The sequence below is a fragment of the Odontesthes bonariensis genome, chromosome 20, assembly GCF_027942865.1.
Source record: "Odontesthes bonariensis isolate fOdoBon6 chromosome 20, fOdoBon6.hap1, whole genome shotgun sequence".
Classification (NCBI taxonomy): Eukaryota; Metazoa; Chordata; class Actinopteri; order Atheriniformes; family Atherinopsidae; genus Odontesthes; species Odontesthes bonariensis.
Window position 1 is genome coordinate 5040900 of NC_134525.1, and position 72089 is coordinate 5112988.

Below are 72089 nucleotides of genomic sequence, written 5' to 3' on the forward strand. Positions count from 1 at the left end.
CCACGTGCACACACATACACACGCACGTGCACACACACGTGCACTAGCACTTGCAAACACATAAATGCACAAGCACGTGCACAAACACACGTGCACACACACGTACACTAGCACATGAACACACATGAACACGCACACAGACATTCACACGCACGTGCACACACGTGCACACGCACGTGCACACACACACGTACACTAGCACGTGCACACACACATGCACACACACACGTGCACACACACACGTGCACAGGCACGTGCACACACACACTTGCACACGCACGTGCACACACGTGCACACACACACGTACACTAGCACGTGCACACACACGCGCACGTGCACATACACATGCATACACACACGTGCACAGGCACGTGCACACACACACGTGCACAGGCACGTGCACACACACATGCACGAGCACAAACACACGCACACTGGCACGTGCACACACATGCACACACACATGCACACGCACGTGCACACACACACGTGCACACACACATGCACATACACACGTGCACACACACACGTGCACAGGCACTTGCACACACACACATGCACACGCACGTGCACACACACACGTACACTAGCACGTGCACACACACATGCACAAGCACGTGCACACACACACGTGCACACACACACGTACACTAGCACGTGCACACACACACGTACACTAGCACGTGCACACACACGCGCACGTGCACACACACACATGCACTAGCACACACATACGCACGTGCACAAACACACGCGCACTGGGACGTGCACACACACATGCACATGCACGTGCACACACACATGCACACGCACACACACACACGTGCACTAGCACGTGCACACACACAAATGCACTAGCACGTGCACACACACAAATGCACTAGCACACACATACGCACGTGCACAAACACACGCGCACTGGCACGTGCACATGCACACGCACGTGCACACACACGTGCACACACATGCACACGCACGTGCACACACACACGTACACTAGCACGTGCACACACACAAGCGCACGTTTACACACACACGTACACTAGCACGTGCAAACACACGCGCACGTGCACACACAAACGTGCACACGCACATGCACAGACGTGCACTAGCATGTGCACACGCACGTGCACTACCACGTGCACACACATACACACGCACGTGCACACACACGTACACTAGCACGTGAACACACATGAACACGCACACAGACATTCACACGCACGTGCACACACGTGCACACACATGCACACGCACGTGCACACACACACGTACACTAGCACGTGCACACACACATGCACACACACACACGTGCACACACACACGTGCACAGGCACGTGCACACACACACTTGCACACGCACGTGCACACACGTGCACACACACACGTACGTGCACATACACATGCATACACACACGTGCACAAACACACGTGCACAGGCACGTGCACACACACATGCACGAGCACAAACACACGCACACTGGCACGTGCACACACATGCACATGCACACACACATGCACACGCACGTGCACACACACATGCACGAGCACAAACACACGCACACTGGCACGTGCACACACATGCACATGCACACACACATGCACACGCACGTGCACACACACACGTGCACACACACATGCACATACACACGTGCACACACACACGTGCACAGGCACGTGCACACACACACATGCACACGCACGTGCACACACACACGTACACTAGCACGTGCACACACACATGCACAAGCACGTGCACACACACACGTGCACACACACACGTACACTAGCACGTGCACACACACGCGCACGTGCACACACACACATGCACTAGCACACACCCATACGCACGTGCACAAACACAAGTGCACTAGCACGTGCACACATACACACATGCACAAACAAACGTGCACTAGCACGTGAACACACACGTGCACTAGCACGTGCACACACACACAAATGCACTACCACACACATACGCACGTGCACAAACACACGCGCACTGGCACGTGCACACACACAAATGCACAGGCACGTGCACACATACGTGCACACACATGCACACGCACGTGCACACACACAAATGCACAAGCACGTGCACACACACGTACACTAGAACGTGCACATAGATGCACACGCATACACATACGCACGTGCACACACACACGTGCACACACACACGTACACTAGCACGTGCACAAACACGCGCACGTGCACAAACACGCGCACGTGCACACACACACATGCACACACACACGTGCACACGCACAGATGTGCACTAGCATGTGCATGCACACGCACGTGCACAAACACACGTGCACTACCACGTGCACACACATGCACATGCACACACACACATGCACACACACATACGCACGTGCACAAACATACATGCACTAGCACGTGCACACGCACTTGCACGCACGTGCACACACACGTGCACTAGCACGTTCACACACACACGAGGAGTCTCTGCCTAAGGAGGGAGGAGTCTCTGTATCAAGGGGAGGAGTCTCTGTCTTAGGGGAGGAGTCTCTTTGTCAGGGGGAGGAGTCTTGGGGGAGGAGTCTCTTTCTTGGGGGAGGAGTCTTAGGGGGAGGAGTCTCTGTCTTAGGGGAGGAGTCTCTGTGTCAGGGGGAGGAGTCTCTGTCTTAGGGGAGGAGTCAGTGTCAGGGGGTGGAGTCTTAGGGGAGGAGTCTCTGTCTTAGGAGGGAGGAGTCTCTGTCTTAGGGGGAGGAGTCTCTGTCTTAGGACGGAGGAGTCTCTGTCTTAGGGGAGGAGTTTCTGTCTTAGGGGGTGGAGTCTTAGGGGTGGAGTTTCTGTCTTAGGGGAGGAGTTTCTGTCTTAGGGGTGGAGCCTCTGTGTCAGGGGGAGGAGTCTCTGTCTTAGGGGTGGAGCCTCTGTCTTAGGGGAAGAGTTTCTGTCTTAGGGGGAGGAGTCTCTGTCTTAGGAGGGAGGAGTCTCTGTCTTAGGGGGAGGAGTCTCTGTGACAGGGGGAGGAGTCTTAGGGGAGGAGTCTCTGTCTTAGGGGGTGGAGTCTCTGTCATAGAGTCTCTTTCTCAGGGGGTGGGGTCTCTGTCATAGAGTCTCTTTCTCAGGGGGTGGGGTCTCTGTCTTAGGGGGAGGAGTCTCTGTCTCAGGGGGTGGAGTCTTAGGGGTGGAGTTTCTGTCTTAGGGGGTGGAGTCTGTCTTAGGAGGGAGGAGTCTCTGTCTTAGGGGGAGGAGTCTCTGTCTTAGGAGGGAGGAGTCTCTGTCTTAGGGGGAGGAGTCTGTTTTAGGGGGAGGAGTCTCTGTTTTAGGGGGAGGAGTCTATGTATCAGGGGGAGGAGTCTCTGTCTTAGGGGGAGGAGTCTCTCTATCAGGGGGAGGAGTCTGTTTTAGGGGGAGGAGTCTATGTATCAAGGGGAGGAGTCTCTGTTTTAGGGGGAGGAGTCTATGTTTCAGGGGGAGGAGTCTCTGTCTTAGGGGGAGGAGTCTCTGTTTTTAGTGGGAGGAGTCTCTGTCTTAGGGGAGGAGTCTCTGTTTCAGGGGGAGGAGTCTATGTATCAAGGGGAGGAGTCTCTGTTTCAGGGGGAGGAGTCTCTGTCTTAGGGGTGGAGTCTGTGTCTTAGGGGTGGAGTCTGTGTCTCAGGGGAGGAGTTTCTGTATCAGGAGGAGGAGTCTCTTTCTTAGGGGGAGGAAACTATGTATCAGGGGGAGGAGTCTCTGTTTTATTTGGAGGAGTCTGTTTTAGGGGGAGGAGTCTATGTATCAGGGGGAGGAGTCTCTGTTTTAGTGGGAGGAGTCTCTGTCTTAGGAGGGAGGAGTCTCTGTCTTAGGGGGAGGAGTCTGTTTTAGGGGGAGGAGTCTCTGTTTTAGGGGGAGGAGTCTATGTATCAGGGGGAGGAGTCTCTGTCTTAGGGGGAGGAGTCTCTCTATCAGGGGGAGGAGTCTGTTTTAGGGGGAGGAGTCTATGTATCAAGGGGAGGAGTCTCTGTTTTAGGGGGAGGAGTCTATGTTTCAGGGGGAGGAGTCTCTGTCTTAGGGGGAGGAGTCTCTGTTTTTAGTGGGAGGAGTCTCTGTCTTAGGGGAGGAGTCTCTGTTTCAGGGGGAGGAGTCTATGTATCAAGGGGAGGAGTCTCTGTTTCAGGGGGAGGAGTCTCTGTCTTAGGGGTGGAGTCTGTGTCTTAGGGGTGGAGTCTGTGTCTCAGGGGAGGAGTTTCTGTATCAGGAGGAGGAGTCTCTTTCTTAGGGGGAGGAAACTATGTATCAGGGGGAGGAGTCTCTGTTTTATTTGGAGGAGTCTGTTTTAGGGGGAGGAGTTTATGTATCAGGGGGAGGAGTCTCTGTCTTAGGGGGAGGAGTCTGATTTAGGGGGAGGAGTCTATGTATCAGGGGGAGGAGTCTCTGTTTTAGGGGGAGGAGTCTCTGTATCAGGGGGAGGAGTCTATGTATCAGGGGGAGGAGTCTCTGTCTTAGGGGGAGGAGTCTCTCTATCAGGGGGAGGAGTCTGTTTTAGGGGGAGGAGTCTCTGTTTCAGGGGGAGGAGTTTCTGTTTCAGGAGGAGGAGTCTCTGTATCAGGGGGAAGGAGTCTATGTTTCAGGGGGAGGAGTCTATGTTTCAGGGGGAGGAGTCTCAGTCTTAGGGGGAGGAGTCTGTTTTAGGGGGAGGAGTCTCTGTATCAGGGGGAGGAGTCTCTGTTTTAGTGGGAGGAGTCTCTGTTTCAGGGGGAGGAGTCTCTGTCTTAGGGGAGGAGTCTCTGTTTTAGGGGGAGGAGTCTCTGTCTTAGGGGGAGGAGTCTATGTATCAGGGGGAGGAGTCTATGTATCAAGGGGAGGAGTCTCTGTTTTAGGGGGAGGAGTCTCTTTCTCAGGGGGTGGAGTCTCTGTCTTAGGGGGAGGAGTCTCTGTCATAGGGGTGGAGTTTCTGTCTTAGGGGTGGAGTATCTGTCTTAGGGGTGGAGTCTCTGTCTTAGGGGTGGAGTTTCTGTCTTAGGGGTGGAGTCTCTGTCTCAGGGGGTGGAGACTCTGTGTTAGGGGGAGGAGTCTCTGTCTTAGGAGGGAGGAGTTTCTGTCTTAGGGGTGGAGTCTCTGTCTTAGGGGTGGAGTTTCTGTCTTAGGGGAGGAGTCTTAAGGGGAGGAGTCTCTGTGACAGGGGGAGGAGTCTTAGGAGAGGAGTCTCTGTCTTAGGGGGAGGAGTCTCTGTCTTAGGGGGTGGAGTCTCAGGGGGAGGAGTCTCTGTGTCAGGGGGAGGAGACTCTGTGTTAGGGGGAGGAGTCTCTGTCTTAGGAGGGAGGAGTCTCTTTCTCAGGGGGTGGAGTTTCTGTCTTAGGGGGAGGAGTCTTAGGGGTGGAGTTTCTGTCTTAGGGGGTGGAGTCTCTGTCTTAGGGGAGGAGTCTCTGTTTTAGGGGAGGAGTCTTTGTATCAGGGGGAGGAGTCTCTGTTTTAGGGGGAGGAGTCTATGTCTTAGGGGAGGAGTCTCTGTCTTAGGGGGAGGAGTCTTTCTCAGGGGGTGGAGTCTCTGTCTTAGGGGGAGGAGTCTCTGTCATAGGGGTGGAGTTTCTGTCTTAGGGGTGGAGTCTCTGTCTTAGGGGTGGAGTCTCTGTCTTAGAGGTGGAGTTTCTGTCTTAGGGGTGGAGTCTCTGTCTTAGGGGTGGAGTTTCTGTCTTAGGGGTGGAGTCTCTGTGTTAGGGGGAGGAGTCTCTGTCTTAGGAGGGAGGAGTTTCTGTCTTAGGGGAGGAGTTTCTGTCTTAGGGGTGGAGTCTCTGTCTTAGGGGTGGAGTTTCTGTCTTAGGGGAGGAGTCTTAAGGGGAGGAGTCTCTGTGACAGGGGGAGGAGTCTTAGGAGAGGAGTCTCTGTCTTAGGGGGAGGAGTCTCTGTCTTAGGGGGTGGAGTCTCAGGGGGAGGAGTCTCTGTGTCAGGGGGAGGAGACTCTGTGTTAGGGGGAGGAGTCTCTGTCTTAGGAGGGAGGAGTCTCTTTCTCAGGGGGTGGAGTTTCTGTCTTAGGGGGAGGAGTCTTAGGGGTGGAGTTTCTGTCTTAGGGGGTGGAGTCTCTGTCTTAGGGGAGGAGTCTCTGTTTTAGGGGAGGAGTCTTTGTATCAGGGGGAGGAGTCTCTGTTTTAGGGGGAGGAGTCTATGTCTTAGGGGAGGAGTCTCTGTCTTAGGGGGAGGAGTCTTTCTCAGGGGGTGGAGTCTCTGTCTTAGGGGGAGGAGTCTCTGTCATAGGGGTGGAGTTTCTGTCTTAGGGGTGGAGTCTCTGTCTTAGGGGTGGAGTCTCTGTCTTAGGGGTGGAGTCTCTGTCTTAGGGGTGGAGTTTCTGTCTTAGGGGTGGAGTCTCTGTCTCAGGGGGTGGAGACTCTGTGTTAGGGGGAGGAGTCTCTGTCTTAGGAGGGAGGAGTTTCTGTCTTAGGGGAGGAGTTTCTGTCTTAGGGGTGGAGTCTCTGTCTTAGGGGTGGAGTTTCTGTCTTAGGGGAGGAGTCTTAAGGGGAGGAGTCTCTGTGACAGGGGGAGGAGTCTTAGGAGAGGAGTCTCTGTCTTAGGGGGAGGAGTCTCTGTCTTAGGGGGTGGAGTCTCAGGGGGAGGAGTCTCTGTGTCAGGGGGAGGAGACTCTGTGTTAGGGGGAGGAGTCTCTGTCTTAGGAGGGAGGAGTCTCTTTCTCAGGGGGTGGAGTTTCTGTCTTAGGGGGAGGAGTCTTAGGGGTGGATTTTCTGTCTTAGGGGGTGGAGTCTCTGTCTTAGGGGAGGAGTCTCTGTTTTAGGGGAGAAGTCTTTGTATCAGGGGGAGGAGTCTCTGTTTTAGGGGGAGGAGTCTATGTCTTAGGGGAGGAGTCTCTGTCTTAGGGGGAGGAGTCTTTCTCAGGGGGTGGAGTCTCTGTCTTAGGGGGAGGAGTCTCTGTCATAGGGGTGGAGTTTCTGTCTTAGGGGTGGAGTCTCTGTCTTAGGGGTGGAGTCTCTGTCTTAGGGGTGGAGTTTCTGTCTTAGGGGTGGAGTCTCTGTCTTAGGGGTGGAGTTTCTGTGTTAGGGGGAGGAGTCTCTGTCTTAGGAGGGAGGAGTTTCTGTCTTAGGGGAGGAGTTTCTGTCTTAGGGGGTGGAGTCTTAGGGGAGGAGTCTCTGTCTCAGGGGATGGAGTCTCTGTCATAGGGGTGGAGTCTCTTTCTCAGGGGGTGGAGTTTCTGTCTTAGGGGGAGGAGTCTTAGGGGTGGAGTTTCTGTCTTAGGGGTGGAGTCTATGTCTTAGGAGGGAGGAGTCTCTGTATCAGGGGGAGGAGTCTCTGTCATAGGGGAGGAGTCTCTGTCTCAGGGGGTGGAGTCTCTGTCATAGGGGTGGAGTCTCTTTCTCAGGGGGTGGAGTTTCTGTCTTAGGGGGAGGAGTCTTAGGGGTGGAGTTTCTGTCTTAGGGGGTGGAGTCTCTGTCTTAGGGGAGGAGTCTCTGTTTTAGGGGAGGAGTCTTTGTATCAGGGGGAGGAGTCTCTGTTTTAGGGGGAGGAGTCTATGTCTTAGGGGAGGAGTCTCTGTATCAGGGGGAGGAGTCTCTGTATCAAGGGGAGGAGTCTGTCACATGTGTGTGCACGTGCACATGTACACATGCACATGCACGTACGTTTACGCACAAACACACACCAGCACACATGCACACGCAAACATGCACAAACACACACACACACACACACACACACACGCATACGCACGTGCACACACACAAACGCACACTTAGACACGTCTCTTCTGTAGTTCAAACTCCTTTGTCCTTCATATGTATCCATCCTAAGTAGGTTCCACGCACAAACCCCTTTAAATGACCTTTTTTGAGAAAGAAACACAGGAATAGCCTTCTTTTGTGGAGTTAAGACGAAATACGGATTTTTGCTCTAAAAGGAATTCCTTCAGTCAAAACAAGTTCAAACTCCTTTGTCCTTCATATATATACATTCTAAGTAGGTTCCATGCATAAACCTCTTTAAATGACCTTGTATGCGAAAGAAACACAGGAATAGCCTTCTTTTGCGGAGTTAAGACGAAATACGGATTTTTGCTATAAAAGGAATTCCTTCAGTCAAAACAAGTTCAAACTCCTTTGTCCTTCATATGTATCCATTCGAAGTAGGTTCCACGCATAAAGCCCTTTAAATGACCTTTTATTGAGAAAGAAACACAGGAATAGCCTTCTTTTGCGGAGTTAAGACGAAATACGGATTTTTTCTATTAAAGGAATTCCTTCAGTCAAAACAAGTTCAAACTCAATTTGAAATTTCAAATAATGTCATGTAAATCGAAATATAATGTAAATACATAAAAAGCTTGTTGCATATCTGCAACTGTGGGTGCTACAAGTTTAAACACTCACCTGGCAGGCCCCTAACCCTAACTCTAACCCTAACTCTAACTCTAACCCTAACTCTAACCCTAACCCTAACTCTAACTCTAACTCTAACCCTAACCCCAGCCTTAACCCTAACCCTGACCCTAACCGGTCCCATATATATTTACATTATCAATTAATTAATAGCTTAAACCTCATTTTATAACGTTTTGTTTCATTATTGACATTGTTAAGCCCTTATGATGAGTAAAAATGCTGCATGACAATGCTTTATAAATAAAAGTTTTATTACAACCAGTTCAATGATCACAAAATAGCACCACTTCCACAAAAACAACTTCAGATCAATTCAACAGTTAGAAATACCAACAGCCACCACAACACGAAACAGTATCAAAGCAGCTTCATCACCAAAAAAAAAGGGGGGCCACCATACAGTGATCCAATACGGCGCTATTAATGAAAGTATGAAACTCTGAAGGATAAAAAACATGTCAACCACTCGAGAGGAAGAACTGACTGTATTAAGCCACTCAAAGAGCGTTGAGAAACACCAGCTGTTTGAGCTTGGAGGCAGAGGGAGAGGGAGAGAAAGGAGAGGGAGAGGGAGAGGGAGAGAAAGGAGAGGGAGAGAAAGGAGAGGGAGAGAAAGGAGAGGGGGAGGAAGGAGAGGAGGAGGATCAAAGGAGAGGAGGAGAGGAGAAAAAAAGAGGGGGAGAGAGAAAGAGGAGAAAAAAAGAGGGGGAGAGAGAAAGAGGAGAAAAAAAGAGGGGGAGAGAGAAAGAGGAGAAAAAAAGAGGGGGAGAGAGAAAGAGATTCAGAGCGGATTGTAGCGAGTTGCCGAGACGAAGTGGAGGCACATTTCGCTACATTCCGCGAGGGGACACGCCCCCGCGCGAGCGGCAGGGTCTTCACCAGCCGCTCGCTCTATTTATGTCCCTCTGAGCTCGCGCCCCTCTGACTCACGGTTGCGCCAACAGAAAGGCTTCAAACTGCCTTGTTCATTCACACAGAGCAGCTCTTCCCCAGCTCGGCCGGCTGCTCCCTCCCTCCCTCCCTCCTCTCCCTCCTCGCTGGGACTCAGGCTCTGCTGCCGCTGCTGCTGCTGCTTCACCTCCTTCGCCTTTTCCTCTGCCACACACACACAGGCATGATGGGAAATGTGGGCCGGTCTCTTCTTCTTCTCTTCTCTTCTTTCTTCACTTCATTTATTAGTATTATTATTACAACTCATCAGTGCTGACAACAATATTATTGGCTGGGCTAAACAGGAAGCCGTTCTTAAGGAAGGCAAACGGGGAGAAAAGGCTAACACAGGCTAACTGATGCCCAGGTACAAGCAGTTCTAAAAGTTCTAAAAGTCCAGCCTTGAGTTGATTAAGGCTGTAACAACATCAGCTGTTGTCGAGTGTTGGACAGAGGAGTATGAACAACTACATCCGCTGGCTGGACCACAATCTGGGAGCAAGTTGCTCCGGATCGGTTCCTTTGTGCAGCAGAGGTCTGGGAGCTCTTTGTCGAGGCTGCAGAGAAAGATAAAGGTATTTGGTATCAAAACACAAACCGCGTGGGAGCAAAACGCCACAGCCTGAACTCAGAATGTCACAGGTTTGATCCACTGGGACAGTGCTGCTTTGGAAAGGAGCATTTACACGTCCCACAATTGAAAGAATCGATTCAAATCGAAGCAAAACCTTGCATTTAACCAAAACTTCTGCATTCAGTTGTGGATTTCTTTCATTTTATTAGCCTTTACACCCATTTATTAGAAATATGGACTTTCTAAGCGCTGTTATTTGAATTGTGAATGTGAACTCGTGCTTTAAATTGTTAAATGTTGTATAAATAAAGTGTTAATGTAAGTTGAGTTATGCAACAGGTTGTTTCAGGCGAGCAAATATGTTCAAAATGGGGCCCAGATGGACTTCTGCACTGCTAATGAATCCCATAAAGTAGCTGTTTATATTGGCAGCGGTGACAATTTCAGTTGTATGAAGGGAGCAGGATGATGATATTTCTTCTTTTCTTTCTTCTTTTTGTCCCAGTGGGTTTTATGTGTATTACAATGTGTTTGTTTTTCTTGTAAACAGGATTTTTTGGGGTGTTTAGAGTAACATTCCTGGATAATGTCCATCTGTGGTACTGAGGACAACGTGCAGCACGAGTCCTCAGCTCTTAATCTTATTTTACAGCAAAAGATGCAACTGCTTGTGTCACATTTATTCGTTTTTTTTCAACAACAAGCCTCGACTTGGACATCTGTGAAAAGCATGAATGTACATTACTGATATATGGTGAACATTTGTGAGACATTAAGTTATAGAACTAAACACTGTTGTTTCAGCATAAATACTGTAATGATATAAACAGAAAAGTATAAAATCAATGTAAAGCTTTTGTCATGAACTGAATGTTCAATTACAACATATTATACGTGCTTCATTTGTCAAACATTATTGGTTTACTCAGTTTTTGATGCATTGCAGCCCTCTGGAGGAGCCTCTCGGTAAACTTGAACCATTTCTTTCCTCTTGTCCTTACAAAAAATATTTAAAAAACACAACTTGGCAAAGCTCATTTCCACCTCTGTGATGGAAGCATGAATGCATCTTTGTTGCAGCCTGAAACGTCAAAATGGATTAATATTAGCAAACTAAACTAAGGTGGTAAAACAAAACATGAAATATAATGTGTTTAGATTGTAGGCTATGAAATAAAAGTCAAAGTAAATGTAAGAAACACTGAAAGTGTTTGGTTGGATTTTCCATCTGCAGGCCATGAATTAAACAAAAAGACCACTCAAATACTTCCCAACAGAAAAAGAACAAACTAAAATAAGATCATATACCTGAGAAATGGTCAGTATGTGTTTTTTATATTCTGCATGGAAAGCAAAGCTTTTGGCTAAAAATACAGTTTAGAGTTGAATTAAATCACAAGTTGGAATTGTAGGTTATGACAGAGTATATAAAAAAAGAAACTCCTTTTAAAACAATATTGTTAGTAGTGCTGCTAGATCAGATTATGATTATGTTTCTATCTATCCATCTATCTATGGTGAAGCCTTTACAAATAGGCTGCAGGTTACAAATGTTCTCACTTTTATTTGATTGGTCCGTATCTAATTTCACGATAAAAATCTGACACAGGAGATGGCGCCAGATCTTCCCTGAAGGCATCCTCCAATCTGCAAATCAGCTGTTAAAATACTGGATATGTTGAAGTCATGTGTCTTTTGTTCCTCTTTGTAAAGCTTGCATCCCACGGGCTCATGAACGTTGTAAAACTCGAAGGCTTTCTGCCAGAGATTTACAGCTCGGCTCTCTTTAATTCCTCTGTTCAGATTATGAGAGCGTATTTTGGATTTGTGTGTCTGATCTGCTGGAAAAAGACGTGCAGAGTGACAGGCTTGTCCAAACCTCTCTCCATCTGTCATCCTGGTGGAAAACTGCTTTTATTCTCACCTTTCACCTCTGTCAAATAACTCATTTTGCTTTCTGTTTCTTGGGCTCATCCTTCACTTCTTTAGCGTTTCAGTCACAGAAGCACTTGCTCTTCAAGTCAAAGCCTGCAGAGAAACAGAAACCCATTAAACGTGTCGGAATGTAACATCCCTGTAAGGTCATGTGATCAATGGCAGCGAGGAGATGAGTAGGAACATGTCTATCCTGACCGACAGGTCTGTGTTACGGCGTGCCATTAACAGCCAAACCAGCGTAAACAAACCTGCATCTGGAGTGCCTCGGGGCACGCTCAGTTCTGACGAAATATGATCAGTGTGCAAGTGCCCATCAGGACGTCATTACAAAAACTCTGTGTGGGATTGTGTGTGACTACTGGGAGAAGGGGGTAGATCTACAGCAAGTGCATGTATATTCACTCTGCCTTTGTTTCTTCAGCAACTCCTTAAGCCGTTTCAAGACATTACAGAGCAGAGAGCTCATCACAGCATGCACTGTGCCCACAAATCAAAGGCTGCATCCTGTGAAGTCCACATTTCAAGATGATAATAATAAGTTATAAGAATAACGTTGTAACAGGTCAACTAAAATGGTTGCAAATACTGTATTCTCAAGCTTACAAAGTCAACACTGACATCCTTTAATCTGTTTGGGACTTCTCTACGTCATGGAATTTCCATTTTTTCTTATAGTAAAAAAAGAGAATTTATGAACATTTCTGAGACGACAGACAACACATCTTTGCAACCCTCGTCCTTGATTGTGTGAAACATCAGACTCGTGAAGAGGATTCTTGCCAGTTTATATCAAACATCTACTTAGAGATGAAGGTTTAGCAAAATGATCTTGACCTCTACTAAAAGGCTAAAGAAACTACTGCTGCAAAAGGAATGTAATGCAGAAGAAGTACAGTGAAATTTACAGACTACAGTATTCCAGATAAAAAAAAGAGAAAGTATATTGCTAAGAGTTAAAGGCCTCTTGTTGGTTGGTCATTATACATGTGATGCATTCATCAGTCACCATGTAAACCATGTTGACAAAGTCTGCTGGACAGATGAAAGAGAAACTGCAGATGTACCAAACCTAAATGTATTTCTATACATCTCTTTCAGGGTCATCAGATTTGTTGTGCAAATGGGTTTTGACCCTTTTTGGGAAATTGTTTCTTAAATTCAAAGTGAGGACAGACTCTTTGGTCATCCAGTATTTGGAAGTGGTGTCACAATGCCACATGTAAAAAAAAGAAACTCCTTTTAAAACAATATTGTTAGTAGTGCTGCTAGATCAGATTATGATTATGTTTCTATCTATCTATCTATCTATCTATCAATCTATGGTGAAGCCTTTACAAATAGGCTGCAGGTTACAAATGTTCTCACTTTTATTTTATTGGTCCGGGTTAGGGTAGAAAACTGAGAAAACAAGAAAACTGTTGGTCCAACTGACAGTTGGTTTGTGTTTAAAAAAAAAAAAAAAGTGTAATCCTGAAAACTGGTGATTGTCTTTTTGTATTGTGTAACAAAAAATACATGATAAAAACTGTATTGAATTGAGTTGAATAGATAAATAACAGGTGGTTTCATCATACAAAGTAGATTTTGGATTTAAAATTCAATTCAGTTGCTTTATTTTGGGGCTTTGGTAGGGCGGGTCATTTTTGACCCGAAGGAAAAGGGGAGTAAACACAATGATAAGACCTCACAAAGGGATAATTATGCCTCACGCCAGCCAAACTACACCAGCTTTTGGGCTGGAGGGAAAATCATCGTCCATTCTAATTACCGATAAACTGAAACCAACCCGATTGTGTAGGAGACCTCCTGCAGCTGTGCAAATAATGTTAAATATCAGCTGGTTCTGGTTTGTGTTTTTTTCCTTGTAAAAGAGAGTCAGTTTTAACCCAAAATAGGACTTTTTTTCTAATAAAAAAAGAAAGAAAAAAAAAAGAAAAACTCTGAGCTGTGCAGGTTAGCTAGCTAACAACAGTGCAGGTTAGCTAGCTAACGACAGTACAGTACAGGTTAGCTAGCTAACAACAGTGCAGGTTAGCTAGCTAACGACAGTACAGTACAGGTTAGCTAGCTAACCACAGTACAGTACAGGTTAGCTAGCTAACGACAGTACAGGTTAGCTAGCTAACGACAGTACCGTACAGGTTAGCTAGCTAACCACAGTACAGTAAAGGTTAGCTAGCTAACGACAGTACAGTACAGGTTAGCTAGCTCAGTGGTTCCCAAACGGTGTGCCGTGGGATTTTGACAGCCATATATCATTATTGCAATATACAACTACACAAAAATAATATTTTTTTAATTTACTATATCAGTACTTTGTATGCACTCATTTCATAATACAGAGGCAAATTCTATACCTAAAAACAATTATTTTAAAAATATAAAGGAGCGTGACACATCAAAGGCTGAAGAACAACATTAAGACAGAGAAACACTCTAGCGAGAAAATGGAGCGCTTTCTTGTGCGGAGCAAACGACCAGCCACCAGTCCAGAGACTGCCGAAAGCCCACCACCACCACAGGAAAACAAAAGAAGGAAACTGTCAGCAGGCAGTATAATGAAAGCTACCTGTCTCATGGTTTCACTTGGACCGCCGGGGATGCTAACCGCCCTCAGCCTGAGCGCGTCCTCTGTCGGGAGAAGTTAGCTAATGCTATGCAAGGTGTGGGTGTGTGGTTGCTGCAATACAAGCACAATAATACAGAATGATTGGAAATGAAGTACAACTTAAACATAAGAATACACCTGAGCTACATATATCTAACCAAATAACAACTGAAATACAGCTCAAGATTAGTTTGGAATGTAAAGTCAGCATGAATCAATTAAACGAATGAGAATAAATCTATGCTTAGATGCAACAAAAGAGGGGCATGCACTGTGACTGATCAATTAACATACAGTATGCAATGTATAAACCAAAGAGATGAGCAATACAGCTACATACACGTTTCAGGCTATAGCTAGTTAGCGGCTAGCCCCACGTTACTCATTTGTGGCTAAATGTTCCCCATATTATACAAACCGATGGCAAAACTACTGCTAAGTCATCAAATTAGACTCACGGATAAACACAAACATCAACATAGTGTAACACATAAGGAAATCAACATAACTCACGGCTTAATGGACGCACACACCACAGAGATCGGTTCAGCTGATGTTTTGCGCTGAACCGATCTGCCTCTTTGTGGTGCATTCAAGGACCTTGGCAGGGTGGGAATTCACATACGCAAAATTATTAACAGAAAGAAACACACAGACAACATTTTGCACACCTTCCATGTTGAGAGAAACTTGGCCTACTTCAAAAGAGCGCGGGATCTGAACCAGAGGCCGTTTGTTGGATTGTGTGAAAGTGTCTGAAAAGGCAATGGAGGCTAGTTACATGCTAGCGGAGCTCATTGCAAGGCAGACGAAACCTCACACAATAGCGGAGACACGCATCCTCCCCGCTTGCAAAAAAATTGTAGGTGTCATTCTGGGTCCAGATGCCGCAAATGAGCTATCCAAAGTGCCGTCGTCTGATAACACAATGAAAAGAAGGATCGACGACATGTCAGGAGACATTGAGCAACATTTGACAGAGAAACCACAGGCGAGCGGCAGATTGTCCCTCCAACTGGACGCATCTACTGACATAAGTGGGGCCGCAGCCCAACTTCTGGCAAACGTCAGATATGTTGATGGTGACTCTATCAAAGAGACTTTTTTTTTTCTGCAAAGAAATGGAAAGCCATACAACGGGAGAAGAAATATTCAGGGTTACCGATAAGTATTTAGAAGAGAACAATCTGAGCTGGAATATGTGCGTCAGTCTTTGCGCAGATGGTGCGGCAGGCATGACGGGGAGAGTGAAAGGATTTATTGCTCAGGTGAAAGCACAAAATCCACATATTGTGACAAACCACTGCATTTTGCATCGAGAGGCATTAGTTGCAAAAGCCATGCCCCCGGAGTTGACCGAGGTGCTGAATCAGGCTGTGCAGAGGCGGGTGAATTACACTGAAATCTCGCCTCTTCTCCCAGCTGTGCGCCGAGATGGGAGCCGGCCACCAAAGCCTGATCCTCCACACAGAGGTGCGTTGGCTGTCACGGGGGAAAGTCCTATCCCGTCTTTATGAGCTTCGGGAAGAGCTTTTTGAATGTTCACCAGAACACGCTGTCCCACATAAGGACAAGCTCGCGGATGAGAGGCGGTGCGCCAGGCTGGCTCACCTTGCGGACATATTTGGGCATCTGAACGAGTTGAACGCCAAGCTTCAGGGCAGGAATGAAAATATTTGATCATCCACAGACAAGATTCTGTGGGGGGTTTATGGGCAAAATGATTCTTTGGGACAGGGCTCCATGGAGATGTTCCCGCTGGCATCAGCTGCGCCACAGGCAGCTATGGAGCGCGCTGGATGTGCCGAACACCTGAAGACCTTAAAAGACAGGTTTGAGCGCCGCACGTGTGGCTGACATCGAGGACTATGACTGGATCCGAGACCCATTCAACCAGGAATCCTCAACAGAAAAGCTCACTAAGAGAGAGGAGTGCGCAGAGCTCCGTGTGGACCCCACACTGAAACTCAAATATAGTGAGCTCCCACTGGATCAGTTTTGGTTGGCTTCTGCATCGGAGCTTGTCCAACCACGCCATTGAGCAACTGCTTCTTTTCCCCGCTACCTGCCTGTGTGAGTTGGCGTTCTCCTCTCTAGTTCACATGAAGAACAACAGGAGGTCGCGGCTCTCGGTTGAACAGGACTTGCGGGTGGCCCTGTCCTCAGTGCCACCGAGGATTAAAGAAACCTGCGCGCCCCGACAGGCACATGTATCTCACTAATTGGAAGTAGGCAAAACTATTTACAATAGCACGTTTCAATGCTGATTACTGAAATGTTACTTTTATCATTTATAGTTCATGGGCAGTGCAGCTTCATTGCATTGGCAGTTCTCTGTGCTGAATTTCTGCGTTCTGAGTTTCCTTTGCATAATATTTGATTTTGTAACCTGTCTGGTTTATATGAGTGTGTTGCTGCTTTGATGAAGCCTAATTTGATCAAGTTTCAAATTATTATTTTTTAATATTTCGTAAATAAACATTTCACGTGTAATATAGTTGTCTTTGTCACATTTTTTTGGCATTAGAATATAATTATGCACATTTACAGATATTTGCACACACACGTGCACACGAACGTGCACTAGTAGCACGTGCACACAAACACGTGCACACACACACAAATGCACACACACGTGCACTAGTAGCACGTGCACACAACCACGTGCATACACACACAAATGCACACACACGTGCACTAGTAGCACGTGCACACAACCACGTGCACACACAAATGCATGTGCACAAACACACACATTCAGACGCAAACACACACATACGCACATGCACACAAACACGTGCACACGCACATGCACAGACGTGCACTAGCATGTGCACACACACATGCACACGCACGTGCACTACCACGTGCACACACATGCACATGCACACACACACATGCACACGCACACACACACACGTGCACTAGCACGTGCACACACACAAATGCACGAGCACAAACACACGCACACTGGCACGTGCACACACATGCACATGCACACACACATGCACACACACACACGTGCACTAGCACGTGCACACACACAAATGCACTAGCACACACATACGCACGTGCACAAACACACGCGCACTGGCACGTGCACACACACATGCACACGCACGTGCACACACACGTGCACACACATGCACACGCACGTGCACACACACGTACACTAGCACGTGCACACACACGCGCACGTGCACACACACACGTGCACACACACACGCACAGACGTGCACTAGCATGTGCACACACACATGCACACGCACGTGCACTACCACATGCACACACATGCACGTGCACTACCACGTGCACACACATGCACATGCACGCACACACACACGTGCACTAGCACGTGCACACACACAAATGCACTAGCACACACATACGCACGTGCACAAACACACGCGCACTGGCACGTGCACACACATGCACACGCACGTGCACACACACGTGCACACACATGCACACGCACGTGCACACACACGTACACTAGCACGTGCACACACACGCGCACGTGCACACAACCACGTGCACACACACACAAATGCACACACACGTGCACTAGTAGCACGTGCACACAACCACGTGCACACACAAATGCATGTGCACAAACACACACATTCAGACGCAAACACACACATACGCACATGCACACAAACACGTGCACACGCACATGCACAGACGTGCACTAGCATGTGCACACACACATGCACACGCACGTGCACTACCACGTGCACACACATGCACATGCACACGCACACACACACACGTGCACTAGCACGTGCACACACACAAATGCACGAGCACAAACACACGCACACTGGCACGTGCACACACATGCACATGCACACACACATGCACACACACACACGTGCACTAGCACGTGCACACACACAAATGCACTAGCACACACATACGCACGTGCACAAACACACGCGCACTGGCACGTGCACACACACATGCACACGCACGTGCACACACACGTGCACACACATGCACACGCACGTGCACACACACGTACACTAGCACGTGCACACACACGCGCACGTGCACACACACACGTGCACACACACACGCACAGACGTGCACTAGCATGTGCACACACACATGCACACGCACGTGCACTACCACATGCACACACATGCACGTGCACTACCACGTGCACACACATGCACATGCACGCACACACACACGTGCACTAGCACGTGCACACACACAAATGCACTAGCACACACATACGCACGTGCACAAACACACGCGCACTGGCACGTGCACACACACATGCACACGCACGTGCACACACACGTGCACACACATGCACACGCACGTGCACACACACGTACACTAGCACGTGCACACACACGCGCACGTGCACACACACACGTGCACACACACACGCACAGACGTGCACTAGCATGTGCACACACACATGCACACGCACGTGCACTACCACATGCACACACATGCACGTGCACTACCACGTGCACACACATGCACATGCACGCACACACACACGTGCACTAGCACGTGCACACACACAAATGCACTAGCACACACATACGCACATGCACACACACATGCACACACACACACGTGCACTAGCACGTGCACACACACAAATGCACTAGCACACACATACGCACGTGCACAAACACACGCGCACTGGCACGTGCACACACATGCACACGCACGTGCACACACACGTGCACACACATGCACACGCACGTGCACACACACGTACACTAGCACGTGCACACACACGCGCACGTGCACACACACACGTGCACACACACACGCACAGACGTGCACTAGCATGTGCACACACACATGCACACGCACGTGCACTACCACATGCACACACATGCACATGCACGTGCACTACCACGTGCACACACATGCACATGCACGCACACACACACGTGCACTAGCACGTGCACACACACAAATGCACTAGCACACACATACGCACGTGCACAAACACACGCGCACTGGCACGTGCACACACACACATGCACACGCACGTGCACACACACGTGCACACACGTAAACACACACGTGCACACACACGCGCACGTGCACACACACACGTGCACACACACACGCACAGACGTGCACTAGCATGTGCACACAAACATGCACACGCACGTGCACTACCACGTGCACACACATGCACACACACACATGCACACGCACACACACACACGTGCACACACACACGTGCACAGGCACGTGCACACACACACATGCACGAGCACAAACACACGCACACTAGCACGTGCACACACATGCACATGCACACACACATGCACACACACACACGTGCACTAGCACGTGCACACACACAAATGCACTAGCACACACATACGCACGTGCACAAACACACGCGCACTGGCACGTGCAGACACACATGCACACGCACGTGCACACACACGTGCACACACATGCACACGCACGTGCACACACACACGTACACTAGCACATGCACACACACGCGCACGTGCACACACACAAATGCACACACAAACGTGCACACACACACGTGCACACGCACATGCACAGACGTGCACTAGCATGTGCACACACACAAATGCACTAGCACACACATACGCACGTGCACAAACACACGCGCACTGGCACGTGCACACACAAACATGCACACGCACGTGCACTACCACGTGCAAACACATGCACACACACACATGCACACGCACACACACACACACACACACACACGTGCACACACACACACGTGCACAGGCACGTGCACACACACACATGCACGAGCACAAACACACGCACACTGGCACGTGCACACACATGCACATGCACACACACATGCACACGCACACACACACACGTGCACTAGCACGTGCACACACACAAATGCACTAGCACACACATACGCACGTGCACAAACACACGCGCACTGGCACGTGCACACACACGTGCACACACACACACGCGCACGTGCACACACACACGTGCACACACACACACGCACAGACGTGCACTAGCATGTGCACACACTCATGCACACGCACGTGCACTACCACATGCACACACATGCACATGCACGTGCACTACCACGTGCACGCACATGCACGCACACACACACGTGCACTAGCACGTGCACACACACAAATGCACTAGCACACACATACGCACGTGCACAAACACACGCGCACTGGCACGTGCACACACACACATGAACACGCACGTGCACACACACGTGCACACACGTAAACACACACGTGCACACACACGCGCACGTGCACACACACACGCACAGACGTGCACTAGCATGTGCACACAAACATGCACACACACACATGCAAACGCACACACACACACGTGCACAGGCACGTGCACACACACACATGCACGAGCACAAACACACGCACACTGGCACGTGCACACACATGCACATGCAGACACACATGCACACGCACACACACACACGTGCACTAGCACGTGCACACACACAAATGCACTAGCACACACATACGCACGTGCACAAACACACGCGCACTGGCACGTGCACACACACATGCACACGCACGTGCACACACACGTGCACACACATGCACACGCACGTGCACACACACGTACACTAGCACGTGCACACACACACGCACACGCACGTGCACACATACACACATGCACACGCACGTGCACACACAAGTGCACGCACGTGCACACACACACGTACACTAGCACGTGCACACACACACGCACGTGCACACACACACGTGCACACACACACGTACACTAGCACGTGCAAACACACGCGCACGTGCACACACAAACGTGCACACGCACATGCACAGACGTGCACTAGCATGTGCACACACACATGCACATGCACGTGCACTACCACGTGCACACACATGCACATGCACACACACATGCACACACGTGCACTAGGACGTGCACACACACGCGCACGTGCACACACACGTGCACACACATGCACACGCACGTGCACACACACACGTACACTAGCACATGCACACACACGCGCACGTGCACACACACAAATGCACACACAAACGTGCACACACACACGTGCACACGCACATGCACAGACGTGCACTAGCATGTGCACACACACAAATGCACTAGCACACACATACGCACGTGCACTTACACACGCGCACTGGCACGTGCACACACAAACATGCACACGCACGTGCACTACCACGTGCAAACACATGCACACACACACATGCACACGCACACACACACACACACACACGTGCACACACACACACGTGCACAGGCACGTGCACACACACACATGCACGAGCACAAACACACGCACACTGGCACGTGCACACACATGCACATGCACACACACATGCACACGCACACACACACACGTGCACTAGCACGTGCACACACACAAATGCACTAGCACACACATACACACGTGCACAAACACACGCGCACTGGCACGTGCACACACACGTGCACACACACACACGCGCACGTGCACACACACACGTGCACACACACACACGCACAGACGTGCACTAGCATGTGCACACACTCATGCACACGCACGTGCACTACCACATGCACACACATGCACATGCACGTGCACTACCACGTGCACACACATGCACATGCACGCACACACACACGTGCACTAGCACGTGCACACACACAAATGCACTAGCACACACATACGCACGTGCACAAACACACGCGCACTGGCACGTGCACACACACACATGAACACGCACGTGCACACACACGTGCACACACGTAAACACACACGTGCACACACACGCGCACGTGCACACACACACGCACAGACGTGCACTAGCATGTGCACACAAACATGCACACACACACATGCAAACGCACACACACACACGTGCACACACACACGTGCACAGGCACGTGCACACACACACGCACAGACGTGCACTAGCATGTGCACACAAACATGCACACACACACATGCAAACGCACACACACACACGTGCACACACACACGTGCACAGGCACGTGCACACACACACATGCACGAGCACAAACACACGCACACTGGCACGTAAACACACATGCACATGCAGACACACATGCACACGCACACACACACACGTGCACTAGCACGTGCACACACACAAATGCACTAGCACACACATACGCACGTGCACAAACACACGCGCACTGGCACGTGCACACACACATGCACACGCACGTGCACACACACATGCACACGCACGTGCACACACACGTACACTAGCACGTGCACACACACACGCACACGCACGTGCACACATACACACATGCACACGCACGTGCACACACACGTGCACGCACGTGCACACACACACGTACACTAGCACGTGCACACACACACGCACGTGCACACACACACGTGCACACACACACGTACACTAGCACGTGCAAACACACGCGCACGTGCACACACAAACGTGCACACGCACATGCACAGACGTGCACTAGCATGTGCACACACACATGCACATGCACGTGCACTACCACGTGCACACACATGCACATGCACACACACATGCACACACGTGCACTAGGACGTGCACACACACAAATGCACTAGCACACACATACGCACGTGCACAAACACACGCGCACTGGCACGTGCACACACACACATGCACACGCACGCGCACACACACGTGCACACACGTAAACACACACGTGCACTACCACGTGCACACACATGCACATGCACACACAAATGCACAAGCACGTGCACACACACGTACACTAGCACGTGCACATAGATGCACACGCATACACATACGCACGTGCACACACACGTACACTAGCACGTGCACACACACGCGCACGTGCACACACAGACATGCACACACACACGTGCACATGCACAGACGTGCACTAGCATGTGCACAAACACATGCACACTTACGTGCACTACCACGTGCACACACATGCACATGCACACACACACATGCACACACACACACAAACACACGTGCACTAGCACGTTCACACATACACGAGGAGTCTCTGCCTAAGGAAGGAGGAGTCTCTGTGTCAAGGGGAGGAGTCTCTGTCTTAGGGGAGGAGTCTCTTTGTCAGGGGGAGGAGTCTTTGGGGAGGAGTCTCTTCCTAGGGAGAGAGGAGTCTCTGTATCAGGGGGAGGAGTCTCTGTCTTAGGGGTGGAGTCTCTGTCTTAGGGGGAGGAGTCTCTGTCTCAGGGGGTGGAGTCTTTCTCAGGGGGTGGAGTCTCTGTCTTAGGGGGAGGAGTTTCTGTCTTAGGGGTGGAGTCTCTGTCTTAGGGGTGGAGTTTCTGTCTTAGGGGAGGAGTCTCTGTATCGGGGGAGGAGTCTCTATCGTCAGGGGGTGGAGTCTCTGTCTTAGGAGGGAGGGGTCTCTGTCTTAGGGGGAGGAGTCTCTGTCTTAGGGGTGGAGTCTCTGTATCAGGGGGGAGGAGTCTTTTTCTTGTAGGAGGAGTATTAGGGGGAGGAGTCTCTGTCATAGGGGAGGAGTCTTTTTCTTGGGGGGAGGAGTCTCTGTCTTAGGGGTTGGAGTCTTTTTCTTAGGGGAGGAGTCTCTGTGACAGGGGGAGGAGTCTCTGTCTTAGGGGAGGAGTCTCTGTTTTAGGGGAGGAGCCTATGTGTCAGGGGAGGAGTCTCTGTCTTAGGGGAGGAGTCTCTGTCTTAGGGGTGGAGTCTCTGTATCAGGGGGGAGGAGTCTCTTTCTTGTGGGAGGAGTATTAGGGGGAGGAGTCTCTGTCATAGGGGAGGAGTCTCTGTCTTGGGGGAGGAGTCTTAGGGGGAGGTGTCTCTGCCTAAGGAGGGAGGAGTCTCTGTTTTAGGGGGTGGAGCCTCTGTCTTAGGGGGAGGAGCCTCTGTCTTAGGTGGAGGAGTCTCTTTCTTAGGGGAGGAGTCTCTTTGTCAGGGGGAGGAGTCTCTGTCTTAGGGGGAGGAGTCTTTTTCTTGGGGGGAGGAGTCTCTGTCTTAGGGGGTGGAGTCTTTGTCTTAGGGGTGGAGTGTCTGTCTTAGGGGTGGAGTGTCTGTCTTAGGGGGTGGAGCCTCTGTGTCAGGGGGAGGAGTCTCTGTCTTAGGGGAGGAGTCTCTGTTTTAGGGGAGGAGCCTATGTATCAGGGGAGGAGTCTCTGTCTTAGGGGTGGAGTCTCTGTATCAGGGGGGAGGAGTCTCTTTCTTGTGGGAGGAGTATTAGGGGGAGGAGTCTCTGTCATAGGGGAGGAGTCTCTTTCTTAGGGGGAGGAGTCTCTGTCTTGGGGGAGGAGTCTTAGGGGGAGGAGTCTCTGCCTAAGGAGGAAGGAGTCCCTGTCTTAGGGGAGGAGTCTGTGTCTTAGGGGAGGAGTCTCTGTCTTAGGGGTGGAGTCTCTGTATCAGGGGGGAGGAGTCTCTTTGTCAGGGGGAGGAGTCTCTGTCTTGGGGGAGGAGTATTAGGGGGAGGAGTCTGTGTCTTAGGGGAGGAGTCTCTGTCTTAGGGGGAGGAGTCTGTCTTAGGGGTGTAGTTTCTATCTTAGGGGGAGGAGTCTCCGTCTTAGGGGAGGAGTCTCTGTCTTAGGGGGAGGAGTCTCTGTCTCAGGGGGTGAAGTCTTAGGGGTGGAGTTTCTGTCTTAGGGGGTGGAGTCTGTCTTAGGAGGGAGGAGTCTCTGTATCAGGGGGAGGAGTCTCTGTCATAGGGGTGGAGTCTCTGTCTTAGGGGGAGGAGTCTCTGTCTTAGGGGGTGGAGTCTCAGGGGGAGGAGTCTCTGTGTCAGGGGGAGGAGTCTCTGTCTTAGGGGAGGAGTCTCTGTTTTAGGGGAGGAGCCTATGTAACAGGGGAGGAGTCTCTGTCTTAGGGGAGGAGTCTCTGTCTTAGGGGAGGAGTCTCTGTCTTAGGGGTGGAGTTTCTGTCTTAGGGGTGGAGTCTCTGTCTTAGGGGTGGAGTCTCTGTTTTAGGGGAGGAGCCTATGTAACAGGGGAGGAGTCTCTGTCTTAGGGGAGGAGTCTCTGTCTTAGGGGAGGAGTCTCTGTCTTAGGGGTGGAGTCTCTGTCTTAGGGGTGGAGTTTCTGTCTTAGGGGAGGAGTCTTAAGGGGAGGAGTCTCTGTGACAGGGGGAGGAGTCTTAGGGGGAGGAGTCTCTGTCTTAGGGGGTGGAGTCTCAGGGGGAGGAGTCTCTGTGTCAGGGGGAGGAGTCTCTGTCTTAGGAGGGAGGAGTCTCTTTCTCAGGGGGTGGAGTTTCTGTCTTAGGGGGAGGAGTCTTAGGGGTGGAGTTTCTGTCTTAGGGGGTGGAGTCTCTGTCTTAGGGGAGGAGTCTCTGTTTTAGGGGAGGAGTCTTTGTATCAGGGGGAGGAGTCTCTGTTTTAGGGGGAGGAGTCTATGTCTTAGGGGAGGAGTCTCTGTCTTAGAGGGAGGAGTCTTTCTCAGGGGGTGGAGTCTCTGTCTTAGGGGGAGGAGTCTCTGTCTTAGGGGAGGAGTCTCTGTTTTAGGGGAGGAGTCTTTGTATCAGGGGGAGGAGTCTCTGTTTTAGGGGGAGGAGTCTATGTCTCAGGGGAGGAGTCTCTGTCTTAGGGGGAGGAGTCTTTCTCAGGGGGTGGAGTCTCTGTCTTAGGGGGAGGAGTCTCTGTCATAGGGGTGGAGTTTCTGTCTTAGGGGTGGAGTCTCTGTCTTAGGGGTGGAGTCTCTGTCTTAGGGGTGGAGTTTCTGTCTTAGGGGTGGAGTCTCTGTCTTAGGGGTGGAGTTTCTGTCTTAGGGGTGGAGTCTCTGTCTCAGGGGGTGGAGACTCTGTGTTAGGGGGAGGAGTCTCTGTCTTAGGAGGGAGGAGTTTCTGTCTTAGGGGAGGAGTTTCTGTCTTAGGGGGTGGAGTCTTAGGGGAGGAGTCTCTGTCTCAGGGGATGGAGTCTCTGTCATAGGGGTGGAGTCTCTTTCTCAGGGGGTGGAGTTTCTGTCTTAGGGGGAGGAGTCTTAGGGGTGGAGTTTCTGTCTTAGGGGTGGAGTCTATGTCTTAGGAGGGAGAAGTCTCTGTATCAGGGGGAGGAGTCTCTGTCATAGGGGAGGAGTCTCTGTCTCAGGGGGTGGAGTCTCTGTCATAGGGGTGGAGTCTCTTTCTCAGGGGGTGGAGTTTCTGTCTTAGGGGGAGGAGTCTTAGGGGTGGAGTTTCTGTCTTAGGGGGTGGAGTCTCTGTCTTAGGGGAGGAGTCTCTGTTTTAGGGGAGGAGTCTTTGTATCAGGGGGAGGAGTCTCTGTTTTAGGGGGAGGAGTCTATGTCTTAGGGGAGGAGTCTCTGTATCAGGGGGAGGAGTCTCTGTATCAAGGGGAGGAGTCTGTCACATGTGTGTGCACGTGCACATGTACACATGCACATGCACGTACGTTTACGCACAAACACACACCAGCACACATGCACACGCAAACATGCACAAACACACACACACACACACACACACACACACACACACACACACACACGCATACGCACGTGCACACACACAAACGCACACTTAGACACGTCTCTTCTGTAGTTCAAACTCCTTTGTCCTTCATATGTATCCATCCTAAGTAGGTTCCACGCACAAACCCCTTTAAATGACCTTTTTTGAGAAAGAAACACAGGAATAGCCTTCTTTTGCGGAGTTAAGACGAAATACGGATTTTTGCTCTAAAAGGAATTCCTTCAGTCAAAACAAGTTCAAACTCCTTTGTCCTTCATATGTATCCATTCGAAGTAGGTCCCACGCATAAAGCCCTTTAAATGACCTTTTATTGAGAAAGAAACACAGGAATAGCCTTCTTTTGCGGAGTTAAGACGAAATACGGATTTTTGCTATAAAAGGAATTCCTTCAGTCAAAACAAGTTCAAACTCCTTTGTCCTTCATATGTATCCATTCGAAGTAGGTTCCACGCATAAAGCCCTTTAAATGACCTTTTATTGAGAAAGAAACACAGGAATAGCCTTCTTTTGCGGAGTTAAGACGAAATACGGATTTTTTCTATTAAAGGAATTCCTTCAGTCAAAACAAGTTCAAACTCAATTTGAAATTTCAAATAATGTCATGTAAATCGAAATATAATGTAAATACATAAAAAGCTTGTTGCATATCTGCAACTGTGGGTGCTACAAGTTTAAACACTCACCTGGCAGGCCCCTAGCCCTAACTCTAACCCTAACCCCAGCCTTAACCCTAACCCTAACCCTAACTCTAACCCTAACCCTAACCCTAACCGGTCCCATATATATTTACATTATCAATTAATTAATAGCTTAAACCTAATTTTATAACGTTTTGTTTCATTATTGACATTGTTAAGCCCTTATGATGAGTAAAAATGCTGCATGACAATGCTTTATAAATAAAAGTTTTATTACAACCAGTTCAATGATCACAAAATAGCACCACTTCCACAAAAACAACTTCAGATCAATTCAACAGTTAGAAATACCAACAGCCACCACAACACGAAACAGTATCAAAGCAGCTTCATCACCAAAAAAAAAGGGGGGGGGGGGGCACCATACAGTGATCCAATACGGCGCTATTAATGAAAGTATGAAACTCTGAAGGATAAAAAACATGTCAACCACTCGAGAGGAAGAACTGACTGTATTAAGCCACTCAAAGAGCGTTGAGAAACACCAGCTGTTTGAGCTTGGAGGGAGAGGGAGAGGGAGAGAAAGGAGAGGGGGAGGAAGGAGAGGAGGAGGATCAGAGGAGAGGAGGAGAGGAGAAAAAAAGAGGGGGAGAGAGAAAGAGGAGAAAAAAGAGGGGGAGAGAGAAAGAGGAGAAAAAAAGAGGGGGAGAGAGAAAGAGGAGAAAAAAGAGGGGGAGAGAGAAAGAGGAGAAAAAAAGAGGGGGAGAGAGAAAGAGGAGAAAAAAAGAGGGGGAGAGAGAAAGAGATTCAGAGCGGATTGTAGCGAGTTGCCGAGACGAAGTGGAGGCACATTTCGCTACATTCCGCGAGGGGACACGCCCCCGCGCGAGCGGCAGGGTCTTCACCAGCCGCTCGCTCTATTTATGTCCCTCTGAGCTCGCGCCCCTCTGACTCACGGTTGCGCCAACAGAAAGGCTTCAAACTGCCTTGTTCATTCACACAGAGCAGCTCTTCCCCAGCTCGGCCGGCTGCTCCCTCCCTCCCTCCCTCCTCTCCCTCCTCGCTGGGACTCAGGCTCTGCTGCCGCTGCTGCCGCTGCTTCACCTCCTTCGCCTTTTCCTCTGCCACACACAGGCATGATGGGAAATGTGGGCCGGTCTCTTCTTCTTCTCTTCTCTTCTTTCTTCACTTCATTTATTAGTATTATTATTACAACTCATCAGTGCTGACAACAATATTATTGGCTGGGCTAAACAGGAAGCCGTTCTTAAGGAAGGCAAACGGGGAGAAAAGGCTAACACAGGCTAACTGATGCCCAGGTACAAGCAGTTCTAAAAGTTCTAAAAGTCCAGCCTTGAGTTGATTAAGGCTGTAACAACATCAGCTGTTGTCGAGTGTTGGACAGAGGAGTATGAACAACTACATCCGCTGGCTGGACCACAATCTGTGAGCAAGTTGCTCCGGATCGGTTCCTTTGTGCAGCAGAGGTCTGGGAGCTCTTTGTCGAGGCTGCAGAGAAAGATAAAGGTATTTGGTATCAAAACACAAACCGCGTGGGAGCAAAACGCCACAGCCTGAACTCAGAATGTCACAGGTTTGATCCACTGGGACAGTGCTGCTTTGGAAAGGAGCATTTACACCTCCCACAATCGATTCAAATCGAGGCAAAACCTTGCATTTAACCAAAACTTCTGCATTCAGTTGTGGATTTCTTTCATTTTACTAGCCTTTACACCCATTTATTAGAAATATGGACTTTCTAAGCGCTGTTATTTGAATTGTGAATGTGAACTCGTGCTTTAAATTGTTAAATGTTGTATAAATAAAGTGTTAATGTAAGTTGAGTTATGCAACAGGTTGTTTCAGGCGAGCAAATATGTTAAAAATGGGGCCCAGATGGACTTCTGCACTGCTAATGAATCCCATAAAGTAGCTGTTTATATTGGCAGCGGTGACAATTTCAGTTGTATGAAGGGAGCAGGATGATGATATTTCTTCTTTTCTTTCTTCTTTTTGTCCCAGTGGGTTTTATGTGTATTACAATGTGTTTGTTCTTCTTGTAAACAGGATTTTTTGGGGTGTTTAGAGTAACATTCCTGGATAATGTCCATCTGTGGTACTGAGGACAACGTGCAGCACGAGTCCTCAGCTCTTAATCTTATTTTACAGCAAAAGATGCAACTGCTTGTGTCACATTTATTCGTTTTTTTTCAACAACAAGCCTCCACTTGGACATCTGTGAAAAGCATGAATGTACATTACTGATATATGGTGAACATTTGGGAGAAATTAAGTTATAGAACTAAACACTGTTGTTTCAGCATAAATACTGTAATGATATAAACAGAAAAGTATAAATCAATGTAAAGCTTTTGTCATGAACTGAATGTTCAATTACAACATATTATACGTGCTTCATTTGTCAAACATTATTGGTTTACTCAGTTTTTGATGCATTGCAGCCCTCTGGAGGAGCCTCTCGGTAAACTTGAACCATTTCTTTCCTCTTGTCCTTACAAAAAATATTTAAAAAACACAACTTGGCAAAGCTCATTTCCACCTCTGTGATGGAAGCATGAATGCATCTTTGTTGCAGCCTGAAACGTCAAAATGGATTAATATTAGCAAACTAAACTAAGGTGGTAAAACAAAACATGAAATATAATGTGTTTAGATTGTAGGCAATGAAATAAAAGTCAAAGTAAATGTAAGAAACACTGAAAGTGTTTGGTTGGATTTTCCATCTGCAGGCCATGAATTAAACAAAAAGACCACTCAAATACTTCCCAACAGAAAAAGAACAAACTAAAATAAGATCATATACCTGAGAAATGGTCAGTATGTGTTTTTTATATTCTGCATGGAAAGCAAAGCTTTTGGCTAAAAATACAGTTTAGAGTTGAATTAAATCACAAGTTGGAATTGTAGGTTATGACAGAGTATATAAAAAAAGAAACTCCTTTTAAAACAATATTGTTAGTAGTGCTGCTAGATCAGATTATGATTATGTTTCTATCTATCTATCTATCTATGGTGAAGCCTTTACAAATAGGCTGCAGGTTACAAATGTTCTCACTTTTATTTGATTGGTCCGTATCTAATTTCACGATAAAAATCTGACACAGGAGATGGCGCCAGATCTTCCCTGAAGGCATCCTCCAATCTGCAAATCAGCTGTTAAAATACTGGATATGTTGAAGTCATGTGTCTTTTGTTCCTCTTTGTAAAGCTTGCATCCCACGGGCTCATGAACGTTGGAAAACTCGAAGGCTTTCTGCCAGAGATTTACAGCTCGGCTCTCTTTAATTCCTCTGTTCAGATTATGAGAGCGTATTTTGGATTTGTGTGTCTGATCTGCTGGAAAAAGACGTGCAGAGTGACAGGCTTGTCCAAACCTCTCTCCATCTGTCATCCTGGTGGAAAACTGCTTTTATTCTCACCTTTCACCTCTGTCAAATAACTCATTTTGCTTTCTGTTTCTTGGGCTCATCCTTCACTTCTTTAGCGTTTCAGTCACAGAAGCACTTGCTCTTCAAGTCAAAGCCTGCAGAGAAACAGAAACCCATTAAACGTGTCGGAATGTAACATCCCTGTAAGGTCATGTGATCAATGGCAGCGAGGAGATGAGTAGGAACATGTCTATCCTGACCGACAGGTCTGTGTTACGGCGTGCCATTAACAGCCAAACCAGCGTAAACAAACCTGCATCTGGAGTGCCTCGGGGCACGCTCAGTTCTGACGAAATATGATCAGTGTGCAAGTGCCCATCAGGACGTCATTACAAAAACTCTGTGTGGGATTGTGTGTGACTACTGGGAGAAGGGGGTAGATCTACAGCAAGTGCATGTATATTCACTCTGCCTTTGTTTCTTCAGCAACTCCTTAAGCCGTTTCAAGACATTACAGAGCAGAGAGCTCATCACAGCATGCACTGTGCCCACAAATCAAAGGCTGCATCCTGTGAAGTCCACATTTCAAGATGATAATAATAAGTTATAAGAATAACGTTGTAACAGGTCAACTAAAATGGTTGCAAATACTGTATTCTCAAGCTTACAAAGTCAACACTGACATCCTTTAATCTGTTTGGGACTTCTCTACGTCATGGAATTTCCATTTTTTCTTATAGTAAAAAAAGAGAATTTATGAACATTTCTGAGACGACAGACAACACATCTTTGCAACCCTCGTCCTTGATTGTGTGAAACATCAGACTCGTGAAGAGGATTCTTGCCAGTTTATATCAAACATCTACTTAGAGATGAAGGTTTAGCAAAATGATCTTGACCTCTACTAAAAGGCTAAAGAAACTACTGCTGCAAAAGGAATGTAATGCAGAAGAAGTACAGTGAAATTTACAGACTACAGTATTCCAGATAAAAAAAAGAGAAAGTATATTGCTAAGAGTTAAAGGCCTCTTGTTGGTTGGTCATTATACATGTGATGCATTCATCAGTCACCATGTAAACCATGTTGACAAAGTCTGCTGGACAGATGAAAGAGAAACTGCAGATGTACCAAACCTAAATGTATTTCTATACATCTCTTTCAGGGTCATCAGATTTGTTGTGCAAATGGGTTTTGACCCTTTTTGGGAAATTGTTTCTTAAATTCAAAGTGAGGACAGACTCTTTGGTCATCCAGTATTTGGAAGTGGTGTCACAATGCCACATGTAAAAAAAAGAAACTCCTTTTAAAACAATATTGTTAGTAGTGCTGCTAGATCAGATTATGATTATGTTTCTATCTATCTATCTATCTATCTATCAATCTATGGTGAAGCCTTTACAAATAGGCTGCAGGTTACAAATGTTCTCACTTTTATTTTATTGGTCCGGGTTAGGGTAGAAAACTGAGAAAACAAGAAAACTGTTGGTCCAACTGACAGTTGGTTTGTGTTTAAAAAAAAAAAAAAAGTGTAATCCTGAAAACTGGTGATTGTCTTTTTGTATTGTGTAACAAAAAATACATGATAAAAACTGTATTGAATTGAGTTGAATAGATAAATAACAGGTGGTTTCATCATACAAAGTAGATTTTGGATTTAAAATTCAATTCAGTTGCTTTATTTTGGGGCTTTGGTAGGGCGGGTCATTTTTGACCCGAAGGAAAAGGGGAGTAAACACAATGATAAGACCTCACAAAGGGATAATTATGCCTCACGCCAGCCAAACTACACCAGCTTTTGGGCTGGAGGGAAAATCATCGTCCATTCTAATTACCGATAAACTGAAACCAACCCGATTGTGTAGGAGACCTCCTGCAGCTGTGCAAATAATGTTAAATATCAGCTGGTTCTGGTTTGTGTTTTTTTCCTTGTAAAAGAGAGTCAGTTTTAACCCAAAATAGGACTTTTTTTCTAATAAAAAAAGAAAGAAAAAAAAAAGAAAAACTCTGAGCTGTGCAGGTTAGCTAGCTAACAACAGTGCAGCTTAGCTAGCTAACGACAGTACAGTACAGGTTAGCTAGCTAACAACAGTGCAGGTTAGCTAGCTAACGACAGTACAGTACAGGTTAGCTAGCTAACCACAGTACAGTACAGGTTAGCTAGCTAACGACAGTACAGGTTAGCTAGCTAACGACAGTACCGTACAGGTTAGCTAGCTAACCACAGTACAGTAAAGGTTAGCTAGCTAACGACAGTACAGTACAGGTTAGCTAGCTCAGTGGTTCCCAAACGGTGTGCCGTGGGATTTTGACAGCCATATATCATTATTGCAATATACAACTACACAAAAATAATATTTTTTTAATTTACTATATCAGTACTTTGTATGCACTCATTTCATAATACAGAGGCAAATTCTATACCTAAAAACAATTATTTTAAAAATATAAAGGAGCGTGACACATCAAAGGCTGAAGAACAACATTAAGACAGAGAAACACTCTAGCGAGAAAATGGAGCGCTTTCTTGTGCGGAGCAAACGACCAGCCACCAGTCCAGAGACTGCCGAAAGCCCACCACCACCACCACCACCACCACAGGAAAACAAAAGAAGGAAACTGTCAGCAGGCAGTATAATGAAAGCTACCTGTCTCATGGTTTCACTTGGACCGCCGGGGATGCTAACCGCCCTCAGCCTGAGCGCGTCCTCTGTCGGGAGAAGTTAGCTAATGCTATGCAAGGTGTGGGTGTGTGGTTGCTGCAATACAAGCACAATAATACAGAATGATTGGAAATGAAGTACAACTTAAACATAAGAATACACCTGAGCTACATATATCTAACCAAATAACAACTGAAATACAGCTCAAGATTAGTTTGGAATGTAAAGTCAGCATGAATCAATTAAACGAATGAGAATAAATCTATGCTTAGATGCAACAAAAGAGGGGCATGCACTGTGACTGATCAATTAACATACAGTATGCAATGTATAAACCAAAGAGATGAGCAATACAGCTACATACACCTTTCAGGCTATAGCTAGTTAGCGGCTAGCCCCACGTTACTCATTTGTGGCTAAATGTTCCCCATATTATACAAACCGATGGCAAAACTACTGCTAAGTCATCAAATTAGACTCACGGATAAACACAAACATCAACATAGTGTAACACATAAGTAAATCAACATAACTCACGGCTTAATGGACGCACACACCACAGAGATCGGTTCAGCTGATGTTTTGCGCTGAACCGATCTGCCTCTTTGTGGTGCATTCAAGGACCTTGGCAGGGTGGGAATTCACATACGCAGCAATTATTAACAGAAAGAAACACACAGAGACAACCTTTTGCACACCTTCCATGTTGAGAGAAACTTGGCCTACTTCAAAAGAGCGCGGGATCTGAACCAGAGGCCGTTTGTTGGATTGTGTGAAAGTGTCTGAAAAGGCAATGGAGGCTAGTTACATGCTAGCGGAGCTCATTGCAAGGCAGACGAAACCTCACACAATAGCGGAGACACGCATCCTCCCCGCTTGCAAAAAAATTGTAGGTGTCATTCTGGGTCCAGATGCCGCAAATGAGCTATCCAAAGTGCCGTCGTCTGATAATACAATGAAAAGAAGGATCGACGACATGTCAGGAGACATTGAGCAACATTTGACAGAGAAACCACAGGCGAGCGGCAGATTGTCCCTACAACTGGACGCATCTACTGACATAAGTGGGGCCGCAGCCCAACTTCTGGCAAACGTCAGATATGTTGATGGTGACTCTATCAAAGAGACTTTTTTTTTCTGCAAAGAAATGGAAAGCCATACAACGGGAGAAGAAATATTCAGGGTTACCGATAAGTATTTAGAAGAGAACAATCTGAGCTGGAATATGTGCGTCAGTCTTTGCGCAGATGGTGCGGCAGGCATGACGGGGAGAGTGAAAGGATTTATTGCTCAGGTGAAAGCACAAAATCCACATATTGTGACAAACCACTGCATTTTGCATCGAGAGGCATTAGTTGCAAAAACCATGCCCCCGGAGTTGACCGAGGTGCTGAATCAGGCTGTGCAGAGGCGGGTGAATTACAGCAAATCACGGCCACTGAAATCTCGCCTCTTCTCCCAGCTGTGCGCCGAGATGGGAGCCGGCCACCAAAGTCCTATCCCGTCTTTATGAGCTTCGGGAAGAGCTTTTAGAATTTTCACCTGAACACGCTGTCCCACATAAGGACAAGCTCGCGGATGAGAGGCGGTGCGCCAGGCTGGCTCACCTTGCGGACATATTTGGGCATCTGAACGAGTTGAACGCCAAGCTTCAGGGCAGGAATGAAAATATTTGATCATCCACAGACAAGATTCTGTGGGGGGTTTATGGGCAAAATGATTCTTTGGGACAGGGCTCCATGGAGATGTTCCCGCTGGCATCAGCTGCGCCACAGGCAGCTGGAGCGCGCTGAAGCCTGAAGACCTGAAGACCTTAAAAGACAGGTTTGAGCGCCGCACGTGTGGCTGACATCGAGGACTATGACTGGATCCGAGACCCATTCAACCAGGAATCCTCAACAGAAAAGCTCACGCTGAAAGAGAGAGAGAGGACTGCGCAGAGCTCCGTGTGGACCGCACACTGAAACTCAAATGTAGTGAGCTCCCACTGGATCAGTTTTGGTTGGCTTCTGCATCGGAGCTTGTCCAACCACGCCATTGAGCAACGGCTTCTTTTCCCCGCTACCTGCCTGTGTGAGTTGGCGTTCTCCTCTCTAGTTCACATGAAGAACAACAGGAGGTCGCGGCTCTCGGTTGAACAGGACTTGCGAGTGGCCCTGTCCTCAGTGCCACCGAGGATTAAAGAAACCTGCGCGCCCCGACAGGCACATGTATCTCACTAATTGGAAGTAGGCAAAACTATTTACAATAGCACGTTTCAATGCTGATTACTGAAATGTTACTTTTATCATTTATAGTTCATGGGCAGTGCAGCTTCATTGCATTGGCAGTTCTCTGTGCTGAATTTCTGCGTTCTGAGTTTCCTTTGCATAATATTTGATTTTGTAACCTGTCTGGTTTAAATGAGTGTGTTGCTGCTTTGATGAAGCCTAATTTGATCAAGTTTCAAATTATTATTTTTTAATATTTCGTAAATAAACATTTCACGTGTAATATAGTTGTCTTTGTCACATTTTTTTGGCATTAGAATATAATTATGCACATTTACAGATATTTGCACACACACGTGCACACGAACGTGCACTAGTAACACGTGCACACAAACACGTGCACACACACACAAATGCACACACACGTGCACTAGTAGCACGTGCACACAACCACGTGCACACACAAATGCATGTGCACAAACACACACATTCAGACGCAAACACACACATACGCACATGCACACAAACACGTGCACACGCACATGCACAGACGTGCACTAGCATGTGCACACACATGCACATGCACACACAAATGCACACGCACACACACACACGTGCACTAGCACGTGCACACACACAAATGCACTAGCACACACATACGCACGTGCACAAACACACGCGCACTGGCACGTGCACATGCACACGCACGTGCACACACACGTGCACACACATGCACACGCACGTGCACACACACACGTACACTAGCACGTGCACACACACAAGCGCACGTGCACACACACACGTACACTAGCACGTGCAAACACACGTGCACGTACGTGCACTAGCATGTGCACACGCACGTGCACTACCACGTGCACACACATGCACATGCACACACACACGTGCACACACACATACGCACGTGCACAAACATACATGCACTAGCACGTGCACACGCACTTGCACGCACGTGCACACACACGTGCACTAGCACGTTCACACACACACGAGGAGTCTCTGCCTAAGGAGGGAGGAGTCTCTGTATCAAGGGGAGGAGTCTCTGTCTTAGGGGAGGAGTCTCTTTGTCAGGGGGAGGAGTCTTGGGGGAGGAGTCTCTTTCTTGGGGGAGGAGTCTTAGGGGGAGGAGTCTCTGTCTTAGGGGGTGGAGTCTTAGGTGGAGGAGTCTCTGTCTTGGGGGAGGAGTCTTAGGGGGAGGAGTCTCTGTCTTAGGGGAGGAGTCTCTGTGTCAGGGGGAGGAGTCTCTGTCTTAGGGGAGGAGTCAGTGTCAGGGGGTGGAGTCTTAGGGGAGGAGTCTCTGTCTTAGGAGGGAGGAGTCTCTGTCTTAGGGGGAGGAGTCTCTGTCTTAGGACGGAGGAGTCTCTGTCTTAGGGGAGGAGTTTCTGTCTTAGGGGGTGGAGTCTTAGGGGTGGAGTTTCTGTCTTAGGGGAGGAGTTTCTGTCTTAGGGGTGGAGCCTCTGTGTCAGGGGGAGGAGTCTCTGTCTTAGGGGTGGAGCCTCTGTCTTAGGGGAAGAGTTTCTGTCTTAGGGGGAGGAGTCTCTGTCTTAGGAGGGAGGAGTCTCTGTCTTAGGGGGAGGAGTCTCTGTGACAGGGGGAGGAGTCTTAGGGGAGGAGTCTCTGTCTTAGGGGGTGGAGTCTCTGTCATAGAGTCTCTTTCTCAGGGGGTGGGGTCTCTGTCATAGAGTCTCTTTCTCAGGGGGTGGGGTCTCTGTCTTAGGGGGAGGAGTCTCTGTCTCAGGGGGTGGAGTTTTAGGGGTGGAGTTTCTGTCTTAGGGGGTGGAGTCTGTCTTAGGAGGGAGGAGTCTCTGTCTTAGGGGGAGGAGTCTCTGTCTTAGGAGGGAGGAGTCTCTGTCTTAGGGGGAGGAGTCTGTTTTAGGGGGAGGAGTCTTAGGGGGAGGAGTCTCTGTCTTAGGGGAGGAGTCTCTGTGTTAGGGGGAGGAGTCTCTGTCTTAGGGGAGGAGTCAGTGTCAGGGGGTGGAGTCTTAGGGGTGGAGTTTCTGTCTTAGGGGAGGAGTTTCTGTCTTAGGGGTGGAGCCTCTGTGTCAGGGGGAGGAGTCTCTGTCTTAGGGGTGGAGCCTCTGTCTTAGGGGAAGAGTTTCTGTCTTAGGGGGAGGAGTCTCTGTCTTAGGAGGGAGGAGTCTCTGTCTTAGGGGGAGGAGTCTCTGTGACAGGGGGAGGAGTCTTAGGGGAGGAGTCTCTGTCTTAGGGGGTGGAGTCTCTGTCATAAAGTCTCTTTCTCAGGGGGTGGGGTCTCTGTCATAGAGTCTCTTTCTCAGGGGGTGGGGTCTCTGTCTTAGGGGGAGGAGTCTCTGTCTCAGGGGGTGGAGTCTTAGGGGTGGAGTTTCTGTCTTAGGGGGTGGAGTCTGTCTTAGGAGGGAGGAGTCTCTGTCTTAGGGGGAGGAGTCTCTGTCTTAGGAGGGAGGAGTCTCTGTCTTAGGGGGAGGAGTCTGTTTTAGGGGGAGGAGTCTCTGTTTTAGGGGGAGGAGTCTTAGGGGGAGGAGTCTCTGTCTTAGGGGAGGAGTCTCTGTGTCAGGGGGAGGAGTCTCTGTCTTAGGGGAGGAGTCAGTGTCAGGGGGTGGAGTCTTAGGGTAGGAGTCTCTGTCTTAGGAGGGAGGAGTCTGTCTTAGGGGGAGGAGTCTCTGTCTTAGGACGGAGGAGTCTCTGTCTTAGGGGAGGAGTTTCTGTCTTAGGGGGTGGAGTCTTAGGGGTGGAGTTTCTGTCTTAGGGGAGGAGTTTCTGTCTTAGGGGTGGAGCCTCTGTGTCAGGGGGAGGAGTCTCTGTCTTAGGGGTGGAGCCTCTGTCTTAGGGGAAGAGTTTCTGTCTTAGGGGGAGGAGTCTCTGTCTTAGGAGGGAGGAGTCTCTGTCTTAGGGGGAGGAGTCTCTGTGACAGGGGGAGGAGTCTTAGGGGAGGAGTCTCTGTCTTAGGGGGTGGAGTCTCTGTCATAGAGTCTCTTTCTCAGGGGGTGGGGTCTCTGTCATAGAGTCTCTTTCTCAGGGGGTGGGGTCTCTGTCTTAGGGGGAGGAGTCTCTGTCTCAGGGGGTGGAGTCTTAGGGGTGGAGTTTCTGTCTTAGGGGGTGGAGTCTGTCTTAGGAGGGAGGAGTCTCTGTCTTAGGGGGAGGAGTCTCTGTCTTAGGAGGGAGGAGTCTCTGTCTTAGGGGGAGGAGTCTGTTTTAGGGGGAGGAGTCTCTGTCTTAGGGGGAGGAGTCTCTCTATCAGGGGGAGGAGTCTGTTTTAGGGGAGGAGTCTATGTATCAAGGGGAGGAGTCTCTGTTTTAGGGGGAGGAGTCTATGTTTCAGGGGGAGGAGTCTCTGTTTTTAGTGGGAGGAGTCTCTGTCTTAGGGGAGGAGTCTCTGTTTCAGGGGGAGGAGTCTATGTATCAAGGGGAGGAGTCTCTGTTTCAGGGGGAGGAGTCTCTTTCTTAGGGGGAGGAAACTATGTATCAGGGGGAGGAGTCTCTGTTTTATTTGGAGGAGTCTGTTTTAGGGGGAGGAGTCTATGTATCAGGGGGAGGAGTCTCTGTTTTAGTGGGAGGAGTCTCTGTCTTAGGGGGAGGAGTCTCTGTCTTAGGGAGAGGAGTCTGTTTTAGGGGGAGGAGTCTATGTATCAGGGGGAGGAGTCTCTGTTTTAGGGGGAGGAGTCTCTGTATCAGGGGGAGGAGTCTCTGTCTTAGGGGGAGGAGTCTCTGTCTTAGGGGGAGGAGTCTCTCTATCAGGGGGAGGAGTCTGTTTTAGGGGGAGGAGTCTATGTATCAAGGGGAGGAGTCTCTGTTTTAGGGAGAGGAGTCTATGTTTCAGGGGGAGGAGTCTCTGTCTTAGGGGGAGGAGTCTCTGCTTTAGTGGGAGGAGTCTCTGTTTTAGGGGGAGAAGTCTATGTATCAGGGGGAGGAGTCTGTTTCAGGGGGAGGAGTCTCTCTATCAGGGGGAGGAGTCTATGTATCAGGGGGAGGAGTCTCTGTTTCAGGGGGAGGAGTTTCTGTATCAGGAGGAGGAGTCTCTGTATCAGGGGGAAGGAGTCTATGTTTCAGGGGGAGGAGTCTATGTTTCAGGGGGAGGAGTCTCAGTCTCAGGGGGAGGAGTCTGTTTTAGGGGGAGGAGTCTCTGTATCAGGGGGAGGAGTCTCTGTTTTAGTGGGAGGAGTCTCTGTTTCAGGGGGAGGAGTCTCTGTCTTAGGGGAGGAGTCTCTGTTTTAGGGGGAGGAGTCTCTGTCTTAGGGGGAGGAGTCTATGTATCAGGGGGAGGAGTCTATGTATCAAGGGGAGGAGTCTCTGTTTTAGGGGGAGGAGTCTCTTTCTTAGGGGGAGGAGTCTGTTTTAGGGGGAGGAGTCTCTTTCTTAGGGGGAGGGAACTATGTATCAGGGGGAGGAGTCTCTGTTTTAGTGGGAGGAGTCTCTGTTTCAGGGGGAGGAGTCTCTGTCTTAGGGGAGGAGTCTCTGTTTTAGGGGGGAGGAGTCTCTGTATCAGGGGGAGGAGTCTATGTATCAAGGGGAGGAGTCTCTGTATCAGGGGGAGGAGTCTGTGTAAGGGGGAGGAGTCTATGTATCAAGGGGAGGAGTCTATATTTCAGGGGGAGGAGTTTGTCACACGCGTGTGCACGTGCACATGTACACATGCACGTACGTTTACGCACAAACACACACCAGCACACATGCACACGCAAACATGCACAAACACACACTTAGACACGTCTCTTCTGTAGTTCAAACTCCTTTGTCCTTCATATGTATCCATTCGAAGTAGGTTCCACGCATAAAGCCCTTTAAATGACCTTTTTTGAGAAAGAAACACAGGAATAGCCTTCTTTTGCGGAGTTAAGACGAAATACGGATCTTTGCTATAAAAGGAATTCCTTCAGTCAAAACAAGTTGAAACTCCTTTGTCCTTCATATGTATCCATTCGAAGTAGGTTCCACGCATAAAGCCCTTTAAATGACCTTTTTTGAGAAAGAAACACAGGAATAGCCTTCTTTTGCGGAGTTAAGACGAAATACGGATCTTTGCTATAAAAGGAATTCCTTCAGTCAAAACAAATTGAAACTCCTTTGTCCTTCATATGTATCCATTCGAAGTAGGTTCCACGCATAAAGCCCTTTAAATGACCTTTTTTGAGAAAGAAACACAGGAATAGCCTTCTTTTGAGGAGTTAAGACGAAATACGGATTTTTGCTAAAAAATGAATTCCTTCAGTCAAAACAAGTTCAAACTCAATTTCAAATTTCAAATTTGAAATTTCAAATAATGTCATGTAAATCGAATTATAATGTAACTAAATAAAAAGCTTGTTGCATATCTGCAACTGTGGGTGCTACAAGTTTAAACACTCACCTGGCAGGCCCCTAACCCCAGCCTTAACCCTAGCCCTAACTCTAGCCCCAGCCTTAACCCTAGCCCTAACTCTAACCCCAGCCTTAACCCTAGCCCTAACTCTAACCCCAGCCTTAACCCTAGCCCTAACCCTAACCCCAGCCTTAACCCTAACCCCAGCCTTAACCCTAACTCTAACTCTAACTCTAACCCTAACCCTAACCGGTCCCATATATATTAACATGATCAATTAATTAATAGCTTAAACCTCATTTTATAACGTTTTGTTTCATTATTGACATTGTTAAGCCCTTATGATGAGTAAAAATGCTGCATGACAATGCTTTATAAATAAAAGTTTTATTACAACCAGTTCAATGATCACAAAATAGCACCACTTCCACAAAAACAACTTCAGATCAATTCAACAGTTAGAAATACCAACAGCCACCACAACACGAAACAGTATCAAAGCAGCTTCATCACCAAGAAAAAAGGGGGGGGGGGGGGCACCATACAGTGATCCAATACGGCGCTATTAATGAAAGTATGAAACTCTGAAGGATAAAAAACATGTCAACCACTCGAGAGGAAGAACTGACTGTATTAAGCCACTCAAAGAGCGTTGAGAAACACCAGCTGTTTGAGCTTGGAGGGAGAGGGAGAGGAAGGAGAGGGAGAGGGAGAGGGAGAGAAAGGAGAGGGGGGGGGGGGGGGGGGGGAGAAGAGAGGAGGAGAGAAGAAGAGGAGGAGAGAAGAAGAGGAGGAGAGAAGAAGAGGAGGAGAGAAAGAGATTCGGAGCGGATTGTAGCGATTTGCCGAGACGAAGTCTCGGCACATTTCGCTACATTCCGCGAGGGGACACGCCCCCGCGCGTGCGGCAGGGTCCTCGCCAGCCGCTCGCTCTATTTATGTCCCTCTGAGCTCGCGCCCCTCTGACTCACGGTTGCGCCAACAGAGCGGGAAAAGGCTTCAAACTGCCTTGTTCATTCACACAGAGCAGCTCTTCCCCAGCTCGGCCGGCTGCTCCCTCCCTCCCTCCTCGCTGGGACTCAGGCTCTGCTGCCGCTGCTGCTGCTGCTTCACCTCCTTCGCCTTTTCCTCTGCCACACACACACAGGCATGATGGGAAATGTGGGCCGGTCTCTTCTTCTTCTCTTCTTTCTTCACTTCATTTATTAGTATTATTATTACAACTCATCAGTGCTGACAACAATATTATTGGCTGGGCTAAACAGGAAGCCGTTCTTAAGGAAGGCAAACGGGGAGAAAAGGCTAACACAGGCTAACTGATGCCCAGGTACAAGCAGTTCTAAAAGTTCTAAAAGTCCAGCCTTGAGTTGATTAAGGCTGTAACAACATCAGCTGTTGTCGAGTGTTGGACAGAGGAGTATGAACAACTACATCCGCTGGCTGGACCACAATCTGGGAGCAAGTTGCTCCGGATCGGTTCCTTTGTGCAGCAGAGGTCTGGGAGCTCTTTGTCGAGGCTGCAGAGAAAGATAAAGGTATTTGGCATCAAAACACAAACCGCGTGGGAGCAAAACGCCACAGCCTGAACTCAGAATGTCACAGGTTTGATCCACTGGGACAGTGCTGCTTTGGAAAGGAGCATTTACACCTCCCACAATCGATTCAAATCGAGGCAAAACCTTGCATTTAACCAAAACTTCTGCATTCAGTTGTGGATTTCTTTCATTTTACTAGCCTTTACACCCATTTATTAGAAATATGGACTTTCTAAGCGCTGTTATTTGAATTGTGAATGTGAACTCGTGCTTTAAATTGTTAAATGTTGTATAAATAAAGTGTTAATGTAAGTTGAGTTATGCAACAGGTTGTTTCAGGCGAGCAAATATGTTAAAAATGGGGCCCAGATGGACTTCTGCACTGCTAATGAATCCCATAAAGTAGCTGTTTATATTGGCAGCGGTGACAATTTCAGTTGTATGAAGGGAGCAGGATGATGATATTTCTTCTTTTCTTTCTTCTTTTTGTCCCAGTGGGTTTTATGTGTATTACAATGTGTTTGTTTTTCTTGTAAACAGGATTTTTTGGGGTGTTTAGAGTAACATTCCTGGATAATGTCCATCTGTGGTACTGAGGACAACGTGCAGCACGAGTCCTCAGCTCTTAATCTTATTTTACAGCAAAAGATGCAACTGCTTGTGTCACATTTATTCGTTTTTTTTCAACAACAAGCCTCGACTTGGACATCTGTGAAAAGCATGAATGTACATTACTGATATATGGTGAACATTTGGGAGACATTAAGTTATAGAACTAAACACTGTTGTTTCAGCATAAATACTGTAATGATATAAACAGAAAAGTATAAATCAATGTAAAGCTTTTGTCATGAACTGAATGTTCAATTACAACATATTATACGTGCTTCATTTGTCAAACATTATTGGTTTACTCAGTTTTTGATGCATTGCAGCCCTCTGGAGGAGCCTCTCGGTAAACTTGAACCATTTCTTTCCTCTTGTCCTTACAAAAAATATTTAAAAAACACAACTTGGCAAAGCTCATTTCCACCTCTGTGATGGAAGCATGAATGCATCTTTGTTGCAGCCTGAAACGTCAAAATGGATTAATATTAGCAAACTAAACTAAGGTGGTAAAACAAAACATGAAATATAATGTGTTTAGATTGTAGGCAATGAAATAAAAGTCAAAGTAAATGTAAGAAACACTGAAAGTGTTTGGTTGGATTTTCCATGTGCAGGCCATGAATTAAACAAAAAGACCACTCAAATACTTCCCAACAGAAAAAGAAAAAACTAAAATAAGATCATATACCTGAGAAATGGTCAGTATGTGTTTTTTATATTCTGCATGGAAAGCAAAGCTTTTGGCTAAAAATACAGTTTAGAGTTGAATTAAATCACAAGTTGGAATTGTAGGTTATGACAGAGTATATAAAAAAAGAAACTCCTTTTAAAACAATATTGTTAGTAGTGCTGCTAGATCAGATTATGATTATGTTTCTATCTATCTATGGTGAAGCCTTTACAAATAGGCTGCAGGTTACAAATGTTCTCACTTTTATTTGATTGGTCCGTATCTAATTTCACGATAAAAATCTGACACAGGAGATGGCGCCAGATCTTCCCTGAAGGCATCCTCCAATCTGCAAATCAGCTGTTAAAATACTGGATATGTTGAAGTCATGTGTCTTTTGTTCCTCTTTGTAAAGCTTGCATCCCACGGGCTCATGAACGTTGGAAAACTCGAAGGCTTTCTGCCAGAGATTTACAGCTCGGCTCTCTTTAACTCCTCTGTTCAGATTATGAGAGCGTATTTTGGATTTGTGTGTCTGATCTGCTGGAAAAAGACGTGCAGAGTGACAGGCTTGTCCAAACCTCTCTCCATCTGTCATCCTGGTGGAAAACTGCTTTTATTCTCACCTTTCACCTCTGTCAAATAACTCATTTTGCTTTCTGTTTCTTGGGCTCATCCTTCACTTCTTTAGCGTTTCAGTCACAGAAGCACTTGCTCTTCAAGTCAAAGCCTGCAGAGAAACAGAAACCCATTAAACGTGTCGGAATGTAACATCCCTGTAAGGTCATGTGATCAATGGCAGCGAGGAGATGAGTAGGAACATGTCTATCCTGACCGACAGGTCTGTGTTACGGCGTGCCATTAACAGCCAAACCAGCGTAAACAAACCTGCATCTGGAGTGCCTCGGGGCACGCTCAGTTCTGACGAAATATGATCAGTGTGCAAGTGCCCATCAGGACGTCATTACAAAAACTCTGTGTGGGATTGTGTGTGAATACTGGGAGAAGGGGGTAGATCTACAGCAAGTGCATGTATATTCACTCTGCCTTTGTTTCTTCAGCAACTCCTTAAGCCGTTTCAAGACATTACAGAGCAGAGAGCTCATCACAGCATGCACTGTGCCCACAAATCAAAGGCTGCATCCTGTGAAGTCCACATTTCAAGATGATAATAATAAGGTATAAGAATAACGTTGTAACAGGTCAACTAAAATGGTTGCAAATACTGTATTCTCAAGCTTACAAAGTCAACACTGACATCCTTTAATCTGTTTAGGACTTCTCTACGTCATGGAATTTCCATTTTTTCTTATAGTAAAAAAGAGAATTTATGAACATTTCTGAGACGACAGACAACACATCTTTGCAACCCTCGTCCTTGATTGTGTGAAACATCAGACTCGTGAAGAGGATTCTTGCCAGTTTATATCAAACATCTACTTAGAGATGAAGGTTTAGCAAAATGATCTTGACCTCTACTAAAAGGCTAAAGAAACTACTGCTGCAAAAGGAATGTAATGCAGAAGAAGTACAGTGAAATTTACAGACTACAGTATTCCAGATAAAAAAAAGAGAAAGTATATTGCTAAGAGTTAAAGGCCTCTTGTTGGTTGGTCATTATACATGTGATGCATTCATCAGTCACCATGTAAACCATGTTGACAAAGTCTGCTGGACAGATGAAAGAGAAACTGCAGATGTACCAAACCTAAATGTATTTCTATACATCTCTTTCAGGGTCATCAGATTTGTTGTGCAAATGGGTTTTGACCCTTTTTGGGAAATTGTTTCTTAAATTCAAAGTGAGGACAGACTCTTTGGTCATCCAGTATTTGGAAGTGGTGTCACAATGCCACATGTAAAAAAAAGAAACTCCTTTTAAAACAATATTGTTAGTAGTGCTGCTAGATCAGATTATGATTATGTTTCTATCTATCTATCTATCTATCAATCTATGGTGAAGCCTTTACAAATAGGCTGCAGGTTACAAATGTTCTCACTTTTATTTTATTGGTCCGGGTTAGGGTAGAAAACTGAGAAAACAAGAAAACTGTTGGTCCAACTGACAGTTGGTTTGTGGTTAAAAAAAAAAAAAAAAAGTGTAATCCTGAAAACTGGTGATTGTCTTTTTGTATTGTGTAACAAAAAAATACATGATAAAAACTGTATTGAATTGAGTTGAATAGATAAATAACAGGTGGTTTCATCATACAAAGTAGATTTTGGATTTAAAATTCAATTCAGTTGCTTTATTTTGGGGCTTTGGTAGGGCGGGTCATTTTTGACCCGAAGGAAAAGGGGAGTAAACACAATGATAAGACCTCACAAAGGGATAATTATGCCTCACGCCAGCCAAACTACACCAGCTTTTGGGCTGGAGGGAAAATCATCGTCCATTCTAATTACCGATAAACTGAAACCAACCCGATTGTGTAGGAGACCTCCTGCAGCTGTGCAAATAATGTTAAATATCAGCTGGTTCTGGTTTGTGTTTTTTTCCTTGTAAAAGAGAGTCAGTTTTAACCCAAAATAGGACTTTTTTTCTAATAAAAAAAGAAAGAAAAAAAAAAGAAAAACTCTGAGCTGTGCAGGTTAGCTAGCTAACAACAGTGCAGGTTAGCTAGCTAACGACAGTACAGTACAGGTTAGCTAGCTAACAACAGTGCAGGTTAGCTAGCTAACGACAGTACAGTACAGGTTAGCTAGCTAACCACAGTACAGTACAGGTTAGCTAGCTAACGACAGTACAGGTTAGCTAGCTAACGACAGTACCGTACAGGTTAGCTAGCTAACCACAGTACAGTAAAGGTTAGCTAGCTAACGACAGTACAGTACAGGTTAGCTAGCTCAGTGGTTCCCAAACGGTGTGCCGTGGGATTTTGACAGCCATATATCATTATTGCAATATAAAACTACACAAAAATAATATTTTTTTAATTTACTATATCAGTACTTTGTATGCACTCATTTCATAATACAGAGGCAAATTCTATACCTAAAAACAATTATTTTAAAAATATAAAGGAGCGTGACACATCAAAGGCTGAAGAACAACATTAAGACAGAGAAACACTCTAGCGAGAAAATGGAGCGCTTTCTTGTGCGGAGCAAACGACCAGCCACCAGTCCAGAGACTGCCGAAAGCCCACCACCACCACCACCACCACAGGAAAACAAAAGAAGGAAACTGTCAGCAGGCAGTATAATGAAAGCTACCTGTCTCATGGTTTCACTTGGACCGCCGGGGATGCTAACCGCCCTCAGCCTGAGCGCGTCCTCTGTCGGGAGAAGTTAGCTAATGCTATGCAAGGTGTGGGTGTGTGGTTGCTGCAATACAAGCACAATAATACAGAATGATTGGAAATGAAGTACAACTTAAACATAAGAATACACCTGAGCTACATATATCTAACCAAATAACAACTGAAATACAGCTCAAGATTAGTTTGGAATGTAAAGTCAGCATGAATCAATTAAACTTGAATGAGAATAAATCTATGCTTAGATGCAACAAATGAGGGGCATGCACTGTGACTGATCAATTAACATACAGTATGCAATGTATAAACCAAAGAGATGAGCAATACAGCTACATACACGTTTCAGGCTATAGCTAGTTAGCGGCTAGCCCCACGTTACTCATTTGTGGCTAAATGTTCCCCATATTATACAAACCGATGGCAAAACTACTGCTAAGTCATCAAATTAGACTCACGGATAAACACAAACATCAACATAGCGTAACACATAAGTAAATCAACATAACTCACGGCTTAATGGACGCACACACCACAGAGATCGGTTCAGCTGATGTTTTGCGCTGAACCGACCTGCGTCTTTGTGGTGCATTCAAGGACCTTGGCAGGGTGGGAATTCACATGCGCAGCAATTATTAACAGAAAGAAACACACAGAGACAACATTTTGTACACCTTCCACGTTGAGAGAAACTTGGCCTACTTCAAAAGAGCGCGGGATCTGAACCAGAGGCAGCAAGGCCGTTTGTTGGATTGTGTGAAAGTGTCTGAAAAGGCAATGGAGGCTAGTTACATGCTAGCGGAGCTCATTGCAAGGCAGACGAAACCTCACACAATAGCGGAGACACGCATCCTCCCCGCTTGCAAAAAAATTGTAGGTGTCATTCTGGGTCCAGATGCCGCAAATGAGCTATCCAAAGTGCCGTCGTCTGATAATACAATGAAAAGAAGGATCGACGACATGTCAGGAGACATTGAGCAACATTTGACAGAGAAACCACAGGCGAGCGGCAGATTGTCCCTCCAACTGGACGCATCTACTGCCATAAGTGGGGCCGCAGCCCGACTTCTGGCAAACGTCAGATATGTTGATGGTGACTCTATCAAAGAGACTTTTTTTTTCTGCAAAGAAATGGAAAGCCATACAACGGGAGAAGAAATATTCAGGGTTACCGATAAGTATTTAGAAGAGAACAATCTGAGCTGGAATATGTGCGTCAGTCTTTGCGCAGATGGTGCGGCAGGCATGACGGGGAGAGTGAAAGGATTTATTGCTCAGGTGAAAGCACAAAATCCACATATTGTGACAAACCACTGCATTTTGCATCGAGAGGCATTAGTTGCAAAAACCATGCCCCCGGAGTTGACCGAGGTGCTGAATCAGGCTGTGCAGAGGCGGGTGAATTACACTGAAATCTCGCCTCTTCTCCCAGCTGTGCGCCGAGATGGGAGCCGGCCACCAAAGTCCTATCCCGTCTTTATGAGCTTCGGGAAGAGCTTTTAGAATGTTCACCTGAACACGCTGTCCCACATAAGGACAAGCTCGCGGATGAGAGGCGGTGCGCCAGGCTGGCTCACCTTGCGGACATATTTGGGCATCTGAACGAGTTGAACGCCAAGCTTCAGGGCAGGAATGAAAATATTTGATCATCCACAGACAAGATTCTGTGGGGGGTTTATGGGCAAAATGATTCTTTGGGACAGGGCTCCATGGAGATGTTCCCGCTGGCATCAGCTGCGCCACAGGCAGCTGGAGCGCGCTGAAGCCTGAAGACCTGAAGACCTTAAAAGACAGGTTTGAGCGCCGCACGTGTGGCTGACATCGAGGACTATGACTGGATCCGAGACCCATTCAACCAGGAATCCTCAACAGAAAAGCTCACGCTGAAAGAGAGAGAGAGGACTGCGCAGAGCTCCGTGTGGACCGCACACTGAAACTCAAATGTAGTGAGCTCCCACTGGATCAGTTTTGGTTGGCTTCTGCATCGGAGCTTGTCCAACCACGCCATTGAGCAACGGCTTCTTTTCCCCGCTACCTGCCTGTGTGAGTTGGCGTTCTCCTCTCTAGTTCACATGAAGAACAACAGGAGGTCGCGGCTCTCGGTTGAACAGGACTTGCGAGTGGCCCTGTCCTCAGTGCCACCGAGGATTAAAGAAACCTGCGCGCCCCGACAGGCACATGTATCTCACTAATTGGAAGTAGGCAAAACTATTTACAATAGCACGTTTCAATGCTGATTACTGAAATGTTACTTTTATCATTTATAGTTCATGGGCAGTGCAGCTTCATTGCATTGGCAGTTCTCTGTGCTGAATTTCTGCGTTCTGAGTTTCCTTTGCATAATATTTGATTTTGTAACCTGTCTGGTTTAAATGAGTGTGTTGCTGCTTTGATGAAGCCTAATTTGATCAAGTTTCAAATTATTATTTTTTAATATTTCGTAAATAAACATTTCACGTGTAATATAGTTGTCTTTGTCACATTTTTTTGGCATTAGAATATAATTATGCACATTTACAGATATTTGCACACACACGTGCACACGAACGTGCACTAGTAACACGTGCACACAAACACGTGCACACACACACAAATGCACACACACGTGCACTAGTAGCACGTGCACACAACCACGTGCACACACAAATGCATGTGCACAAACACACACATTCAGACGCAAACACACACATACGCACATGCACACAAACACGTGCACACGCACATGCACAGACGTGCACTAGCATGTGCACACACATGCACATGCACACACAAATGCACACGCACACACACACACGTGCACTAGCACGTGCACACACACAAATGCACTAGCACACACATACGCACGTGCACAAACACACGCGCACTGGCACGTGCACATGCACACGCACGTGCACACACACGTGCACACACATGCACACGCACGTGCACACACACACGTACACTAGCACGTGCACACACACAAGCGCACGTGCACACACACACGTACACTAGCACGTGCAAACACACGTGCACGTACGTGCACTAGCATGTGCACACGCACGTGCACTACCACGTGCACACACATGCACATGCACACACACACGTGCACACACACATACGCACGTGCACAAACATACATGCACTAGCACGTGCACACGCACTTGCACGCACGTGCACACACACGTGCACTAGCACGTTCACACACACACGAGGAGTCTCTGCCTAAGGAGGGAGGAGTCTCTGTATCAAGGGGAGGAGTCTCTGTCTTAGGGGAGGAGTCTCTTTGTCAGGGGGAGGAGTCTTGGGGGAGGAGTCTCTTTCTTGGGGGAGGAGTCTTAGGGGGAGGAGTCTCTGTCTTAGGGGGTGGAGTCTTAGGTGGAGGAGTCTCTGTCTTGGGGGAGGAGTCTTAGGGGGAGGAGTCTCTGTCTTAGGGGAGGAGTCTCTGTGTCAGGGGGAGGAGTCTCTGTCTTAGGGGAGGAGTCAGTGTCAGGGGGTGGAGTCTTAGGGGAGGAGTCTCTGTCTTAGGAGGGAGGAGTCTCTGTCTTAGGGGGAGGAGTCTCTGTCTTAGGACGGAGGAGTCTCTGTCTTAGGGGAGGAGTTTCTGTCTTAGGGGGTGGAGTCTTAGGGGTGGAGTTTCTGTCTTAGGGGAGGAGTTTCTGTCTTAGGGGTGGAGCCTCTGTGTCAGGGGGAGGAGTCTCTGTCTTAGGGGTGGAGCCTCTGTCTTAGGGGAAGAGTTTCTGTCTTAGGGGGAGGAGTCTCTGTCTTAGGAGGGAGGAGTCTCTGTCTTAGGGGGAGGAGTCTCTGTGACAGGGGGAGGAGTCTTAGGGGAGGAGTCTCTGTCTTAGGGGGTGGAGTCTCTGTCATAGAGTCTCTTTCTCAGGGGGTGGGGTCTCTGTCATAGAGTCTCTTTCTCAGGGGGTGGGGTCTCTGTCTTAGGGGGAGGAGTCTCTGTCTCAGGGGGTGGAGTTTTAGGGGTGGAGTTTCTGTCTTAGGGGGTGGAGTCTGTCTTAGGAGGGAGGAGTCTCTGTCTTAGGGGGAGGAGTCTCTGTCTTAGGAGGGAGGAGTCTCTGTCTTAGGGGGAGGAGTCTGTTTTAGGGGGAGGAGTCTTAGGGGGAGGAGTCTCTGTCTTAGGGGAGGAGTCTCTGTGTTAGGGGGAGGAGTCTCTGTCTTAGGGGAGGAGTCAGTGTCAGGGGGTGGAGTCTTAGGGGTGGAGTTTCTGTCTTAGGGGAGGAGTTTCTGTCTTAGGGGTGGAGCCTCTGTGTCAGGGGGAGGAGTCTCTGTCTTAGGGGTGGAGCCTCTGTCTTAGGGGAAGAGTTTCTGTCTTAGGGGGAGGAGTCTCTGTCTTAGGAGGGAGGAGTCTCTGTCTTAGGGGGAGGAGTCTCTGTGACAGGGGGAGGAGTCTTAGGGGAGGAGTCTCTGTCTTAGGGGGTGGAGTCTCTGTCATAAAGTCTCTTTCTCAGGGGGTGGGGTCTCTGTCATAGAGTCTCTTTCTCAGGGGGTGGGGTCTCTGTCTTAGGGGGAGGAGTCTCTGTCTCAGGGGGTGGAGTCTTAGGGGTGGAGTTTCTGTCTTAGGGGGTGGAGTCTGTCTTAGGAGGGAGGAGTCTCTGTCTTAGGGGGAGGAGTCTCTGTCTTAGGAGGGAGGAGTCTCTGTCTTAGGGGGAGGAGTCTGTTTTAGGGGGAGGAGTCTCTGTTTTAGGGGGAGGAGTCTTAGGGGGAGGAGTCTCTGTCTTAGGGGAGGAGTCTCTGTGTCAGGGGGAGGAGTCTCTGTCTTAGGGGAGGAGTCAGTGTCAGGGGGTGGAGTCTTAGGGTAGGAGTCTCTGTCTTAGGAGGGAGGAGTCTGTCTTAGGGGGAGGAGTCTCTGTCTTAGGACGGAGGAGTCTCTGTCTTAGGGGAGGAGTTTCTGTCTTAGGGGGTGGAGTCTTAGGGGTGGAGTTTCTGTCTTAGGGGAGGAGTTTCTGTCTTAGGGGTGGAGCCTCTGTGTCAGGGGGAGGAGTCTCTGTCTTAGGGGTGGAGCCTCTGTCTTAGGGGAAGAGTTTCTGTCTTAGGGGGAGGAGTCTCTGTCTTAGGAGGGAGGAGTCTCTGTCTTAGGGGGAGGAGTCTCTGTGACAGGGGGAGGAGTCTTAGGGGAGGAGTCTCTGTCTTAGGGGGTGGAGTCTCTGTCATAGAGTCTCTTTCTCAGGGGGTGGGGTCTCTGTCATAGAGTCTCTTTCTCAGGGGGTGGGGTCTCTGTCTTAGGGGGAGGAGTCTCTGTCTCAGGGGGTGGAGTCTTAGGGGTGGAGTTTCTGTCTTAGGGGGTGGAGTCTGTCTTAGGAGGGAGGAGTCTCTGTCTTAGGGGGAGGAGTCTCTGTCTTAGGAGGGAGGAGTCTCTGTCTTAGGGGGAGGAGTCTGTTTTAGGGGGAGGAGTCTCTGTCTTAGGGGGAGGAGTCTCTCTATCAGGGGGAGGAGTCTGTTTTAGGGGAGGAGTCTATGTATCAAGGGGAGGAGTCTCTGTTTTAGGGGGAGGAGTCTATGTTTCAGGGGGAGGAGTCTCTGTTTTTAGTGGGAGGAGTCTCTGTCTTAGGGGAGGAGTCTCTGTTTCAGGGGGAGGAGTCTATGTATCAAGGGGAGGAGTCTCTGTTTCAGGGGGAGGAGTCTCTTTCTTAGGGGGAGGAAACTATGTATCAGGGGGAGGAGTCTCTGTTTTATTTGGAGGAGTCTGTTTTAGGGGGAGGAGTCTATGTATCAGGGGGAGGAGTCTCTGTTTTAGTGGGAGGAGTCTCTGTCTTAGGGGGAGGAGTCTCTGTCTTAGGGAGAGGAGTCTGTTTTAGGGGGAGGAGTCTATGTATCAGGGGGAGGAGTCTCTGTTTTAGGGGGAGGAGTCTCTGTATCAGGGGGAGGAGTCTCTGTCTTAGGGGGAGGAGTCTCTGTCTTAGGGGGAGGAGTCTCTCTATCAGGGGGAGGAGTCTGTTTTAGGGGGAGGAGTCTATGTATCAAGGGGAGGAGTCTCTGTTTTAGGGAGAGGAGTCTATGTTTCAGGGGGAGGAGTCTCTGTCTTAGGGGGAGGAGTCTCTGCTTTAGTGGGAGGAGTCTCTGTTTTAGGGGGAGAAGTCTATGTATCAGGGGGAGGAGTCTGTTTCAGGGGGAGGAGTCTCTCTATCAGGGGGAGGAGTCTATGTATCAGGGGGAGGAGTCTCTGTTTCAGGGGGAGGAGTTTCTGTATCAGGAGGAGGAGTCTCTGTATCAGGGGGAAGGAGTCTATGTTTCAGGGGGAGGAGTCTATGTTTCAGGGGGAGGAGTCTCAGTCTCAGGGGGAGGAGTCTGTTTTAGGGGGAGGAGTCTCTGTATCAGGGGGAGGAGTCTCTGTTTTAGTGGGAGGAGTCTCTGTTTCAGGGGGAGGAGTCTCTGTCTTAGGGGAGGAGTCTCTGTTTTAGGGGGAGGAGTCTCTGTCTTAGGGGGAGGAGTCTATGTATCAGGGGGAGGAGTCTATGTATCAAGGGGAGGAGTCTCTGTTTTAGGGGGAGGAGTCTCTTTCTTAGGGGGAGGAGTCTGTTTTAGGGGGAGGAGTCTCTTTCTTAGGGGGAGGGAACTATGTATCAGGGGGAGGAGTCTCTGTTTTAGTGGGAGGAGTCTCTGTTTCAGGGGGAGGAGTCTCTGTCTTAGGGGAGGAGTCTCTGTTTTAGGGGGGAGGAGTCTCTGTATCAGGGGGAGGAGTCTATGTATCAAGGGGAGGAGTCTCTGTATCAGGGGGAGGAGTCTGTGTAAGGGGGAGGAGTCTATGTATCAAGGGGAGGAGTCTATATTTCAGGGGGAGGAGTTTGTCACACGCGTGTGCACGTGCACATGTACACATGCACGTACGTTTACGCACAAACACACACCAGCACACATGCACACGCAAACATGCACAAACACACACTTAGACACGTCTCTTCTGTAGTTCAAACTCCTTTGTCCTTCATATGTATCCATTCGAAGTAGGTTCCACGCATAAAGCCCTTTAAATGACCTTTTTTGAGAAAGAAACACAGGAATAGCCTTCTTTTGCGGAGTTAAGACGAAATACGGATCTTTGCTATAAAAGGAATTCCTTCAGTCAAAACAAGTTGAAACTCCTTTGTCCTTCATATGTATCCATTCGAAGTAGGTTCCACGCATAAAGCCCTTTAAATGACCTTTTTTGAGAAAGAAACACAGGAATAGCCTTCTTTTGCGGAGTTAAGACGAAATACGGATCTTTGCTATAAAAGGAATTCCTTCAGTCAAAACAAATTGAAACTCCTTTGTCCTTCATATGTATCCATTCGAAGTAGGTTCCACGCATAAAGCCCTTTAAATGACCTTTTTTGAGAAAGAAACACAGGAATAGCCTTCTTTTGAGGAGTTAAGACGAAATACGGATTTTTGCTAAAAAATGAATTCCTTCAGTCAAAACAAGTTCAAACTCAATTTCAAATTTCAAATTTGAAATTTCAAATAATGTCATGTAAATCGAATTATAATGTAACTAAATAAAAAGCTTGTTGCATATCTGCAACTGTGGGTGCTACAAGTTTAAACACTCACCTGGCAGGCCCCTAACCCCAGCCTTAACCCTAGCCCTAACTCTAGCCCCAGCCTTAACCCTAGCCCTAACTCTAACCCCAGCCTTAACCCTAGCCCTAACTCTAACCCCAGCCTTAACCCTAGCCCTAACCCTAACCCCAGCCTTAACCCTAACCCCAGCCTTAACCCTAACTCTAACTCTAACTCTAACCCTAACCCTAACCGGTCCCATATATATTAACATGATCAATTAATTAATAGCTTAAACCTCATTTTATAACGTTTTGTTTCATTATTGACATTGTTAAGCCCTTATGATGAGTAAAAATGCTGCATGACAATGCTTTATAAATAAAAGTTTTATTACAACCAGTTCAATGATCACAAAATAGCACCACTTCCACAAAAACAACTTCAGATCAATTCAACAGTTAGAAATACCAACAGCCACCACAACACGAAACAGTATCAAAGCAGCTTCATCACCAAGAAAAAAGGGGGGGGGGGGGGCACCATACAGTGATCCAATACGGCGCTATTAATGAAAGTATGAAACTCTGAAGGATAAAAAACATGTCAACCACTCGAGAGGAAGAACTGACTGTATTAAGCCACTCAAAGAGCGTTGAGAAACACCAGCTGTTTGAGCTTGGAGGGAGAGGGAGAGGAAGGAGAGGGAGAGGGAGAGGGAGAGAAAGGAGAGGGGGGGGGGGGGGGGGGGAGAAGAGAGGAGGAGAGAAGAAGAGGAGGAGAGAAGAAGAGGAGGAGAGAAGAAGAGGAGGAGAGAAAGAGATTCGGAGCGGATTGTAGCGATTTGCCGAGACGAAGTCTCGGCACATTTCGCTACATTCCGCGAGGGGACACGCCCCCGCGCGTGCGGCAGGGTCCTCGCCAGCCGCTCGCTCTATTTATGTCCCTCTGAGCTCGCGCCCCTCTGACTCACGGTTGCGCCAACAGAGCGGGAAAAGGCTTCAAACTGCCTTGTTCATTCACACAGAGCAGCTCTTCCCCAGCTCGGCCGGCTGCTCCCTCCCTCCCTCCTCGCTGGGACTCAGGCTCTGCTGCCGCTGCTGCTGCTGCTTCACCTCCTTCGCCTTTTCCTCTGCCACACACACACAGGCATGATGGGAAATGTGGGCCGGTCTCTTCTTCTTCTCTTCTTTCTTCACTTCATTTATTAGTATTATTATTACAACTCATCAGTGCTGACAACAATATTATTGGCTGGGCTAAACAGGAAGCCGTTCTTAAGGAAGGCAAACGGGGAGAAAAGGCTAACACAGGCTAACTGATGCCCAGGTACAAGCAGTTCTAAAAGTTCTAAAAGTCCAGCCTTGAGTTGATTAAGGCTGTAACAACATCAGCTGTTGTCGAGTGTTGGACAGAGGAGTATGAACAACTACATCCGCTGGCTGGACCACAATCTGGGAGCAAGTTGCTCCGGATCGGTTCCTTTGTGCAGCAGAGGTCTGGGAGCTCTTTGTCGAGGCTGCAGAGAAAGATAAAGGTATTTGGCATCAAAACACAAACCGCGTGGGAGCAAAACGCCACAGCCTGAACTCAGAATGTCACAGGTTTGATCCACTGGGACAGTGCTGCTTTGGAAAGGAGCATTTACACCTCCCACAATCGATTCAAATCGAGGCAAAACCTTGCATTTAACCAAAACTTCTGCATTCAGTTGTGGATTTCTTTCATTTTACTAGCCTTTACACCCATTTATTAGAAATATGGACTTTCTAAGCGCTGTTATTTGAATTGTGAATGTGAACTCGTGCTTTAAATTGTTAAATGTTGTATAAATAAAGTGTTAATGTAAGTTGAGTTATGCAACAGGTTGTTTCAGGCGAGCAAATATGTTAAAAATGGGGCCCAGATGGACTTCTGCACTGCTAATGAATCCCATAAAGTAGCTGTTTATATTGGCAGCGGTGACAATTTCAGTTGTATGAAGGGAGCAGGATGATGATATTTCTTCTTTTCTTTCTTCTTTTTGTCCCAGTGGGTTTTATGTGTATTACAATGTGTTTGTTTTTCTTGTAAACAGGATTTTTTGGGGTGTTTAGAGTAACATTCCTGGATAATGTCCATCTGTGGTACTGAGGACAACGTGCAGCACGAGTCCTCAGCTCTTAATCTTATTTTACAGCAAAAGATGCAACTGCTTGTGTCACATTTATTCGTTTTTTTTCAACAACAAGCCTCGACTTGGACATCTGTGAAAAGCATGAATGTACATTACTGATATATGGTGAACATTTGGGAGACATTAAGTTATAGAACTAAACACTGTTGTTTCAGCATAAATACTGTAATGATATAAACAGAAAAGTATAAATCAATGTAAAGCTTTTGTCATGAACTGAATGTTCAATTACAACATATTATACGTGCTTCATTTGTCAAACATTATTGGTTTACTCAGTTTTTGATGCATTGCAGCCCTCTGGAGGAGCCTCTCGGTAAACTTGAACCATTTCTTTCCTCTTGTCCTTACAAAAAATATTTAAAAAACACAACTTGGCAAAGCTCATTTCCACCTCTGTGATGGAAGCATGAATGCATCTTTGTTGCAGCCTGAAACGTCAAAATGGATTAATATTAGCAAACTAAACTAAGGTGGTAAAACAAAACATGAAATATAATGTGTTTAGATTGTAGGCAATGAAATAAAAGTCAAAGTAAATGTAAGAAACACTGAAAGTGTTTGGTTGGATTTTCCATGTGCAGGCCATGAATTAAACAAAAAGACCACTCAAATACTTCCCAACAGAAAAAGAAAAAACTAAAATAAGATCATATACCTGAGAAATGGTCAGTATGTGTTTTTTATATTCTGCATGGAAAGCAAAGCTTTTGGCTAAAAATACAGTTTAGAGTTGAATTAAATCACAAGTTGGAATTGTAGGTTATGACAGAGTATATAAAAAAAGAAACTCCTTTTAAAACAATATTGTTAGTAGTGCTGCTAGATCAGATTATGATTATGTTTCTATCTATCTATGGTGAAGCCTTTACAAATAGGCTGCAGGTTACAAATGTTCTCACTTTTATTTGATTGGTCCGTATCTAATTTCACGATAAAAATCTGACACAGGAGATGGCGCCAGATCTTCCCTGAAGGCATCCTCCAATCTGCAAATCAGCTGTTAAAATACTGGATATGTTGAAGTCATGTGTCTTTTGTTCCTCTTTGTAAAGCTTGCATCCCACGGGCTCATGAACGTTGGAAAACTCGAAGGCTTTCTGCCAGAGATTTACAGCTCGGCTCTCTTTAACTCCTCTGTTCAGATTATGAGAGCGTATTTTGGATTTGTGTGTCTGATCTGCTGGAAAAAGACGTGCAGAGTGACAGGCTTGTCCAAACCTCTCTCCATCTGTCATCCTGGTGGAAAACTGCTTTTATTCTCACCTTTCACCTCTGTCAAATAACTCATTTTGCTTTCTGTTTCTTGGGCTCATCCTTCACTTCTTTAGCGTTTCAGTCACAGAAGCACTTGCTCTTCAAGTCAAAGCCTGCAGAGAAACAGAAACCCATTAAACGTGTCGGAATGTAACATCCCTGTAAGGTCATGTGATCAATGGCAGCGAGGAGATGAGTAGGAACATGTCTATCCTGACCGACAGGTCTGTGTTACGGCGTGCCATTAACAGCCAAACCAGCGTAAACAAACCTGCATCTGGAGTGCCTCGGGGCACGCTCAGTTCTGACGAAATATGATCAGTGTGCAAGTGCCCATCAGGACGTCATTACAAAAACTCTGTGTGGGATTGTGTGTGAATACTGGGAGAAGGGGGTAGATCTACAGCAAGTGCATGTATATTCACTCTGCCTTTGTTTCTTCAGCAACTCCTTAAGCCGTTTCAAGACATTACAGAGCAGAGAGCTCATCACAGCATGCACTGTGCCCACAAATCAAAGGCTGCATCCTGTGAAGTCCACATTTCAAGATGATAATAATAAGGTATAAGAATAACGTTGTAACAGGTCAACTAAAATGGTTGCAAATACTGTATTCTCAAGCTTACAAAGTCAACACTGACATCCTTTAATCTGTTTAGGACTTCTCTACGTCATGGAATTTCCATTTTTTCTTATAGTAAAAAAGAGAATTTATGAACATTTCTGAGACGACAGACAACACATCTTTGCAACCCTCGTCCTTGATTGTGTGAAACATCAGACTCGTGAAGAGGATTCTTGCCAGTTTATATCAAACATCTACTTAGAGATGAAGGTTTAGCAAAATGATCTTGACCTCTACTAAAAGGCTAAAGAAACTACTGCTGCAAAAGGAATGTAATGCAGAAGAAGTACAGTGAAATTTACAGACTACAGTATTCCAGATAAAAAAAAGAGAAAGTATATTGCTAAGAGTTAAAGGCCTCTTGTTGGTTGGTCATTATACATGTGATGCATTCATCAGTCACCATGTAAACCATGTTGACAAAGTCTGCTGGACAGATGAAAGAGAAACTGCAGATGTACCAAACCTAAATGTATTTCTATACATCTCTTTCAGGGTCATCAGATTTGTTGTGCAAATGGGTTTTGACCCTTTTTGGGAAATTGTTTCTTAAATTCAAAGTGAGGACAGACTCTTTGGTCATCCAGTATTTGGAAGTGGTGTCACAATGCCACATGTAAAAAAAAGAAACTCCTTTTAAAACAATATTGTTAGTAGTGCTGCTAGATCAGATTATGATTATGTTTCTATCTATCTATCTATCTATCAATCTATGGTGAAGCCTTTACAAATAGGCTGCAGGTTACAAATGTTCTCACTTTTATTTTATTGGTCCGGGTTAGGGTAGAAAACTGAGAAAACAAGAAAACTGTTGGTCCAACTGACAGTTGGTTTGTGGTTAAAAAAAAAAAAAAAAGTGTAATCCTGAAAACTGGTGATTGTCTTTTTGTATTGTGTAACAAAAAAATACATGATAAAAACTGTATTGAATTGAGTTGAATAGATAAATAACAGGTGGTTTCATCATACAAAGTAGATTTTGGATTTAAAATTCAATTCAGTTGCTTTATTTTGGGGCTTTGGTAGGGCGGGTCATTTTTGACCCGAAGGAAAAGGGGAGTAAACACAATGATAAGACCTCACAAAGGGATAATTATGCCTCACGCCAGCCAAACTACACCAGCTTTTGGGCTGGAGGGAAAATCATCGTCCATTCTAATTACCGATAAACTGAAACCAACCCGATTGTGTAGGAGACCTCCTGCAGCTGTGCAAATAATGTTAAATATCAGCTGGTTCTGGTTTGTGTTTTTTTCCTTGTAAAAGAGAGTCAGTTTTAACCCAAAATAGGACTTTTTTTCTAATAAAAAAAGAAAGAAAAAAAAAAGAAAAACTCTGAGCTGTGCAGGTTAGCTAGCTAACAACAGTGCAGGTTAGCTAGCTAACGACAGTACAGTACAGGTTAGCTAGCTAACAACAGTGCAGGTTAGCTAGCTAACGACAGTACAGTACAGGTTAGCTAGCTAACCACAGTACAGTACAGGTTAGCTAGCTAACGACAGTACAGGTTAGCTAGCTAACGACAGTACAGTACAGGTTAGCTAGCTAACCACAGTACAGTAAAGGTTAGCTAGCTAACGACAGTACAGTACAGGTTAGCTAGCTCAGTGGTTCCCAAACGGTGTGCCGTGGGATTTTGACAGCCATATATCATTATTGCAATATAAAACTACACAAAAATAATATTTTTTTAATTTACTATATCAGTACTTTGTATGCACTCATTTCATAATACAGAGGCAAATTCTATACCTAAAAACAATTATTTTAAAAATATAAAGGAGCGTGACACATCAAAGGCTGAAGAACAACATTAAGACAGAGAAACACTCTAGCGAGAAAATGGAGCGCTTTCTTGTGCGGAGCAAACGACCAGCCACCAGTCCAGAGACTGCCGAAAGCCCACCACCACCACCACCACCACAGGAAAACAAAAGAAGGAAACTGTCAGCAGGCAGTATAATGAAAGCTACCTGTCTCATGGTTTCACTTGGACCGCCGGGGATGCTAACCGCCCTCAGCCTGAGCGCGTCCTCTGTCGGGAGAAGTTAGCTAATGCTATGCAAGGTGTGGGTGTGTGGTTGCTGCAATACAAGCACAATAATACAGAATGATTGGAAATGAAGTACAACTTAAACATAAGAATACACCTGAGCTACATATATCTAACCAAATAACAACTGAAATACAGCTCAAGATTAGTTTGGAATGTAAAGTCAGCATGAATCAATTAAACTTGAATGAGAATAAATCTATGCTTAGATGCAACAAATGAGGGGCATGCACTGTGACTGATCAATTAACATACAGTATGCAATGTATAAACCAAAGAGATGAGCAATACAGCTACATACACGTTTCAGGCTATAGCTAGTTAGCGGCTAGCCCCACGTTACTCATTTGTGGCTAAATGTTCCCCATATTATACAAACCGATGGCAAAACTACTGCTAAGTCATCAAATTAGACTCACGGATAAACACAAACATCAACATAGCGTAACACATAAGTAAATCAACATAACTCACGGCTTAATGGACGCACACACCACAGAGATCGGTTCAGCCGATGTTTTGCGCTGAACCGACCTGCGTCTTTGTGGTGCATTCAAGGACCTTGGCAGGGTGGGAATTCACATGCGCAGCAATTATTAACAGAAAGAAACACACAGAGACAACATTTTGTACACCTTCCACGTTGAGAGAAACTTGGCCTACTTCAAAAGAGCGCGGGATCTGAACCAGAGGCAGCAAGGCCGTTTGTTGGATTGTGTGAAAGTGTCTGAAAAGGCAATGGAGGCTAGTTACATGCTAGCGGAGCTCATTGCAAGGCAGACGAAACCTCACACAATAGCGGAGACACGCATCCTCCCCGCTTGCAAAAAAATTGTAGGTGTCATTCTGGGTCCAGATGCCGCAAATGAGCTATCCAAAGTGCCGTCGTCTGATAATACAATGAAAAGAAGGATCGACGACATGTCAGGAGACATTGAGCAACATTTGACAGAGAAACCACAGGCGAGCGGCAGATTGTCCCTCCAACTGGACGCATCTACTGCCATAAGTGGGGCCGCAGCCCGACTTCTGGCAAACGTCAGATATGTTGATGGTGACTCTATCAAAGAGACTTTTTTTTTCTGCAAAGAAATGGAAAGCCATACAACGGGAGAAGAAATATTCAGGGTTACCGATAAGTATTTAGAAGAGAACAATCTGAGCTGGAATATGTGCGTCAGTCTTTGCGCAGATGGTGCGGCAGGCATGACGGGGAGAGTGAAAGGATTTATTGCTCAGGTGAAAGCACAAAATCCACATATTGTGACAAACCACTGCATTTTGCATCGAGAGGCATTAGTTGCAAAAACCATGCCCCCGGAGTTGACCGAGGTGCTGAATCAGGCTGTGCAGAGGCGGGTGAATTACACTGAAATCTCGCCTCTTCTCCCAGCTGTGCGCCGAGATGGGAGCCGGCCACCAAAGTCCTATCCCGTCTTTATGAGCTTCGGGAAGAGCTTTTAGAATGTTCACCTGAACACGCTGTCCCACATAAGGACAAGCTCGCGGATGAGAGGCGGTGCGCCAGGCTGGCTCACCTTGCGGACATATTTGGGCATCTGAACGAGTTGAACGCCAAGCTTCAGGGCAGGAATGAAAATATTTGATCATCCACAGACAAGATTCTGTGGGGGGTTTATGGGCAAAATGATTCTTTGGGACAGGGCTCCATGGAGATGTTCCCGCTGGCATCAGCTGCGCCACAGGCAGCTGGAGCGCGCTGAAGCCTGAAGACCTGAAGACCTTAAAAGACAGGTTTGAGCGCCGCACGTGTGGCTGACATCGAGGACTATGACTGGATCCGAGACCCATTCAACCAGGAATCCTCAACAGAAAAGCTCACGCTGAAAGAGAGAGAGAGGAGTGCGCAGAGCTCCGTGTGGACCGCACACTGAAACTCAAATGTAGTGAGCTCCCACTGGATCAGTTTTGGTTGGCTTCTGCATCGGAGCTTGTCCAACCACGCCATTGAGCAACGGCTTCTTTTCCCCGCTACCTGCCTGTGTGAGTTGGCGTTCTCCTCTCTAGTTCACATGAAGAACAACAGGAGGTCGCGGCTCTCGGTTGAACAGGACTTGCGAGTGGCCCTGTCCTCAGTGCCACCGAGGATTAAAGAAACCTGCGCGCCCCGACAGGCAGATGTATCTCACTAATTGGAAGTAGGCAAAACTATTTACAATAGCACGTTTCAATGCTGATTACTGAAATGTTACTTTTATCATTTATAGTTCATGGGCAGTGCAGCTTCATTGCATTGGCAGTTCTCTGTGCTGAATTTCTGCGTTCTGAGTTTCCTTTGCATAATATTTGATTTTGTAACCTGTCTGGTTTAAATGAGTGTGTTGCTGCTTTGATGAAGCCTAATTTGATCAAGTTTCAAATTATTATTTTTTAATATTTCGTAAATAAACATTTCACGTGTAATATAGTTGTCTTTGTCACATTTTTTTGGCATTAGAATATAATTATGCACATTTACAGATATTTGCACACACACGTGCACACGAACGTGCACTAGTAACACGTGCACACAAACACGTGCACACACACACAAATGCACACACACGTGCACTAGTAGCACGTGCACACAACCACGTGCACACACAAATGCATGTGCACAAACACACACATTCAGACGCAAACACACACATACGCACATGCACACAAACACGTGCACACGCACATGCACAGACGTGCACTAGCATGTGCACACACATGCACACGCACGTGCACTACCACGTGCACACACATGCACATGCACACATGCACACGCACACACACACACACGTGCACTAGCACGTGCACACACACAAATGCACGAGCACAAACACACGCACACTGGCACGTGCACACACATGCACATGCACACACACATGCACACACACGTGCACTAGCACGTGCACACACACAAATGCCCTAGCACACACATACGCACGTGCACAAACACACGCGCACTGGGACGTGCACACACACATGCACACGCACGTGCACACACACGTGCACACACATGCACACGCACACACATGCACACACACACACACGTGCACTAGCATGTGCACACACATGCACACGCACGTGCACTACCACGTGCACACACATGCACATGCACACATGCACACGCACACACACACACACGTGCACTAGCACGTGCACACACACAAATGCACGAGCACAAACACACGCACACTGGCACGTGCACACACATGCACATGCACACACACATGCACACACACGTGCACTAGCACGTGCACACACACAAATGCCCTAGCACACACATACGCACGTGCACAAACACACGCGCACTGGGACGTGCACACACACATGCACACGCACGTGCACACACACGTGCACACACATGCACACGCACACACATGCACACACACACACACACACGTGCACTAGCACGTGCACACACACAAATGCACTAGCACACACATACGCACGTGCACAAACACACGCGCACTGGCACGTGCACACACACACATGCACACACACGTGCACAAACACGTGCACACACACGTACACTAGCACGTGCACACACACACGTGCACACACATGCACATGCACACACACATGCACACGCACACACACACACGTGCACTAGCACGTGCACACACACAAATGCACTAGCACACACATACGCACGTGCACAAACACACGCGCACTGGCACGTGCACATGCACACGCACGTGCACACACACGTGCACACACATGCACACGCACGTGCACACACACACGTACACTAGCACGTGCACACACACAAGCGCACGTGCACACACACACACGTACACTAGCACGTGCAAACACACGCGCACGTGCACACACAAACGTGCACACGCACATGCACAGACGTGCACTAGCATGTGCACAAGCACGTGCACTACCACGTGCACACACATACACACGCACGTGCACACACACGTGCACTAGCACTTGCAAACACATAAATGCACAAGCACGTGCACAAACACACGTGCACACACACGTACACTAGCACATGAACACACATGAACACGCACACAGACATTCACACGCACGTGCACACACGTGCACACGCACGTGCACACACACACGTACACTAGCACGTGCACACACACACATGCACACACACACACGTGCACAGGCACGTGCACACACACACTTGCACACGCACGTGCACACACGTGCACACACACACGTACACTAGCACGTGCACACACACGCGCACGTGCACATACACATGCATACACACACGTGCACAGGCACGTGCACAGGCACGTGCACACACACACGTGCACAGGCACGTGCACACACACACGTGCACAGGCACGTGCACACACACATGCACACGCACGTGCACACACACACGTGCACACACACATGCACATACACACGTGCACACACACACTTGCACACACACACATGCACACGCACGTGCACACACACACGTACACTAGCACGTGCACACACACATGCACAAGCACGTGCACACACACACGTGCACACACACACGTACACTAGCACGTGCACAAACACGCGCACGTGCACACACACACGTACACTAGCACGTGCACACACACGCGCACGTGCACACACACACATGCACACACACACACATGCACACGCACGTGCACACACACACGTACACTAGCACGTGCACACACACATGCACAAGCACGTGCACACACACACGTGCACACACACACGTACACTAGCACGTGCACAAACACGCGCACGTGCACACACACACGTACACTAGCACGTGCACACACACGCGCACGTGCACACACACACATGCACTAGCACACACATACGCACGTGCACAAACACACGCGCACTGGGACGTGCACACACACATGCACATGCACGTGCACACACACATGCACACGCACACACACACACGTGCACTAGCACGTGCACACACACAAATGCACTAGCACGTGCACACACACAAATGCACTAGCACACACATACGCACGTGCACAAACACACGCGCACTGGCACGTGCACATGCACACGCACGTGCACACACACGTGCACACACATGCACACGCACGTGCACACACACACGTACACTAGCACGTGCACACACACAAGCGCACGTGCACACACACACGTACACTAGCACGTGCAAACACACGCGCACGTGCACACACAAACGTGCACACGCACATGCACAGACGTGCACTAGCATGTGCACACGCACGTGCACTACCACGTGCACGCACACAGACATTCACACGCACGTGCACACACGTGCACACACATGCACACGCACGTGCACACACACACGTACACTAGCACGTGCACACACACATGCACACACACACACGTGCACACACACACGTGCACAGGCACGTGCACACACACACTTGCACACGCACGTGCACACACGTGCACACACACACGTACGTGCAAATACACATGCATACACACACGTGCACAAACACACGTGCACAGGCACGTGCACACACACATGCACGAGCACAAACACACGCACACTGGCACGTGCACACACATGCACATGCACACACACATGCACACGCACGTGCACACACACATGCACGAGCACAAACACACGCACACTGGCACGTGCACACACATGCACATGCACACACACATGCACACGCACGTGCACACACACACGTGCACACACACATGCACATACACACGTGCACACACACACGTGCACAGGCACGTGCACACACACACATGCACACGCACGTGCACACACACACGTGCACACACACACGTACACTAGCACGTGCACACACACGCGCACGTGCACACACACACATGCACTAGCACACACCCATACGCACGTGCACAAACACAAGTGCACTAGCACGTGCACACATACACACATGCACAAACAAACGTGCACTAGCACGTGAACACACACGTGCACTAGCACGTGCACACACACACAAATGCACTAGCACACACATACGCACGTGCACAAACACACGCGCACTGGCACGTGCACACACACAAATGCACAGGCACGTGCACACACACGTGCACACACATGCACACGCACGTGCACACACACAAATGCACAAGCACGTGCACACACACGTACACTAGAACGTGCACATAGATGCACACGCATACACATACGCACGTGCACACACACACGTGCGCACACACACGTACACTAGCACGTGCACAAACACGCGCACGTGCACAAACACGCGCACGTGCACACACACATGCACACACACACGTGCACACGCACAGATGTGCACTAGCATGTGCATGCACACGCACGTGCACAAACACACGTGCACTACCACGTGCACACACATGCACATGCACACACACACGTGCACACACACATACGCACGTGCACAAACATACATGCACTAGCACGTGCACACGCACTTGCACGCACGTGCACACACACGTGCACTAGCACGTTCACACACACACGAGGAGTCTCTGCCTAAGGAGGGAGGAGTCTCTGTATCAAGGGGAGGAGTCTCTGTCTTAGGGGAGGAGTCTCTTTGTCAGGGGGAGGAGTCTTGGGGGAGGAGTCTCTTTCTTGGGGGAGGAGTCTTAGGGGGAGGAGTCTCTGTCTTAGGGGAGGAGTCTCTGTGTCAGGGGGAGGAGTCTCTGTCTTAGGGGAGGAGTCAGTGTCAGGGGGTGGAGTCTTAGGGGAGGAGTCTCTGTCTTAGGAGGGAGGAGTCTCTGTCTTAGGGGGAGGAGTCTCTGTCTTAGGACGGAGGAGTCTCTGTCTTAGGGGAGGAGTTTCTGTCTTAGGGGGTGGAGTCTTAGGGGTGGAGTTTCTGTCTTAGGGGAGGAGTTTCTGTCTTAGGGGTGGAGCCTCTGTGTCAGGGGGAGGAGTCTCTGTCTTAGGGGTGGAGCCTCTGTCTTAGGGGAAGAGTTTCTGTCTTAGGGGGAGGAGTCTCTGTCTTAGGAGGGAGGAGTCTCTGTCTTAGGGGGAGGAGTCTCTGTGACAGGGGGAGGAGTCTTAGGGGAGGAGTCTCTGTCTTAGGGGGTGGAGTCTCTGTCATAGAGTCTCTTTCTCAGGGGGTGGGGTCTCTGTCATAGAGTCTCTTTCTCAGGGGGTGGGGTCTCTGTCTTAGGGGGAGGAGTCTCTGTCTCAGGGGGTGGAGTCTTAGGGGTGGAGTTTCTGTCTTAGGGGGTGGAGTCTGTCTTAGGAGGGAGGAGTCTCTGTCTTAGGGGGAGGAGTCTCTGTCTTAGGAGGGAGGAGTCTCTGTCTTAGGGGGAGGAGTCTGTTTTAGGGGGAGGAGTCTCTGTTTTAGGGGGAGGAGTCTATGTATCAGGGGGAGGAGTCTCTGTCTTAGGGGGAGGAGTCTCTCTATCAGGGGGAGGAGTCTGTTTTAGGGGGAGGAGTCTATGTATCAAGGGGAGGAGTCTCTGTTTTAGGGGGAGGAGTCTATGTTTCAGGGGGAGGAGTCTCTGTCTTAGGGGGAGGAGTCTCTGTTTTTAGTGGGAGGAGTCTCTGTCTTAGGGGAGGAGTCTCTGTTTCAGGGGGAGGAGTCTATGTATCAAGGGGAGGAGTCTCTGTTTCAGGGGGAGGAGTCTCTGTCTTAGGGGTGGAGTCTGTGTCTTAGGGGTGGAGTCTGTGTCTCAGGGGAGGAGTTTCTGTATCAGGAGGAGGAGTCTCTTTCTTAGGGGGAGGAAACTATGTATCAGGGGGAGGAGTCTCTGTTTTATTTGGAGGAGTCTGTTTTAGGGGGAGGAGTCTATGTATCAGGGGGAGGAGTCTCTGTTTTAGTGGGAGGAGTCTCTGTCTTAGGGGGAGGAGTCTCTGTCTTAGGGGGAGGAGTCTGTTTTAGGGGGAGGAGTCTATGTATCAGGGGGAGGAGTCTCTGTTTTAGGGGGAGGAGTCTCTGTATCAGGGGGAGGAGTCTATGTATCAGGGGGAGGAGTCTCTGTCTTAGGGGGAGGAGTCTCTCTATCAGGGGGAGGAGTCTATGTTTCAGGGGGAGGAGTCTATGTTTCAGGGGGAGGAGTCTCAGTCTTAGGGGGAGGAGTCTGTTTTAGGGGGAGGAGTCTCTGTATCAGGGGGAGGAGTCTCTGTTTTAGTGGGAGGAGTCTCTGTTTCAGGGGGAGGAGTCTATGTATCAAGGGGAGGAGTCTCTGTTTTAGGGGGAGGAGTCTCTTTCTTAGGGGGAGGAAACTATGTATCAGGGGGAGGAGTCTCTGTCTTAGGGGAGGAGTCTCTGTTTTAGGGGGAGGAGTCTCTGTCTTAGGGGGAGGAGTCTATGTATCAGGGGGAGGAGTCTATGTATCAAGGGGAGGAGTCTCTGTTTTAGGGGGAGGAGTCTCTTTCTCAGGGGGTGGAGTCTCTGTCTTAGGGGGAGGAGTCTCTGTCATAGGGGTGGAGTTTCTGTCTTAGGGGTGGAGTATCTGTCTTAGGGGTGGAGTCTCTGTCTTAGGGGTGGAGTTTCTGTCTTAGGGGTGGAGTCTCTGTCTTAGGGGTGGAGTTTCTGTCTTAGGGGTGGAGTCTCTGTCTCAGGGGGTGGAGACTCTGTGTTAGGGGGAGGAGTCTCTGTCTTAGGAGGGAGGAGTTTCTGTCTTAGGGGTGGAGTCTCTGTCTTAGGGGTGGAGTTTCTGTCTTAGGGGAGGAGTCTTAAGGGGAGGAGTCTCTGTGACAGGGGGAGGAGTCTTAGGAGAGGAGTCTCTGTCTTAGGGGGAGGAGACTCTGTGTTAGGGGGAGGAGTCTCTGTCTTAGGAGGGAGGAGTCTCTTTCTCAGGGGGTGGAGTTTCTGTCTTAGGGGGAGGAGTCTTAGGGGTGGAGTTTCTGTCTTAGGGGGTGGAGTCTCTGTCTTAGGGGAGGAGTCTCTGTTTTAGGGGAGGAGTCTTTGTATCAGGGGGAGGAGTCTCTGTTTTAGGGGGAGGAGTCTATGTCTTAGGGGAGGAGTCTCTGTCTTAGGGGGAGGAGTCTTTCTCAGGGGGTGGAGTCTCTGTCTTAGGGGGAGGAGTCTCTGTCATAGGGGTGGAGTTTCTGTCTTAGGGGTGGAGTCTCTGTCTTAGGGGTGGAGTTTCTGTCTTAGGGGTGGAGTCTCTGTCTTAGGGGTGGAGTTTCTGTCTTAGGGGTGGAGTCTCTGTGTTAGGGGGAGGAGTCTCTGTCTTAGGAGGGAGGAGTTTCTGTCTTAGGGGAGGAGTTTCTGTCTTAGGGGTGGAGTCTCTGTCTTAGGGGTGGAGTTTCTGTCTTAGGGGAGGAGTCTTAAGGGGAGGAGTCTCTGTGACAGGGGGAGGAGTCTTAGGAGAGGAGTCTCTGTCTTAGGGGGAGGAGTCTCTGTCTTAGGGGGTGGAGTCTCAGGGGGAGGAGTCTCTGTGTCAGGGGGAGGAGACTCTGTGTTAGGGGGAGGAGTCTCTGTCTTAGGAGGGAGGAGTCTCTTTCTCAGGGGGTGGAGTTTCTGTCTTAGGGGGAGGAGTCTTAGGGGTGGAGTTTCTGTCTTAGGGGGTGGAGTCTCTGTCTTAGGGGAGGAGTCTCTGTTTTAGGGGAGGAGTCTTTGTATCAGGGGGAGGAGTCTCTGTTTTAGGGGGAGGAGTCTATGTCTTAGGGGAGGAGTCTCTGTCTTAGGGGGAGGAGTCTTTCTCAGGGGGTGGAGTCTCTGTCTTAGGGGGAGGAGTCTCTGTCATAGGGGTGGAGTTTCTGTCTTAGGGGTGGAGTCTCTGTCTTAGGGGTGGAGTCTCTGTCTTAGGGGTGGAGTCTCTGTCTTAGGGGTGGAGTTTCTGTCTTAGGGGTGGAGTCTCTGTCTCAGGGGGTGGAGACTCTGTGTTAGGGGGAGGAGTCTCTGTCTTAGGAGGGAGGAGTTTCTGTCTTAGGGGTGGAGTCTCTGTCTTAGGGGTGGAGTTTCTGTCTTAGGGGAGGAGTCTTAAGGGGAGGAGTCTCTGTGACAGGGGGAGGAGTCTTAGGAGAGGAGTCTCTGTCTTAGGGGGAGGAGTCTCTGTCTTAGGGGGTGGAGTCTCAGGGGGAGGAGTCTCTGTGTCAGGGGGAGGAGACTCTGTGTTAGGGGGAGGAGTCTCTGTCTTAGGAGGGAGGAGTCTCTTTCTCAGGGGGTGGAGTTTCTGTCTTAGGGGGAGGAGTCTTAGGGGTGGAGTTTCTGTCTTAGGGGAGGAGTCTCTGTTTTAGGGGAGGAGTCTTTGTATCAGGGGGAGGAGTCTCTGTTTTAGGGGGAGGAGTCTATGTCTTAGGGGAGGAGTCTCTGTCTTAGGGGGAGGAGTCTTTCTCAGGGGGTGGAGTCTCTGTCTTAGGGGGAGGAGTCTCTGTCATAGGGGTGGAGTTTCTGTCTTAGGGGTGGAGTCTCTGTCTTAGGGGTGGAGTCTCTGTCTTAGGGGTGGAGTTTCTGTCTTAGGGGTGGAGTCTCTGTCTTAGGGGTGGAGTTTCTGTCTTAGGGGTGGAGTCTCTGTCTCAGGGGGTGGAGACTCTGTGTTAGGGGGAGGAGTCTCTGTCTTAGGAGGGAGGAGTTTCTGTCTTAGGGGAGGAGTTTCTGTCTTAGGGGGTGGAGTCTTAGGGGAGGAGTCTCTGTCTCAGGGGATGGAGTCTCTGTCATAGGGGTGGAGTCTCTTTCTCAGGGGGTGGAGTTTCTGTCTTAGGGGGAGGAGTCTTAGGGGTGGAGTTTCTGTCTTAGGGGTGGAGTCTATGTCTTAGGAGGGAGGAGTCTCTGTATCAGGGGGAGGAGTCTCTGTCATAGGGGAGGAGTCTCTGTCTCAGGGGGTGGAGTCTCTGTCACAGGGGTGGAGTCTCTTTCTCAGGGGGTGGAGTTTCTGTCTTAGGGGGAGGAGTCTTAGGGGTGGAGTTTCTGTCTTAGGGGGTGGAGTCTCTGTCTTAGGGGAGGAGTCTCTGTTTTAGGGGAGGAGTCTTTGTATCAGGGGGAGGAGTCTCTGTTTTAGGGGGAGGAGTCTATGTCTTAGGGGAGGAGTCTCTGTATCAGGGGGAGGAGTCTCTGTATCAAGGGGAGGAGTCTGTCACATGTGTGTGCACGTGCACATGTACACATGCACATGCACGTACGTTTACGCACAAACACACACCAGCACACATGCACACGCAAACATGCACAAACACACACACACACACACACACACACACGCATACGCACGTGCACACACACAAACGCACACTTAGACACGTCTCTTCTGTAGTTCAAACTCCTTTGTCCTTCATATGTATCCATCCTAAGTAGGTTCCACGCACAAACCCCTTTAAATGACCTTTTTTGAGAAAGAAACACAGGAATAGCCTTCTTTTGCGGAGTTAAGACGAAATACGGATTTTTGCTATAAAAGGAATTCCTTCAGTCAAAACAAGTTCAAACTCCTTTGTCCTTCATATGTATCCATTCGAAGTAGGTCCCACGCATAAAGCCCTTTAAATGACCTTTTATTGAGAAAGAAACACAGGAATAGCCTTCTTTTGCGGAGTTAAGACGAAATACGGATTTTTGCTATAAAAGGAATTCCTTCAGTCAAAACA

General features: G+C 48.0%; 4 long non-coding RNA genes across 4 annotated transcripts; all 4 read right to left on the minus strand.

Moving 5' to 3' along the window:
• Positions 1-10893: 10893 nt before the first annotated feature.
• Positions 10894-12219, minus strand: LOC142370315 (uncharacterized). Its single transcript, XR_012767843.1, has 2 exons — positions 11399-12219; positions 10894-10919 (listed from the first exon to the last, which is right to left on the minus strand). It is a non-coding gene; the product is annotated as an uncharacterized LOC142370315 (long non-coding RNA).
• A 17802-nt stretch (positions 12220-30021) lies between these two features.
• On the minus strand, positions 30022-31347 carry LOC142370285 (uncharacterized). The gene is made up of 2 exons (XR_012767834.1): positions 30527-31347; positions 30022-30047 (listed from the first exon to the last, which is right to left on the minus strand). It is a non-coding gene; the product is annotated as an uncharacterized LOC142370285 (long non-coding RNA).
• Positions 31348-43582: 12235 nt separating this feature from the next.
• Positions 43583-44791, minus strand: LOC142370296 (uncharacterized). Its single transcript, XR_012767837.1, has 2 exons — positions 44080-44791; positions 43583-43608 (listed from the first exon to the last, which is right to left on the minus strand). It is a non-coding gene; the product is annotated as an uncharacterized LOC142370296 (long non-coding RNA).
• A 12334-nt stretch (positions 44792-57125) lies between these two features.
• On the minus strand, positions 57126-58334 carry LOC142370295 (uncharacterized). The gene is made up of 2 exons (XR_012767836.1): positions 57623-58334; positions 57126-57151 (listed from the first exon to the last, which is right to left on the minus strand). It is a non-coding gene; the product is annotated as an uncharacterized LOC142370295 (long non-coding RNA).
• Between the last annotated feature and the right edge of the window lie 13755 nt (positions 58335-72089).